Raw genomic sequence first — 61,025 nt, 5'->3', positions numbered from 1 at the left:
TGTACTAGTTCTTATGTTTTTATCCTAAATTTTAATGTTCTTCTGGATTTATGTTAAAGTTAAAGTTTTATGTTAAAGTTTTTATGATTTCCTGGATTTATGCTTACCAAAACAATGGAAATCGAACTGAATGACATCCCTGAGAAAGGGATCGATCGTTCTTGATCAAGAGATCGATCGGTTGTGAAACGATCAATTGTTTTGTTTCGGTCGTTCTTCACGGAACGATCGTTCTGTATAAAACGGACCGGTCGATCTAAGCTGATCGATCGTTCTGGATCGATGTTTTGGCACCGGTCGATCAAAACTGCACCGCTTCGTCTGGCAATTCTAAATATATTGAGATCGATTAGATAGATCGACCATGACATAAAACGATCGATCGATCCTTGTATTTTGGTCGGTTTTTGCAGTCTGGGAAGTCCAGTACTATATTGCTATCAACATGAAATTTAAACAAAGTTGCATAAAACATGAAACAATGTAATTAGAAATTATTCTTGGTGTCTAAAAAACTAAAACAAATAAAATAAAACAAAGTTACATGAAACTGAAACAAAGTAAGTAGAAATCAAACAAATATCTTCTGAAAAACGAAACAAAGTTGCCATAATAACAGCAGACAAGTCGGCTATATTGGCATCTTGCAAGTTGCTCTGTTGTGGCCACTACCAGAGCATCTACTGCACTTGCGAGTCTTACTTCCCTGTGATCCTTGTGATGATCGAATTTTGTCTTCAACGGTTTCATATCTGCTTTTTCTTTTTCTTCCAAGAGCCCTTCTTGTTTCAGGCGGTAGCCCTTCTGAGTTTTCCACATCTTCTGGGACGGACCAAGAGTCTTCAGGCACAGCAATAGGATTAATGCTTTCCTGATAAGCTTCTCTCCAAGCTCCCGTGGTGTACATAAAATCAGTCAAAGTGTGTGCTTCTCTGCCAACAGAATAACCGGCTTTTATTGCGTGTCTACAAGGAATCTTCAAGAGGTTGAACTTCCCACAAGAACAAGCCCGTTTATCCAAATCAACAAAGCAATCAATTATATCGCCTTTCACAAGCATCTGACTATCTGTTATAGGGTAAACTACGAAAGTTTTTCCCTTCTCGATTCTCCTTTCAATCTTTTCCTCTACATCTATGGTCAAAGGATGCTTATGTTTTGAAATCTTTTTCTTACGCTTAAAAAACCACCGTGTCAGCATTTCTCTAATACTGTCCAACAAAGGAATAGCAGGAAACTCTCTTGGCGAACGCAAAGCAGAATTTATAGACTCAGCAGGGTTGTTTGTCCTAATGTCATACCTGAATCCAATAAATTGACATCTAGCCCATTTTTTCACATCTGCTTCCATTAGATAGGTTCCTATTGCTAGACTGATATTGCAGACATGACCAAATATTCTCTTAAAGTCAGCAACTCTATAAGCCTTCGAAGCCTTAGAAACCAACCCAGCTAATCCCTTGCCTCTGAAATATGTTACCACATTATTCAACAAATGATGAATACAAATACCATGTGCCGCTAGAGGATACACGTTCTCAACTGCCTTCGCTATAGACCCTTGTCTATCCGAAATAAAAGCCAAGCCATTACCATCAGCAACAACCACTTTTAATTGTCTCATAAACCATTCCCAAGACTGATGATTCTCAGAGTCTACTATCCCGAATGCAATAGGATACAAATTTGAATTTCCATCTAAAGCAGTTGCAACCAGTAGCACCCCTTTAAATTTACTCTTCAAGAATGTTCCATCTATAACAATGACACGTCTCATGACATTGGTGAAGCCTCTAATCGATTGACCAAACGCTATAAATAGATATTTAAATCTTCCATTGACGTCAGTCTCGTAAGAGGAATGGGTACCTGGATTGGCCTCTTGCAGCATGTGCAAATATTTTGGTATTTTTCCATAACTTTCGTCTGGAATACCTCTGACGGCATTGATTGCATATTCACGGGAATCCCATGCTAAAGAATCAGAGATCTCACATCCATAATCATGACGCATAATCTGAACAATATCTTTTGCTTTAGGTCCTTCTTTGACACCTTCGTACTTATGCATGATGAGACTGCCTATTGTTTTCGCTGAAGCTGTCTTACCGCCACTGGATTTGTTTGAAGGTGCGCATGAATGTTCACCGACATACTTATTAATAATAAAATATGTAGAGCCCTTCAAACACTCTGCTCGGGCACCCCAATAGCACACCTTATCAGCACATCTAATACACCAAACTGATTTATTGGATTTGGTAACTGTGTAGTGAAAGTTATGCTTCATTGCACATAACTCAAACCTTGCCTTTAACACTGTTTTGTTGAGGAAAAGATCTCCTTTCTTAACCAAATCGAGCAAAGAACTCTTTGCTAAAGTTTCTCTGTTTTCTTTTTCAGAAATGATTTTGTCAACATCATCATCATCATCTCCATCAACCTCCTCTTGCTTCATCTTTCCTTTCTTCTTCTTGTTATGCTTGTCAGCATCATAATCATCTCCATCAACCTGACCTTGCTTCATCTTCCCTTTCTTCTTCTCATTATCTTGCTTGGCTTTATAGGTAACACACAATTGAGTTGACGGATGCTTCTTACAAAACCCTAGAAAGTTTTGAACTTGGCTTGAGTTTGCAATGATCACTGGTGGACATTCTGATGAATTGATCAATCCAATAGGTAGATAACTCAATTCCAAATCTGCATCTGTTACCTTTAAACCAAAATCCTCAATTACAATTTTCTGAAACTCTTCAATAGAGGAGCTCAATTGGAAACCATGTAACCTTCCTCCTATCTTTGCATCAACAGAAAAACTCCAACCTGAAGGTACAACCAATTCCCAAACACCACATGAACCATAGACATGAATCATGGTAGAATGAATGTGAAATTTTTGTGAAAATTTGGTGATCAATCAATGGAATATAGAAGATGACGTGAGATGTTTTTATTTGGGTAATCACGTTTTTTTTTATTAAAACGATTTTACTTTTTTTTTTTTTTTTTACGATTTTGTTTTTAAAAAAATATTATTTCTATTTTTTTTTGTAAATCGATTTTAATAAATAAATAAGGAAACATAATATTCCCAAAATATTCTCTTCTAATATTATCCTTATCCGTAGAACCTGTATTCTAAAATAGGTAGAATAGAGTAAATATGTTAGAAATCGATTTCTACTAGTTTTAGATTTATAGCAATATGTAGATTATGATTTCTACAGGTTTTAGAATTTTAGTAAAGTGTAGATTTCGATTTCTACGGATTTTAGAACTATATGTTAAGCGTAGAATGTGTTTTCTAAAGATTTTTAGATTACTATTATTTAAGTAGAACACGTATTCTAAACAAAGTAGATTCAATGAAAAAAGTAGAATACGTTTTCTACTATGTAGAATGTCAATTCTACCTTTTTTAGAACAAAATATGAATTTATGATTTAAACATTTTTTGAAATTAAAAAATATATCTATAAGTTGATATAAGTATTTCATCAGCATTTACTATTTTCTGAATTTTTTTTTGTTTGCTAAACTATTTATTTTATTTATTTTAGAAAATATTAAAGGGTATTAAAGGAAAAATGGTACAAAAAAGAAATTAGATTAATGGGACATAGTTGCTGTTTTTTTGGCTCAAAAAAACAATTTCCCCCCTAATTATAATTAGGTTCAAAAAGTGGAACCAACAATCCCAATAATATATATATACAATCCTAACTTATATGGAAATGGAGCAAGTCGTCTTCAATATTTTATCAAGCGACAATCTTGAATGTAAGATTATGAAACCTAAAAGGAAGAATACACACATGACACACCCAAACCAATTCAGCAACTTCACCAAGTCAATCATATATATATAACAAGTAAGACTTATGATTCATCATCATAATATCTAGCTCCTCCTTTTGAATCTTCTCCAAAATTATCTTCCGAAAGGAATAATCCTAATTTCTTCTCTTCTTAATTATTTCCCATGGATATAGAAAAGACCGGTAGCAGAAGAGAAGAAGAAGAACCCATTGTTCAAAAGCCAAAGCTAGACAAAGGAAAAGGCAAAGCTCATGTGTTTGCTCCTCCTATGAACTACAGTCGAATCATGGAAAAACATAAGCAAGAAAAGGTGAGTATGGCCGGCTGGAAAAGAGGTGTAGCAATATTTGATTTTGTACTTAGACTGATTGCAGCCATTACGGCCATGGCCGCTGCAGCAAAGATGGCAACCACAGAAGAGACTCTCCCTTTCTTCACTCAGTTCTTGCAGTTCAGTGCTGACTACACCGATTTACCGACGTTGTCGTAAGTTATAAAAATGTTCAGTTTTACTAAGATTACTAGATTTTGACCCGCTCTTAGAAGGGCGGGTATATTTTTTGTTTTACATTTTTTTATAAATTTAATTTTTATATTTATGTTTTTATTTACGTTTTTTTTTCATTATATAATATCAATATACTAAAATAGGAATATGACCTATTGATATATGTGTGGTCAAATTATTTTACAATAATTATTAAAACCTCTTATTAATTATTTAAAAGAAATATTATACAAAGAAAAATATAAATATGATTAAAAACATAAATATAAAAATTAAATTTCTAAAATATGTAAAACAAAAAAATATACCAGCTCTTTTAAAGGCAAATCCGAATCTAGTCAATACTATTAAAATATGAGAATTAATAGGATAGATATAATTACAAAGAAAAATACAAATATAACCACAAAAAACACAAATATGAGAATTATAGTAAAACAAAAAATATATCCGTCCTTTAAAAGGCGGGTCAGAATCTAGTTATGGTTTAATTTTGTTGATCTAAACATCTATTATTTCAACTTGATTTTTAGTGGTTTATTTTAAGAAATATTAACAATTATTAATAAATAATTAGTAAGTCTTGAAAATGTTGAATTTTAAACCTACTATTTATTCTTTATTATCAATAGAGGAATTATCGTTTGGCTTCTTTTATTAACTGCCGTTTAATATATGCAGACAATATTTTTAAAAAAATATTAAATTAATTACCATTATTCTATATTATTTCATGAATTTTTATTAGTATAAATTAGTTTCAGATTCCTAGAATATAGGAATGGGGAAGTTATGCCGTTAAAAGAAAAGGGAAAGGGGAAGTTATAATATATTTCATTTTTGGAAGAATAAAATATGGAAATAATTAATTGGACACAACATTTTATTAATAGGTCATGCTGAAGAATTAATAGAATAGACTAGATTTTGACCCGCCCTTAAAAGGGCGGGTATATTTTTTGTTTTAAATTTATTTTTTTTGATATTTTTCTTTTTTTCTGTTTATATTTATATTTTTAATCATATTTGTGTATAAGTTTTAATAAAAATATATTTTATTAAATAATAACAATTTAAAAATTGAACTGGTACGCACGATTAAGGTTGGGTTACGGGTGAAACTTGCCTCGCTGATCCGCCAACCCGCTGGTTTTCAATTTTGTTTTGGTTAAAAAACATGACCGCACAACCCGCAAACAAATAATTTTATACCCGCACCCGCTCCGTTTAATTTTGTGGTTATCTGTGGGTTATATATATATATATATTTTAAATTTATTATTTAATTTAATTATTATAAAAAATATATTTATAATAAAAAATTTACACATGATTTAAATTTTCAATTATTATTTCTAAATTCCTGTATTTTATAAGAAATATTTACTTTTTAAATATCTTGCGGGTCGCCAGAGTAGCCGCGATCCAAAATCAACCAACCCACATTCACCCGCATAAAATACTCATAATCTGCACCCCCAAATCGATTTTCAAATAATTAGATCAAACTTATGATCCGTCCTTAAAAAGACGGATATATTTTTTGTTTTATATTTTTAAGAAATATAATTTTTATAGAATCTAGGCTATAATCAACAACAAACAACAAATTGTCGTCCAACGAACAAATTGCCACATATCAGTTTGGACTTTTTTGAAAAAGGTTGTGTAACTATTTTTTGGCCGGTTAGTTGTGTAACTGTTTTATTTCTGGAAAAAAACTATTGTCCACCAAATTGTAAAGAAAAAATAATATTCTAATAGCTAAAACAATTTTAAGAATATAAGCATTTATAAAACTGACAGCCAATATGCAAAATGTTTTGCCACTATGCAAGGTTGACTTTACAAAACCGATAACAAAATTTAACACAAAACAAATTCCTAATAATATATTTGGGCTACGTAAAAATCTTGATACAAAGCCCACTTTAGTAACCGATTTATCCTGAAACATAAAACTTACGTAATGGTTAGGCGAATAATAAGGGATTGCGGTTAGACTTCCTATATAATTAGAAACATTTATGAAATACTCAGTTTCTTTTTAAAGGCATAGAAAGTAAGAATCATATTTCATTTAAAATTGGACACAACTGATATCAGTTGGTCATGTTTCAACTTTAATAGTATTGATAGATATTTGAATAACCTATTTAAAATCCGTTAAACTAAAACCCATAGAATATATTTTTATAAATAGTAACTTCCATAATAATATCAAAGGGCGGGTTTATTTTATGTTTTACGATTTTTTTTAGAAATTTAATTTTTATATTTATATTTATTTAATCATATTTATAGTTTTCTTTGTAATTGTATTTTTCCGTTTAATCCTATTTAGAAAAAAAAAGTAAAATGGGTTTTGGAAATTTTAATTTTTGATGATCACCTTTTTTGTTTATCTAATTTTTAATTTTATATATAATTAGTGTTTACATGAACTATTTTAATTGGTCTATTAGATGGATTAAGATTTTAGGCGAGAGTTTTGACCCGCAAAAAGCATAATATTATTTTAATTTAAATATTTATAGATTTTCCATTTTCAAATAATTGTGTATATATAATATTGCAGTTCTAATAATAATCTGTGAAATTTTTATCCCTATGTAAAGTATACATAATACGAAATCTCTGAAGTGTCCACAATGTCTGATATAGTTTGTTTTTAACAATGTTGATATTGATATCAAACTTTAATAAATGGTAGAAGTTAACCTATTATAATATTTTACTCTGACATATCTAATATTTGTTCCTTTAATGTAGGGTTAGTGGGTTAGTTTACAAAAAAATAATATAGGGTTACGTTAGTGGTTGCAGTTATATTGTTTGCTTTTAATTAATTTGTATGTCTATTTATGTATTTGTGGCAGTTATAAAATTTAAAAAGATGGACACAACATTTATCAATTGGACATGTTGAAGAATTAATAGAATAGATACCAAGAATTTAATAAATAATTATCGAAATAATTTTGTAGCTCTGAGTTTGGTGCTTAGTAAGTTACTATGATAAAACACAATCTTATTAAATGTATTTTTTTGTAACAGGTCTTTCGTTATAGTAAACTCAATCGTGGGCGGTTACCTAACCCTCTCATTGCCTTTCTCCATAGTCTGTATCCTCCGGCCTCTCGCCGTGCCGCCAAGGCTCTTCCTCATCTTATGTGACACGGTAATATTTTATATGCTTGATTGCTGAATGATTCAAAAGCCGATTTCTAAAACGTCACGTTTTCTTTTTGTTGGGGTTTCATATATCCAGAGAAATAATATCTCAAAAAAAAAACGATATAAGCGCAAACGCCCACTATGGAAGAGTTCTCCATTAACAATGAAAATTTTCATAAAACTGTAGTTTCATTTAGAAAAAGAACCTTATTATAAAAATGTAAACGTAAAACCAGCGCCGAAAACAATAAGTTCTTTAATCACCATATAACCTCGATTAATAAGGTTAGGTTGAGGTAGCTCGTTAATTTATAGAATATGGTTGTATATATACAAAGGTTTTAGGACCAATTAATAACGATGAACGTGTATGTTGCTTACATACACGCGACACATCCCTATATTAATCCGTATCCAACTTTTTGCGGACCAGGCGATGATGGGCCTCACAATGGTGGCAGCATCTGCTTCTGCAGCAATAGTTTATTTGGCGCACAACGGGAATTCAAGCTCGAATTGGCTTCCGGTTTGCCAGCAATTTGGTGACTTTTGCCAAGGAACGAGCGGCGCCGTGGTGGCTTCCTTTATTGCAGCGGCTCTTTTGATGTTCCTCGTCATCCTCTCTGCATTTGCTCTCAAATAATAGACTTGAAAGTTTGCAATTAAAATTCATTTGTGGGAAAATTTTAAAAGGGTCAGATGTATGATTTGGTTTCTTGTGTTGTGTAAATCGAATGTACTGTGGATCATGTTGTTTTTGTTATACATAATTTGTTTTTGTTTTTCCCCCAGCATAATTATCGTTTGAAAGAGAGTAATTATTTGCATGAGCATGTTGGAAAATACTATTTAACATATATATATATATATATATATATTTTTTTTTGGTCAAATACTATTTAACATATATATAGTCATCATATCATGATTAAGGTGGTGATTTCATAATGGTTTTTGTTTTTGAAAATCTTTTTTTATTAGTCAATCAAGATTTTAAAGAAATAGATTCTCTGAATGTTAAGATAACTAACTTTAAAAAAACTTGTTTATAGCAATTAAGATTTCAAGAAAATAAATTCTTGTAAAAAATAAGGAAACAGATGATAAGTCCAACCTGAAACAGACCAGCTTCATGCGACAAACTTAAACGCTACGTCTGAATCCGAGGGTGTGGTTCTAATTAGACCAATACTAGTCTAGACTACAAGACCAACTCTAACTAGCTCGTCTGAACAGTTTAACCAAGTCCATTATTTGATTGTTCCCGTTCAGTCCGCCAAACGTGGGTGTTACACAATGCCAAAATGGACAAGTGGCCAAGCACGAAAAGAAACATCCGTTGAAGATGTGAACACGTGTCCACATCAGCACCCCGGTCGTCTCTCCCAGACCCGGACTGTTGTCGTTGAAAGAGACTGTGATTCTCCGGTTAGTGGTGGAGATGACCCTGATTCACCGCCCTTACCTCTTCCTCCACCAAACCCTGATAATAGAAGAAGATCGGTCTTGGGAAGTTTTGGTGCTTTACGAATTGGAGCAATAACACCAAGAGGGGCTGGGCCTCGCTCTCTTGTTTCCACTAGGAGTTCACCAACTGGATCACAGAGTGAGAACGAAGGCTATAACAGTTCCGATGAGCATATGCCATGCTTTCCACCCTCTCGTCCTGGCTCTACCTCTACGTGGATAGAGAGCAGGTATAAGCTGCTATTAAGGCTCAGCAAGAACATCAGATTGATTATGCAAGTAGCTCATATTTATATATATATATATATATATACAAGTCAGTAATCATCTATGGCTACTTTATACGTGTATTGTGTCTAAATGTTACAGGCGCTGGTAGCAGAAGGGAGATATTACTCTGATCTTGAGCTTACTCTGATCTTATGGAATGGTCCAATAAGCCACGAATTGTTGGTCCCACCTCTAATGCTGAGACGTCCTCTTCTGGAGCTTGTGAGTATTATTATATCCTCCTCTCACCTTTGAGAAGAAGCAAGCAAAGCCTATTTAAGACAAAAATGAAATTTCTTAAAAGCAGGAACCTCAGGCAGTGATTGGAAACCAAAGGAGGCTACGGTCGTGAGCAGCAGCAGCATAGAGATGGTTTTGTCGATGGGATTTAGCTATACGCAGGCCATGGAAGCTTATAGCATTTTCGAGGATGACGTTGACTCTATTGTCTGCTATGTACTGGAGACGAGCTGTGGCAGCAACAACCGACGACGCAAAGGGAAAACAACGGAGTAAGTAGATAAGTATATTTATGTAACATTGAGTTGTTTCTGTTATATATATATATATATATATATATATATATATATATATTAGTATGGAACAAACACCGATTTGGTATTATTATTCCTATCAACGTTCGGGGGATTATTATTACCCTTTGTCTCAAAATAATGAATAAACTTCTACATCGTGACATGTTATGTATAATGTATGTGGAGTCTTACCTTACCAAGAGTATGCTGTATGACCATTCTCAATCATTTGTGTTGCGACACAATAGATTTGTCTTCCTTCCTGAACTTGGCTAATTTATTGAACTTGTCCTTTAAGTTTTAAATATTAGAGTGATTCAAATGTTTTTGTAGTGTTTGAGTTGAGGTTTTTTAGTTATAAAGATAAACAGTTTAATCATCTTTTTTATTTGTCATGTTTTGAAGCTTTTTCTCTATCAAATTTCTATGGCATCAAGTATACGGGCGCAGCAGGTTCTGCTGAAACTGTTCCATTGGCAACCAAAGCACTTTTGGGCATTTCAGTTCTAGCCACTTGATGATCACCAGCACCAAACAGACAGACTATGGCATGTAGCTTATTTGTACAGCCGTTTCAGTTTGAGCAACGTTGAATGAGTATGATCATTAGTGATGTTTATACTAACAAATAATAACAAATAATTTAACAGAGATCCAACGTTGAAATAAATATCACGTAATAGAAAGAACAGATCGACTTGATAACACGTGTGATCTAGCCACCAAGTGATGATGAGATCAATAGAAATCAAAATCTCAAAAGGAAATTTTAAATTTGCATGATACATAAAATATTTGGATATATTCCAAGTATTATAATCATCAAACTTATAATTTATTAATAGATAATTATTTCTATTCTTTTAAAGCTTTATGTTTTTTTTATATAATTTTGTATTCAGATTTTCTTATATATATAGTTATTTAGATTTTCTTAATCAAAGTTCGATTTTGTTTTCTCAGTTACCATGTCCTTTGAGTGCTTTTATCAAACGGATGAATATCCATTTAATTCAACCGAAGATTTGTACGGAGAGTATAAAGAATTTTCTGGTCCTGTGATTTATGATACATATGGTGAAGACATGATGATTTTCGAGCCAATCGATTCTATATTCAGAAAAGATGCGTTCAACACCATGGATAATATCATGGATTATATCAACAGTGTAACATTGAGATCTAGCGGTGAAGAAATAAATTTCGAGCAATGGACAACTGAACTTATCGACAGTGTGACATCGAGATCTAGCGGTGAAGAAATCAATTTGAAGCAATAGACAATTGGACTTTTGGAAAGACTAGCCCAAATCTTCAACACGCCAGCATGATGACGAGCAAAGGGATTTCAAATCCTTGACTCTTACCTTGATTATTTTGATTATGGTGGGACAAAGTTATATTCTTATTTCAAAAGTATATATATATTTTTTTTTTGATTAACCTGGGGTATCCCGGGCCTATGGAAGGGCCCAGACTAATCCTCAAGGGGATGTGCAGCCCACGGATAGACCATCTCTCCGGATATGCAAATGGACCCTAAAGTATAGACCCATATCCGTGTTGTTGTCCAGAAATCATAACTTAGTTCCCTCCAGCAGGTTCGAACTCACAATCTGGGTGCAGGAAAGAGCCCGTCCTTACCATTGGGCCATGATGTTCTGGACAGGAAGAAGCCCGTCAAAAGTATATTATCAAGAAGAAAAACGAGATAAAGATAACGGTTAGGATTCAAGGATTTCTCCAATCCGGAGATATTGATACAGAGATATTTCAAAGATTATCTAGTTTTTTGTTTATTAATAAGATAATTATTTCTACTATTTTAGGATTTTATGGTTTTCTTATTATATATATATATATCCCCTAAACTATATTTGCGAAGTGATTTTGCCACGTGTCCTCTTTACAATCAGTTTCATAAAGTAAATATGACATGGCTATTAGAATTGATGACATGGCTTCCAGAAAAATATGACATGGATCATTTCATTTAATATTGATTTATATTTTTGGCAACTTATTAGAATATTGTAATAATTCATATATTACATTTAATATTGATATTTTTTGGCAAACTTATTAAAATATGGTAATAATTCATATATTACATTTAATATTGATATTTTTTTTGATAATTTTTTTTTAAAATATGGTAATAGCTCATGCGTCATCTATAAAATAAATATATTCATATATAACATTTCAAATTTCGAAATATTATTATTTTGTATAATTATACAATTTGTATTACTAAAACTTTCAAAAATTTCTACAATTTAAAAATAAATAACTATCTAATCGTAAGATTATTAGTTTCTTATATATCAAATTTTTTTATAAATATTGTTTAGGCTAAATTTTTTATAGTTATACAATTTTATATCATTTTATTAGTTTTATACAAATATATATCAAATGTATATTAAATACTTGTAAGAAAATAGTAAAATCTATAATATTTAATAAAAATTATTTTTAAATATAAGTTAGATTAAAAAAACATATATAACATTTCAAATTAGAAATATTATTATTTTTATATAATTATAAAATTTTTGTATTACTAAAACTTTCAAAACTTTCCATAATATTTAAAAAATAAATAAATATCTAATCGTAAGATTATTAGTTTCTTATATATCAACAAATTTTATAAATATTGTTTAGACTAATTTTTATATAATTATACAATTTTATATCATTTTATTAGTTTACAAATTGATTTAATATATATCAAATATATATTAAATATTAGTACGAAAATAGTAAAATCTATAATATTTAATAAAATTTATTTTTAAATATAGGTTAGATTTTAAAAAAAATTTTACCGCACATGGTGCAGGAAAACACCTAGTATATATATAGTTATCTAATCTATTAATTTTGGGTTCTATTTTTTATCTACCATTAGAAGTTATCATTAAATTTTTGAACTCTTCTAGATAGTGCTGGGTTTGCGGGTCGACCCGCCCCGACCCGCCCCGCCCCGCTGCGGGTCGACTCATTTTTTCGATTCAAAAATTCGACCCGCTTGACCCGCATCTAAAAAATGTAAGACCCGCCCCGCCCCGCATAAATTAGCGGGTAACCCGCGGGACCCGCGGGTAATATAAAAAATAATAAAAATAATTATTTTAATTAATATTTTTTTAAAAAATAATATAAATAATATATTTTAATTAAATTTTTAAAAATATTCGTATTTTTTATTATTTTTATAATAAAAAACATAATTTTTACTAAAAAAAATCATATTTTAAAAAGAAATTTTTTTTTTTTTAATTTTGCGGGTTGGCGGGTACCCGCAGTTTAAATTCGGTCGACCCGCACCCGCCCCGCGTTAAAATCACTCGACCCGCACCCGCACCCGCGAACAATTTTTTTCAAATCACTCTACCCGCACCCGCCCCGCAGCGGGTCAAACGGGGCGGGGCCCGCGGATAATGAATCAAATTCCCAGCTCTACTTCTAGATATGTTAAAAAATATTGTACGCTGCTTATAAAATGTAACCAAACTACTTAAACTAAACCAACATCCTACGATAAAACTAAACCAATGTCATATTATTTGGTTATCTGCTAACAATTCAGAAAGTGAATAGTGTTATCGACTCAGTTTATAATATACTAGGGCCGGCCCGCCCTACGGGCGGGATTGATAATTTGAAAATAATTTAAATAGTTAGAATAAATATTTTTGATTTTTTTTAGTGTTTGTTTTTATTTTAAAATATTTGGTTCTATATTAGTATGAATCATTATTTTATTGATTGTTATTCTTTATTCAGTTTTATTCCCATTACAAATAACACAAATTTTACTTACATTAATAAAATTGTTTATTTGAAGTTTTATTCTGATTTTATTTTAATGGTTTAGAATTGTTGAATTATTTGTTTAATTTGAAGTTATCTAGTTTTATTCATTCTCTTAAATTATTTTATATCATATGTCTCTTATTCGACTATATAACTATATATTTCATTTTAACACAGTTGCGGATCTATGTCTATAGTTTTTTTTAGAATTCTTCACATAAATTTTTAAAATACATTCTACATTTATTAAGTCAGAATAACTTAACATATCTATTTTATATAAAAATATTCAATTTTGTTTTTATATTTTTATTTCTGCATTTTATTCTATTTTTCCTAACTATTATTTTCTATATTTAGCTAATTTGAAAATAATTCAAATAGTTAGAATAAATATTTTTGATTTTTTAGTGTTTGTTTTATTTTAAAATATTTGGTTCTATATTAGTATGAATCATTATTTTATTGATTGTTATTCTTTATTCAGTTTCATTCCTAGTACAATTAACGAAATTTTTACTTACATTAATAAGATTGTTTATTTGAAGTTTTATTCTGTTTTTATTTTAATGGTGTATAATTGTTGAATTATTTGTTTAATTTGAAGTTATCTAGTTTTATTCATTATTTTATATCGTGTGTCTCTTATTCGACTATATATATATATATATCATTTTACACAGTTGCAGATCTATGTCTATAGTTTTTTTAGAATTCTTCAAATAAATATTTAAAATACATTCTACATTTATTAAGTCATAATAACTTTACATATCTATTTTATATAAAAATATTCAATTTTTTATATTTTTATTTCTGCATTTTGTTCTATTTTTCCTAACTATTATTTTTGATCTTTTATTATCTACTAATTTTTTATTATGGTCTTATTTTCGTAGTATCTTTCATTTTGAAATTAATGTGAATAATTAAAAAGTCGAGATGAGTGCCACAATAGACAACAACTCCACAAAGAAAACATTTTTGTATAAAGGCTTAACAAAGAAAACATACTGATAATTGATGACATAAAAAGAAAACAAACAAAATCAAGTAATATTACTGTACAAATTAAAAAAAAACATTCAGAGAATCACAATATTATTATTATACTATCAAAATCACCCGTAAATAAGGATTAACAAAAACAGAAAACCAACCCTTTGAATCTAAGACAATTGGCAAATGAAACATTTAACTAAAATAAATATAATATCCTTCATCATTTAAAATGTTCTAAAAGACAATAAACAAAATATTGTACACATCTCTTACAAATACAAATCTAAAACATAAACTACTAAATTATTTATAAAAAAATTGAAATCACAAATAAAGTATACTCCGCCCGTAGTACATTATGCTATTTAGTTATATTTTACTTTATTTTTTAAATTTTTTAATTTTGAGCTTCGTGATAAAATGGTGAAATCATTACTTAAGCATTATGCTTTTTATCTGCATTTGATAAAAATAAGACCACTATAAAATTTATTTTCAATTTAAAATTTTTGACCAAAAAGGAATTCAGTAAAAATAAATTAATTTTCAATGTATTGTCATTTTAAGTTCTACTTTGACTTTGATAATAAGTAGAATGCATTTCAACATTTCTTAGGACTTTGACAATGTAAAATAAAATCAACTAATACTCAGAAATCCGTAAACTGAAAGAACAATTATTTACAAAAAAGTTTGTTGTAATCTCATTCTCGCCATTAACATTAATGCAAATTGATGGCGTTTAGGTAAAAGTACTCATGCAAGTTTGTACTTGAAGATGTAAAATTCATAATTTTACCAATTAGTCTAACCCTCTAACCCTGGAGAAGCTTAGAGACTCGATCAATCTACAAAGTCTGTAGTTTATAGTAACTCACCGATACGTCAAGTTTAAGGCTATATACAAACACATGTATTAATATGTAATAAACACATGTATTAGTAAGTTCTGTTAGTGCACAAATGCACTATTCACTTCTATGGTGTCAAAGTAATAAAGTTAAGAGGGAGTAAACAACGCGATCTTCAAGCTTTGAAGATTTTCCCCACAAAGGGAAAGTCACATTAGAAGAGACATCCATCTCATGAGACAAAGTGATAGAAAAACTCTTATACCGAGTTCAACATGGATGGAAGAGTAATCCATCTCATGAGACAAAGTGATAGAAAAACTCTTATACCGAGTTCAACATGGACGGAAGAGTAATCCATTCCATCATGTACACTACTGTTGTACTTGTAAGGACCCTTTCCATTGATGAACTCCATCCGGCATCCCAAGTTCTTTCTTATAGTCATGTGTTCTCCTTAAAACCTGAAAAGCAAAGGTATAGATTAAAAAGGGCAACGAAAATGAAACGCAGACAAAAGACCAAAGTGATGATTGCATACTTTATGGTCCTGAGTGTACCATTTCGCCGTCAGGCTGTGGGAAAAGTGATAGACAAAGGGAAAAGTAATTCATTATCGCATACCTTAATTCGCTGATGTAGTTAAGCACAAAAAACGACAATTTGTATTGGCCCCAAAAACTTCCCACCCACAGAACAGAATCGGACATGCAAAAAAAAAACAGTATTTAGAAATTTTGTGATAGAAATCCTTTGTTCCTCTTTATCTAGTGTAAGTAATTTGTTTTTTTGACTTAAAAAAAGAAAATGACTACGTTTATAAACAGAACAAAGGAATCACATTAAAACAGAGAAACAACATGACTACCCTTTATATACAGAACAACAGCATCATATTAAAACAAAAAAAAGTTGAAAGGATATCCTAGAAAGTTCATATGTTGCGTCGTTATATGGCTAACTATATCCAATCCCACCCTCTTTGTTCATACAGGACAGACCTGAGAGAGAACAAAGATCATTTTTTTTATAATGCCAGATTAATATAAAACTGATAAGTATGATCTGGATCATAAAAGATAACTCATTTAGCGATTACCAGCTAATCACAAATACTCAATTTAACGAAATACTCCAAACTGGATTTAGAAAGCTGTTAAAGGACTCATCTGATAAGAAGACACATGAGGAATGCAGAAAAGTTCATCATCACCAAATTTTCTATTTCAAAAAAAGCTTTGAACTTTCTAAAAGGAATCCAGATTCTCTGTAACATCTGAACAAAGCTAAAGCTAAGACATGAACAAACCGAATAATCAGGCAGATCATGTATCCAAAGACGTAAAATGTAACATTTTCAAAGAAATTTGATGATCCTTAATTTACCTCGTTCCTGGCCTTAACATGATGCTCTTCAATAATGTGACAACAAAGCCCGACATTGTCAAAAACATATGCACAAAACGGGCAGATAAACTCCGACTTTAAATCATCTTCTCCTTCAAGATCCTTGACCCTCCACCTATATACGACCAACCAACGGTTTTTCCCACAAAGGGAAAGTCACATCAGAAGATGTCAAACAAAACTAATTCAGGAAACTTGGTGATACCGATTCAACACGACGGAGACGCTAAAAGTATTCATAATATATGGAAAAAAATCAAACCATGAATTGGTAATAAGGATTCATAACGACGGAGATGCTCAAAAATTATGACCGGAAAAAAAAACTAAAGTTAAACCTGTGAATCCACTAAGAGCGTATCCACTCCCATGAGTTCACCACCGCGTCGCACGTTACTGGGCTCCCAGAACAGGAGCAACTGAACTTGAACGGTGGAGGCGCAGTGACCGGTCTTCAAATCAGAGAAGAACACAGTGAATTAGTATACTCTAAGAGAGATAAAAGAAGAGAGAAGAGGAGAGGACGATCTCCAGAAGAGAATTACGAACATATTTATATCCGAATTGACAGAGCTTCGCCGACGCAAACCACGCATTGAAGAACTTGTAGTGGGCGTCAGAGTTAATGGGATTAAACACCAAGAAATCATAACGAATTCCGTTTCAGTAACGGTGAAGAAACTCGAGCGTCACCGTCGCCGTCGAAAGCAGATGCGAGAAGACCACCCATGTCTTCATTTCATCAGATTATGGTTTGCCTCACGGGATTCTGGGCCGAAATCACAGTACAAACTTTAGCCCAATCTATCTAATAAACATGTATTGTTAAAAGCCCACACGTTCTCAGTTAATGAAACGACTCGTTTTAGACGTGGGACACGTGTCATAAACACAGTATTCGAATTTCCAAGTTGTCATCTGATGTGTCGCAACAGGAGGGATACACCCTTCTTTATAGTAATAGATCTTCAAAACTGACTCTAGATGGGCATCACGTTGTTCAAAAAAAAAAGATGGGCATCACGCTATTTGAGAACAATTATGTTTGCTGCTTCTCTCTTTTCTTTAATACAAAATCGTATTTACTTCTTTTCACATCACTAACTGTACCTACAAAATAACAAAATCTAATTAAATCATTTTTGTCCATCTTTCATCATAGTCTAAACACCTAATTAATATATAATTTTCTTATACAATATAAATTAACTAATCTACCTATGAACACATCTGATACATATTCCTATATTCCTGATGATTCTTATACAAGTATGTCAAAACCACTTTATATATATTCAAGTCATATGTACTCTGTTGAAATATGTCGCCTACAATCTTAGTGAAACAATATTAAATAGTCTTAATATATACTGTTTCCAAATTTATTATCAACATAGACAAATGATAATACAACAAATACTATGTTCTTAAGATGAAGCTTGTAGTGACCCCTATGACATATGGATTAAACTTTCATGCCTAATGATCAGTTTAATCCATATCTCATAGGGGTCACTACAAGATATATTTACAATATTCAACTAAATTTGTTCAAGTAAAAAAAATTATCCGAATTCATAGGGGTCACATGACCCCCTACCATAAAGGTGACTCTGCCACTATATACATATCTGAAATTTACATAATTTCTGTAGATGTGATATATATCAGTATATTGAAGATATTCATCACAAAATAACAATATTTTAGAGATTCTCAACCCGGTGGAATATTATTCTAAAAAAGAACAATTTTTGAATCATTCTCAATATATTAATTTTAACCAATTTTCATATTCTCTATTTTGAAATGAAGATTTGCATTTATTCAAAACAGAAACAATATAAAATATTGACTTCCCATTTTCTGATAATAGCGATTTTTAAATTTCGATCTTAGTTTCTTTAACAGACTTTTTGAATCAAATATTTGAGATAATTCAAGATTTGAGTAAATTCAAGAAATTTTGTTATTTTACTAAATCCTCAAAAGATTTGTTACAAGTTTTATGATATTTTGAAGAACTTTCAGAGTTTTTGAAAAAGTCATTTAAATTTTAAATATTTATTTAAAACAATATTTTTTAAAACATTGAATTACTATAATCTGATATTGTTTTATGAAATATATAAACTAATTTTTTATTTTTTTATTTCAAATAATTTAGTTTTTTAAACTGTGAAGTAAAAGTTTTATTTAAAAAAAAGTTTTGAATGCCATCATAGAAGGTGGTATTTTGATTCATTGGTTTTTCACTATAAAAGATCATCCAAACCCCATAAATCTTATTTGATATATTTTATTTACAAAATCCATAGTTTTAATAAGTTGGAGTTTAGGAGAATATACAAATTATCTATTCTATTAAAACATGAACATGACTTATTGATAAATGTTATATCCAACTATATATTATATTTATTTAAAGGACTATTATATCAAATTAAATTAATATTAAACATATGACTACAAAAAATAAATATAAAAATTAAAATTTTAAAAAAACGAGAAAACAAAAAATATATCCGCTCTTGGGTCAAAATCTAGTTTAGTTTTAAATTTGTATTCTAACTTTTGATACCGAATCTATACTATTAAAGCAGGATCCTATTTGAATTTTTACCTAACCTACCCTTCTATTATAAGGAAGCCGCATGTTTCATTAAGGGTATTTCTGTTATTTTGTATCATTTTCAATTAATGGGTCTTCTAATTATAGGCCCAAACTTTTTCTGTTCTTTTAATTTTACGGTTTTGGGCTATTTGGGCCGATTTTAATATTTATCTAAGTTCACATTTTTCGTTTGGGCCATTTAGGCCAAGTTCTAATATTGATATTAACAAATATTTCCAAATAATTATTATTATTTATTTTTCTCAATATAATTAAAACTTTCTGAAAATATTTTAATATTGATAATGAAAGACTTAAAATTATTAAAAGAATATAATATTAATTTATTTCACAAGTTAAAACTGTTAAAAATTATATCTTTCAAAAATTCAGTACATAAACGTGAAAATTGATTGACAAAATTTAAAATACCACTTCAAATTTTTGAAAAAAAAATCAAGTTCAATTTTAAACATAAATACCCATTTATAAAATAAAAATAAAAACAAAACAATACAATAAAAATAAATGAAAATATTTCATTTCACAAACTTATTCAAAATTTATAAAAAAAAAGAAAAATAAACCCGCGCTTTTAAAGCGCGGGTCAAAACCTAGTAAACTTTTAAATCTTCATAGGTAAACGAGCTGTTATAACACGGAAGTCACGGTTCAATTGATAAATAAAACCCACAAAGGCATTCTCTCATCCCGACCTAAACCTAACGTAGCGAGAAAGTCTCAAATTCTCACCATGTACGCCGAATACAAAACTGAATATCTCTCCAGTAAGACCTTACTCCATCTCTTAGTTAAACAAGTCAATGGATCATCATCATCTTACCTATTGTAGTAACTGGCTAAAGAATCGGACATACGTCTTCTGACTCATGGACGACTACCCGCTCCCTATCAGTGCCGATCTTCATTCTACTTTTAGTATCATCGAATCAGCTATTATCAAATGAGCTTTGAAAAGTTGAACGATATACCTGCGTACGTTGACAAAGCGAACTACAGGCAAACATGAGTGGTGCAATGCCCGAATCATTCCCTCATCAGGTGAATCCCTATACTTTACGTACACTCTTGTCTTCGTTTCTATTTATGTTGTAATTTGAGATCTCTGTGGGTTGATATATATAGCTTCAGGGGGTGATAATTCGGCTGCTGTGGAAATGGCTAGGGATATGATTCTTATATAGCATCATTGAAACCTATTGAACCAGTAAATTTAGTGGCAATCGCAAAACAAAACCCGAAACATGAAATGCACAGGGTGTTAAACTGTTTGAAATCAAGGAAGTTCCCTGTTATCGTTATAGAGCCGCCTGCGCAAGATAATATATTTGATTCTGTCGATTCACTAGTTGATTCTCCACAAGTTTTTGGTGGTCTAGGAAAGGTTACAAGCATAAGACCAAGATGTTCTTGATTCTGATTCTGAGGAGGAGCGGAAGGAGGAGAAAGAGGAGCAGGAGGAGGGGGGGAGGTTTCCTTTAGATGGAGGAGAACTTATAGGTGGCTCCGATCTTATTTGATATTTTTGTTTTCTGTCAAAAAGTTATTTGGGGTTAAAATCTTTGATGTTTCATCTTCGTTCTGTTAAACTCTGTTTTGGGTTCAAATCATTTGCAGTTTTATTCCAAGTTAATGCGATCTTCAATTTCTCCAAGAATTTTTAGTTTCATAAGTGGACGGACACTCGCAAATGTTTATCAATATCGGTATAGTAGAAGAAAATAAAGATTAGGCTTACAATTTGGATGTGTGTGTATGTATATTATCACTTTGGGTATGTTTAGATTCTTGAGTGCAACAGAGAGTCTTTCTTTGCCTCGAGAATGGGGGAGAGCTTCATATCATTGACCAATACATAGTTAAAATCAATAAACAACAATAGTTTGTCACTACACCAAAAAAAAAAACAATAGTTTGTCTTAACCTTATGGCATGAGGTTCTATTTTCCTGTGACTCGGTCACTCGGTCATCCTTAGTCATATATGCGAAGTAGATAAAAGGCTCTTGTCACAACAATCTAAAGGATGTCTCATGTCTCATATGTATTTGAGGGTTTAATGTTTTGCGGTATTGCCTGTTATCCAGTTTAATCTTGAACCATAGATTAAAGCGGGCCGTGAGATTAATGGTTTGAAAAAATTGTGGATTGTGAAGTAAATGATCAATGTATATATTCTTTAAATAATTTAATAGACAACAAGGAGTATTAAACTAAATTTTATAGATCACGTGTCATTTAACTATGATCAAGACGAAGGTTGTTTATCTTGTCTTAGTCATTAGTTTTCCTGTATACATGTGGATGATTGTTTTGAAATAAGATTTTCTGTAGACAGTAATAATAAAATCTGCAAAAAGAAAAAGAAAAAGAAAAAGAAGAAGAAAGGAATCTGGATAAGTGCAATTCCATCTAACCTTAATATATTACTTTTGGTTAGATCTGTAGTCCAACGTCAATTATAACTACAATAAGGTCTACCTTATCCTAATCATGAAATTATGATCCTTCTTTTAATCATTCTTCAGTTATCTTTATAATCATGTCTCAGACCAAACAAAACAAAACAAAAGAAAAATATGTCGTTTATGGAGGGAGATATCTTCAATGTCGATGAACCATTGAAGAGTTGGTAGTCTTTAGGTTTGATTGAAAACACCCATGACTACAGACATCTATGGATAATGTGTTTTTTTTTGTCAACAGATAATGTGTTTTTATATATGTATTTATGGCTCTTTTGTATTTTCTATTATGTATTAATTTGTTTCTATCTACACTGATTTGGGTTTTAGTTTTAGTTTTAGTTTTTTTTTCTTTTGTTTTATAGTAAAGACATCTAGTTTGTTTGAACTATAATTACTGATGGGTTTTAAAAACATAATATACTCATTTTCGGATTCTTACAACTTCTTGTAAAACTCAATTGTTAGAATTTATAAAACATCTATCATATAGTAGTAACTTGTTCCATATTCAATAATGTATTTATTATTTTAAAATTAAAATAAAATGAATTGTTTAACTAAATTGTGGCCACAAAAAAAAAACAGATGTCGAAATTTTATAACTTTAATATGTGTTAACATTTTTTCTGGTATATATATATATATATACATGTGTGTGTGATCTCTAATTTTTATAGAAAATTAAAAATATTTGTGGTTGAAAATCTAATTCTTGATGTAAATGATTTTATTAATTTTGCTTTTGTAGTAAATACGAATATTATATATGAGACATTATTATTTTTAATGAAAAAATTGTTTCAGTTTAATTGAAGGCAATCTTCATTTATGAGCATGTAAAAAGGCTAACCTGTTAATTTAATTTTAATTTTTTTTTTAAATTCTAAACTGTTTAATATGAATATACTTAGTTAAATTTTATTGTATAATCCAGGAAAATAATTAGTGTATTAATTTATGTAATTATATTTATCATTTAGTTTAATAAAGTAGTGGGTCAAATTTTTTTAAAGACTTTTAAAGAAAAAACATAGGTTTATAATAAAATTAAAAATTCAAATATGTTATAAATTTTGGAAAGTATTATAATTAATTAATTATAAATTGATTTGACAAATTTTTGTTTTTGAAAAAGAGTTGATTTAACAATATTACATATTAGTAATGTATAAAAGTCTCGAAATTTTAATGGTACAATCCATAATGTACCACGCAAATATAGTGTTATTTTCATATGATAATTATTTTTAATAAAATAGATTACTAACACGAAAACACTAATTCACTCACTAATTACATTCAGAGTATCTTGATTACGGTACGTCTACTTGCTAATGTATAACTAAGCTTTCAGTAAATAAAATGTATAACTATCACGACAACAACGGCGTCTTTTATAGGATACAAAACAAACATATCATATGTATCAAATATCTTTAATTAAATATTTTAAAGAGAAAATTTCTTCAACTTTTAACTGCCTGTTATAAAAAAATGCTGAAAAATAAAATATATAGATTTTTCTTATTTTCTATAATACCTACCCCGTAAGGGCCCTAACTACTATAAATTTATGTGCCTGTTATTCTACTATAACCACTACAATTTTAATACAGGAGATTAGTACCACCACCAATAAGCATAGAACAAAACTAATGCACCCTAATTCAATCATATTGTGAAAATGTTGGTTTAAGATTCTTTCTCATTCCTTTTATTGTATAGAATTAAAAAACAAATTTAATCTTCAAAAAAAAAATGTTGGTTTAAGAAAGAGCCACTAATTGGTTGACAAAAAAAAAGGAAAGAGCCACTAATTAAGACCACCGGTTCTGACTGGCCAGAAAAAAAGAAAAGTGATTTGTTCTTTAAAATGAAGCTATTTTAACCGATCATCAAAACAAAAAGTATCCTCCTGGTTTTCAAAATCCGAGCGATACCAAAAAGCTTGAAAAGTCAACTCAATAAGAAAAGTAACGTGGAAAATATGAAATTCGTTGCAGAGATTACGTGATCTGTCTACTAAGATAAGTTTTGAAAAGATTTGTAATAAATAGAGCGTGTATATACATTTATTTATCTACAGAAACATAGAAAAAATACATACAATCATGCACCTCGATCGAAATAGAATAGTCTAAAAGGAGCAACGGTTGACTGAACCATCGCCTCCTTATATCATTACTTCATTCATTATATAATCATCTCGTTATACATTCCTTTTCACACACACACACAAAAAAAAAAAATTCTCCCATTTCTAAATGGCATGTAGCAACGGTGATTCAATCTCAACCCTTCATCCTGACATCATTCAAACCCAAATCCTAACCAGACTCGACGGTCCGACGCTTACCTCCACCGCATCAACATCCTCTTATCTCCAAACTCTCTGCACCGAACATAAGCTCTGGCAAGAACTCTCCACCGCCACGTGGCCTTCTATCGACGATCCACGTATCATCAAGGCCATCTCCTCCTTCCCTTCCGGGTACCGCTCCTTCTTCGCTGACTCGTACCCGTTCAGTGAACACACATGGCCGTCTGAAAAAGACGATCCACCAACAACTGGATTAATCTCAGCCGTTGACCTGTATTACCGAGGAGAATTAATCTACTCTAAGGTCCAAGAGATGGAAACAGGACGATGGTTTTTGTCGGCTCCTTTTCGGGTCGATATCCTTGACGCGAAAGAATCGGTTAATACCCGGGTTCCATACCCCGGTGGGGACTACGAAGCGTGGGTGAGAGATATGGAAGAAAGCATGAAGCTCAACTGGATACTGATCGATCCGGTAAAGAAACGCGCGGCTAATATATCGAGCAGGGACGCAGTTTCGGCGACGCGGAACTGGTTGACCGGAGATTTGGAGATTAGATTTTCGACGGTGGTGGGGATGGTGATGGGGAAGAGAGCGGCGGAGGTAGCGGCGGTCGTGTCGTGTGGATCGGCGGAGACGTGGAAAGAAGTGGACGAGGAAGTTGGAGGGGAAGTGCACGTGAGGGAGGTGAGGTTGCAAGTGGAGGACATAGAAGGAAAGTGTCTGAAAGGAAGGGAAAGTGTGGTTATATTACAAGGGTTGTTGGAAGGGAGGAGAAGTTGTAAAGATGAGTGTGGTAAAAGAAGGTATGAGGAATACGTGGAGATGAAGACACAGTGGAGAAAGAAGAAAGAGAGGAGAGAAAAAGCTCAAGACACGATTTGTATGGTTTTTGGCTTCTCTTTGTTTGTGCTTTTGTGGAGTTTTATTTTGTTAAGGTAAAAATTGCTAAAACAAAAGGTGAAACACAACATAAGATTTACGATACACACGTTTTTCATTATCAATGTTCTTTTTGTAATAAATAAAAAATTACGAATACTATATATTTGAGAAATTCTAACCCAACATATATACTCATAACAGTTTCTCTCGCTTTTTATATTAGCGATATTATAACATTCTATTGCATAGTTAAATTAAAATTTATATATTTAAAAAATTTACTGTTGATAAATTGACATATAGAAATATGATATCTATAGGGGGTTCTAATAGTTTATAGTTTGAAAAAGAAAAGTTCTGATAGTAGTTAAATTGTGAACAGAAAGAATTGGTCTTATACAACAGTATTTAATTTATAGTAAGAGTGAATTACGAATTAGGTGTTATAAAAATCTTATATTAAAATAGGAATTATGATTTTTGCATGGATGAAATTTTATTTAGAAAATTCCGTATAAAATTTAATAAATGTATTTTTATTTATTTATTAATATCCCAACAAAAATTCTAACAGAAATTTAATACTATTATTTATTCCTAAAAGTTATAGCATTTGATTTTTACTCTATTTTATGTATCTATCTATACTATTATTTATGAAGTGATTTTGCTTAGTTGTCATGTTCTCCATGATTTTAGTTAATTTTGTTTATTTATCATATTTTTATTAAGTTTAAACTAAATTATCATTGATGTATTATTTGTTTGAGCTGAGTCACTAAATCATTAATTTAAAATAATAGCATTGATGAATATTTTATATAAATAAAACGAATTTAATTTTATTAATATTAAATTTATGAAATAATAGCCTTGATGAATATTCTATATAAATAAAAACGAATTTTATTTTATTAATATTAAATTAATATCTTATATTAGCTTTTCTTATTTGTCATATTTTATTAGGTTTTAGACTTTTAGATAGGTTATTAATTTATTATTAGTTTCTAACTATTCACTAATTTATTTTAATGATATAAAGTTTATATGTATATGCTATATTAAATAATTGATTACAAAATAATATTTTAGAATTATCAAAAAAGATAATTCTTCTATATATATTCTTTTTTGTGCCTATCTGAAAAAATATTTTTATTATAAAAGTTAAAAAAAATTAAGATACAAAACAATTTATTATTAAATATTAGTCAACCAAAAATATAAATATATTTTCTAAACTATCTCTAAAATATGAGTGTTTTAAAAAAAACTTAACACAATAATAAGTATATATTTTGATTAAAATTATTTGACATATATAAATATTTTGATGTTTGATTTAACTATTTAAAAACATAAATAATAATTTATTATACTGGTTTTAGATTAATAAGACATAAACTAATAAGTATTTATAAGAAATTTATGCCCGCATGCGCGGGCAAAACACCTAGTTTACTAGTATTACCACCAGTGCTATTCACTGTTCATTAAACTTTTAAAAACTTATTTTATTGATTGTCCCTATATTATATTGGTTGTTCATTTAAAAATTAAATGCATCAATAAAACTAGCTCATGTGAATCCACCTCTAAAACCATAAATTAATGAAAATCAATTGTTTAAACTATAAATTAAACGGATTTGATTTTTGACACTTTTATGATCGTTACATAATCAATGCGTTCGTTATTTATATTCTTTCAAACCTCTTTGTTTATTTAATTGTTTTGGTAACAAACTGAATAAATAAACATGTATGTGTATACCGTATTTATACCATAGGTACAACTTTTCAGTAAAAGTCAATAGTTTATGATAATTTAATTATTTAATATCGCAAGAAAAAGATTATCATTTTGAATATTTTAATTGCTTATACGTATTATATATAAATTGATTGTCCATCATATTAATCCAGCTTAATTTAATTATATGATTGGAGTAAGTATATCATATGAATACAAAACTGAATATATTCATTTAAAATTATCAATCAAATAATATAATGAATTTTGTTTTCTCAAAAATTTAAAATTTTCAATTCTGAAACTGATTTTTTCAAACATTCAAAATATGGAAATATACTATAAATTCAAATTTAAACATTTTCATCAAAATCTTGATGAATCAGTCTAGAGAATAAAAAAAAGGAAATCTACAGTATTTAAGAGAAATTATGTATTCGGCAAAATCTTGACTAAACAGTCTAGAAAAAATAGGAAAACTACCGTATTTAAGAGACAATTTAAAATATTATAAATTGCTTACCATTTTTTAAAAATACATTCAGTCAAAAATATCATAATATTTGGATTTACAGTTTATTGTTATTGAAAACTATTATAAAAACGAAAATAATACATATTCTAAAAGATTATATCAGCAAATTCAAATTTTTGAATTCAGTTTTATATAGTAAAGCATGTAAATTCTTATGAGTGTATTTGTTCTTTTCATACACTTCTGAAATTATTTTTTATTAATATGAGTAGTATTGGCAAACTAATGCATATGTTTATTGGAAAAGTTAATTTTCAATAAGTTCCCATGTAATTAAGTTGATGATATATATAGAGAATGTATTTGAACAAGAAAAAAGGGAAAAAAAAACTTATTTGAGATGTATGGTCTGGCGACTTGGCGTGCATTCTAGCCGTACGTGTGTTGAGTGTTTCAAAACGAAAACAACCTCATCCACTTAACATTATTTTACCCAGGGACATGGATAATCGTTTGCCTCCTTGTCTTTGTTCTTCTGTACTCCTAAAGCATCTTCTAAATTCCAAATGATTAACACGAAATTTAATAAACTCATATTTAATAAAAAGGTAACTTTGTTTAAATAATTAGAATTAACTACGGTAATATTTGTGTGTACAGAACACAAATAAGAAGAGGTAAAATGATTAACTTCGCATTTTTGGTGGCTGAAAACAATGGCGATGATTCTGCAAGTCTCTCCTTCTTCCACTCCCTCTTCCTTATGCCACACCAGAAACCCTAAAACCCGATTCTTCTTCTCTTCAATTCAAGCTCCGTCGGAGTCTAATACGAAGAGATTCAGATGCAGAGCAGTCCGAGAGAAAGCCGAGGAGAAGAACACTTCGCCGTCGTCTCCGGAGGAAGTTACCAAGAAATACGGACTCGAAGTTGGTCTGTGGAAGGTCTCTTTCTTGTCTTTGTCTTCTTCAAATCTCTGGTTTTGCTTTTCCTCTTCTTGGATCATATGTTTACTATTTCGAAATGAACATACAGATATTGACCTCAAAGGATGAAGAAAGTGATGGAGAGAAGAAGAATAAGAAGAAGTCAAAAACAGATGAAGCTAAGGAGTTGCTTGCAAAGTACGGCGGTGCTTACCTTGCAACGTCCATCACCCTTTCACTCATCTCCTTCTCTCTCTGCTACGCTCTCGTTACTTCTGGTGTTGATGTTCAAGCTCTCCTTCTCAAGGTTTTACTTTTGAACTTATGTGTTTTTCTTGTTCTTGGGTTTGAGTAATAGCTGTTGTTTTGATATGCTTTGTGGGTTTGGTTTGAAGGTTGGGATCTCGACGAATGAGACGGGAGAGAAAGTGGGAGCCTTTGCTTTGGCTTACGCAGCGCATAAAGCTGCTTCTCCCATAAGGTTTCCGCCTACGGTGGCTTTGACTCCTATTGTAGCTAATTGGATTGGGAAGAAAGTTGACAAGGAGAAGGATGAATAATAGTCTTTTCTTCCCTTTTGTTTATTTTGGAGGTACTAAAAATGTACATGTTACTGGATAATCATTAATATATTTACACACATCTCTCTACCTTATGTCTACAAAGAGTTTTAGAAACTAAGTTGTGAGATTGCTTTAGATTTTGTCCATCTGAGAACTGGTTGTAATGTACCGACTTTACTGCTCGCCTACATGTAGACATCTGATAAGAGGCAATGGTAGACTATTGAATACGAAACAACCATCTTCAAACACCCTCTTTCGACGGATAATCAGTATATATTGGAAATTAAAGTAGTGATGACTCCCGGTTAGGCTTGTTTACTCACCTTGCAAGCCTCACATGTTCTTGTCTAATAATTTGACCTCATTGGTACAATATCTGTCGGTCGCATTACAACCATGTTTAACAAACCTCACATGTTCTTTTCTAATGATTTGACCTCATTCGTACAATATCTGTCAGTCCAACTCAACCATGTTTAACAAACCTCACATGTTCTTTTCTAATAATTTGACCTCATCCGTACAAATATCTGTCGGTCATTTTTAAACTCAATCATGGAGGTTTTGAACAAGTGACTCGAAAAATATTTGGCAAACATGGGAAAAAAAAGATAGCATGTAAAAGTGGATGATGCAAGTACTCTAGCAATGGCACAGACAGAACAAACGTTACACACAAAGAAATATTTATTAATACTGTATAGAACACATCACTGCTTGCAACAATACAGAGTTAAAAAGAAAAACAGAGTTACTTGCGATCAAGAACCCAAACGGCTGGATAAAAAACAGACCCAAACCATATCTTTCCATCTTCTCTCTCATAAGCCTCACTCACATATTTCATCGTCTTCCCTTCTTTATCCTCAAGTATCTCAAGGATCTCTCCCGTCTCCCCAGAGATTTTCACGGCCATTCCATTCGGTTTGAATTCGTTCAGCACGGCAATCAACAAGTCCAAATTCACTGTCTTCTCAACCAGCTTCCCAAGCCATTTGTTCCCCATCACCAATCGCCCCGCTAGAGATTTCTTGGAGTGTATGCCGATCCAAAAGTCTCCACTTGGTGACAGCCGGATGTTGTCAGGGTATCCAGGGACCCTCGTAAAGATGTCACGGGTCCCAGCTTTAGGACCTTTTATCCAATATCGATGAACAAAACCCGTGGCCGACTCGCAAACGATTAGAAAAGACCGGTCTTTGTTTAGAGCCAAACCGTTATTACAACGTAGATTGTCCATCACAACTTTGGCCTCCTTCGTCTTCTTATCATATCTGATCACTCTTCCCGACCGCTCGCCATTTGCAGCCACGAAAAATACCTCCCTACCGACAAACAAGTAAAACAACACACATAGGTCTTAAGCTATTTAAAAAAAAACAACAACAAAATAATATATTTAAATAAAAATGCTCGGATCATAGGTGAAGGATATAATAATACCTGAAATGATACTTGTCACTACTATCATTGAAATAGAAGACATCTTCCTCTTCGTCAAGATCCCCTTGGTTTGCAAACATAACTTTGCGACCTTCGGCCTCGTCCACAACCAACTCGGCCAATCCTCCCTGAGGTCCAACCTTCATGAGCCCTAGGTAACCATCGCATATGTATAGATCTCCCGTTTTCTTCTCAAAAGTAAGTCCCAATGGTCTTCCACAAGTAGGCACTACTTCACGGCTTGAACAGTTCCCTCTTCATAGAACAAGGAGAAAATAATTAAAAAAAAACTTATAAACTATTTGAATTCAGAAAATAAAAAAAAAATGCAATAACTAACATAACAACACTAGGTGTCGGTTGTGCAGTTGAGAAGTCCAAAATATTTTAGATCTAGTTATTCCTAGGTTATACAACTTGTCAAAACATACTTCTATGAAAAGAGTTATTTATTTATTTACTAGGGTCGGCCCGCCCTTCGGGCGGGATGTAATATTTAAAAATTTTCAAAATGGTTATGATTTGTGCTATATAAAATTATATATATTAGTTAGGTTTTTACATGTTTTGGTAAATTTGATACAAAATTTAATAATGATGTAGCCATTAATCTGGGATTTGTATAACTATAACATAAGAGTTGTTTGTGCAGGAAATGTAAAAATTGAAAACAGAGTGCAGAGTGTCAAAATAATACAGATGGTAGTATTGGGAACGATGTTTGTTGATGAAATTTTTTTTTGTTTTAATTCATTTACTGTATCTAGATATAATTTATATAGTTTGTATATGTATTTTCATATGCTCGTTAGTTACAATTGATTTGTATCTATTTACATTATAATATTATCAAATTGTATATTCGTTTTAGGAAAGGTTTAACTTTTTTTTGTCATCAGAAAGGTTTAACTGATGTTAAACCAGTTTGGTTAATCCAATTCCATGGCTTGCGGTAATAGTACACGATCACACGGTTAACAATGAAAAATCTTTATATTACAGGCACCTCTCAAGTTTAAGTGTTTAATCAACGTTGGTTATTAAAAAATACAAATACTACCAGCATTTATATCTTCTTTTGGCTTCGGCGCTCGACTTAGAGCTCATCGCAAATTAAAAACGACATCTGTTGACAAAGCTACACTAAATCATTATGCTGCAAAGGCACATGAAGAAAAAGAAGGTGCCCTCATGTTTCTTTCAGGTTTCATTCTACTGATCGAAAGTTCCTTCTCCCAATTGTTGGATTTTATTGTTCTCTACATCCCCTCATGTACTTGAACCTGTAGGACAGTAACACAAATCGGTCTAAAGATATTAGGTATGGGCCGTATGGCTAAAGCTTAGTACAAAAGTATTCTATTACTTTTCCTTTTGCAGCCAATTGAATGACAGCCTGATGAATTTTTGTGAATTTCTTCAGTTGTTCACGCCATCTCCATCAGTAAAAAGATAAATCAAGGAAAAAATCAACAAATGTAGCAGAAAGATTCTTCTCTCATCCTAACTCTGACTTGCTTTTTCGCTTCTTCTCCCATCCAACATATGGTTACTCACCTCCAACAACCAACCATCTCTATAACAATCCAACCTTAAAGAGAAAGTTTCAAATGTTAATATACACTTTAATGATGATGAATAGTGAAGTTTGCTTTCGAGAAAAGAACCTACCGTTAAGCAAGTTGTGATACAGATTATGGACTGATGAGCTCTGAACTTTTCTTAAACACCCCCACCAACGGCTTGTCCTAAGCTGCAGTCATATTGAGTTCACCATAACCATCAAGGCATCAAACAATGTCTTTCAAATAACTAATCATATAAAAACCAACAAAAAGTCTTTTATATACAAAAACAATAACAGCTAAGAATAGAATATGAAAGGCAATAAGGAGTTGATGTCTGTTTCTTACCTCTGACGCTTTGTAATATATGAGAACCGGATGGTTTTTTACATCTGCATATAAAAGAAAACATCTATTTTTAAGACATCCGAAACAGCATATAAAAGACGTGAGTGTTAGATTACTTACCAACTAAGGCTCTAGTTATATCCAAATTTGTATCTTTTGGCATAGGAGCTGGAGGGTCCTGCAAATCATAAACGATCCAGTTAAATAACAATAACTCAAAGAGCCTAAGAATGGAAGCTGGAAACAAATAAGTTGACTGAAGGATAATAATCACAATACCGTTCGCATATAGTAATAAATCAGATCAGTATGACTTTATATCTCTAAAAACAAAGAACTAATGAGAAAAAAAAAGAATAATAACAGTACGACGGAAAAATTTAACACATAACGATTGATACATAAAATAAAACAGTAAAGATCACTCACATTAAGATCGACCATGAGCAGATCCATGTGATCAGAAAAATATGAATATGAGTGAGATGTGTAGAAGAGAGAAGTAGATATCGCGATTCGCAGGGAAGAGATTGCAGCATATTTATACATGATCTCGCCGAGGAACAGCGCAAAAGATAATTTCATAGTGGGATTGTGAATTAAGATGATTTAAGAAGAATAAAGCCAAACCACCGTTGCAGAAACTGGAACGTCGCCGATCTGAACGAAACGAAGAACACGAAGGCTTGCCTCCAAACCAATTAGGGTTTCATCCACATATGTGGTCGATAGGCCGCAAGAGGCGTGCGGCATAGGCCCAACGTCAAGCCCGTAATTATGAGAATAACACATTAATGAAACGATGCGTTTCATACGTGTCAAGCCAGGAAACTTCGAATTTGTGACCTGTCAGCTGACGTGTCTTCACATGAGGGATACACTCTTCTTTATAGTAATAGATTTATTCACCTTTTATATACCTAAGTTACTAAGCACCAAAATAAATTATTAAGGACTGTTTGCACATCAACTGGTTTGCTTATTTGCTTATATATGCATGTCTCCGTGTATTCTAGAGAACGTTGGAAGAAAAATAAGAACCTGTGGGGAGATGTGTGGGCAAACTCAACCCAGCCTAGGTCATCGCCTCGCCACTTGAGAATACGACCGTCCACGACGGCAGCATAAGGACCTTCTCCTTGTGGGTCGAACTCGATGCTCTCTGGTCCAGCAACAGGAATTGGAATGGTCTTAGCAAATGGCAAAACCATTTTGGTGCCCTCTACATTGTCCGCCGCAAATAGAGTCTGATATGAAACCACAGCCAAGATGGCAATGATAGCCGCAGCGGCAACCCAAGTTGGGATTTTCTGACTAGTCGGCATTGCCTCGTTTCAGAAGAAAAATGTTTTTTTTTTTCAGAAGAAAAATGTTACTAAAGAGATGTGTGTAATAGCACTTAGTAAACTATCGTTATAGGCTACTTATAGCTGACAAGTGACCTTAGTTATATAGAAAGAAATTTCCAGACGGAAAAGGGAAGAGATAAGAGATAGAGACGAAGACCTACCAAAATCAAGTGAACGGTAAGCTTACACGTCCCGTTTCGTTTAAATTTTGAAGTGACAGCTAATTAGTAGATAGAAAAAAGTAAATGCTACGAAATCAAATGGCTGAGAATTGGTAGATGGATAGTTTGGTGGACGGAAAACACATGTGTTGCGGAGGAGTGGATCAAGCGTTGCTGATCGAAAAAATTCAAAAGGATTAAGTGAAACTAAAGTGGACCGACTAAATGGAACACAATCGGATCAAAGGGTCTAAAATATTTATATTATTATATTTAGTTTAGAATTATATGTTATTTTCATATCTTAATATATTTTATGTTTTTGACCAAAAAAAATATATTTTATGTTTAAATGTTTATTTAGTATTTGTTATCATAATAACACTATTTGATTATTAAAACAAAACAATAAAATTTTAAAATGATATTTCGTTTCTTTATTTTCATGTTATTTTTATTACGTGTTAAAATGTATTTTTATAGTTTTGTTGCTACTAATATAACATAATGATTTATATTTATGAAAAATGAAAAAGACAAAGAACTACTTTTGTTAATAGTAAAACATTCTCCAAATGAGGGGTTTTCGCTGTTCATAATGGTTCTTATTATGTCGACAAAAAAAATGGTTCTTATTATTTATATTATTAAAAAATTGATACACAAAAGACAAGACGTTGATTGGAGAACAATAGCGCAATTCCTACAGCCAAGTATATCCTCCTTTTTTTCTTGCTTTCCATTATTTTTTTCTTTTTTTTCTGTCACTTGCTTTCCATTCAATCTTTGATAAGGAGGATATAAACTTGTGTGTATTTTTTCAGAAAAAAAATATTGTTCAAGTTCCATCAATTCATATTTATGAGTAGTTCAAGTTTCTCTACTTACAATAAATGCACAGTTTCATTAATAATTCATATATGCAACTCATTTTAATATAATTACTTTTATCTAAACATAGCTTTATTATACATATACAGTATCACTATATTTCATTTTATTATTTTGCTGTATATCTAGTTACTTCGAAAAATTAGATTTTTCATTTATAAAATTTTTCTTAAAATATCACTTTAATTATGAAAATAATAAATATTTTTTCTTATTTTTTTTAGTAATATTATAATTTTAATATAGATTAATTTAAGTTTGTACAGTATTTTACACCTTTTTATTCATTTTCACATTCAAGCATATGTTTTAACGCTAGATCTGTTTGATTCACAGTTGTGCTGTACAATTTTTTTGATCCGCTTTAGTTCCATTTAATCTATTTACTCTTCTCGATCCGCTAGATCCACAATGTTTTTTGAATCCGCTTTTAATATTTTGAAAATATGAAAAATCGACCAAAAAATATTTTTAATAAAAAATTTAATATTTTAAAAATAGATGATTTTTATAATTAAATATGTGAAACTATTTTAAAATTTTATATTTTCTAGACAAAAATTTTATTAACTATTGAGGTAATCATTTCATTACTAATAAAATAAATTTTAACCTAGTATCAGTTTATAATATACTATGTTAATAAATTTTACAATGTAAATTAAAAATATCATCTGATTTAATTTTTTTTAAAAATCTTAAACATTCTTTTTGTTTCATAAAAAACTGTTTTGACATTTTTTGTTATATAAAATTGTCCTTTCTAGAAAAATAATTAATTTATAAATAATTTTGTTTATTTCAAATACTTTTAATTAAATAGAAATAGTTGTTAAACATATAAATGTATTTTAATCATTATAAAATATCAAAATAATATTTTTCGTGAAACATCGATGAAGTTTTTTTCGGCAGAAAACAAAGAAAATCCCAATCACTTTTTGGACAGGTGGAAATCTATTATTTAAAAGTTAAAAGGACACGGTGCCTACGAGAATTTCACTAAAGTCAAATTCCAATCTAGAGGGTTCAATGAATCTCCACGTTCTGTGATTATGCGCCACAAAAATAACAAAAAAAATACGTCGAAGTTTCACATACCACACTTCTTCTGACGTTACCATTAACGACGAGTATCACACTACTGCCTAGACCAAAAATGTAAGTTTTTTACAGCCAAATTGCATTTGTGAAAACTATACTCTAAACATAAATCAACATTTTTTTGTCGGCTAACGTAAGTCATATGTTCCACGGTTCCACCGTACATTGATCCAGACACAGAAATACGTTTTGTTTATATATTAAATGCAAAACAAACATGTTTATTCTAACGTTGGGTACAGTTTTTTCAGCTAATAATCAATATACACAATCCAAAAAAAATAATACATAAAAGTATAACCGAAATTATATAATCTCAAATAAAAATATATTAAAAATTAAAAATTTAATAAAAAAGCACGTTAAAATCTAGTAACGATATTAAAATTGAATCTCCTAACAACAAACAATTTCAACAAAAGATATTGATAAAAAAACAACAATATAAATAATGATCAGATATAATTTTAAACAAATCTTTCAATCAATACTATTAATTCTTCAACATATCCAATTGATATTAATTGGGTCCAACATATTTTATAACTGTATTTAAATGATTTATCTAAATATCATATAACCACTTTAGATAACCACCTTCTAAAAGTTATTAAAATCCACGTTATAACTGTTCCTACCAAAAACAGTTATTTTTTTCTTTCAAATAAAGTTTTGAATTTATCAAACAGATCTGTGATTTGGAAAATAAACGAAATACCATTTCCATGATACAATTTTTAGAAAATAAACGACGTGATGTACGTAGGATATTATATTTCTTATGAAACTTTAAAATTCAACTAATATTAATATTAATTAATGGTGGAAGCGGGTTACTATTAAAATTTAATTTTATGATTGACGGAGTTTAACTGGTTTAAGTGAATTTTTAATAAAAATAAATATTCATATAAACTCATTTAGTTTAATGGGTTTTAAATAGGTTATTCGAATAAAAATGTTTTAAATAGGTTATTCGAATAAAAAATATTTATTAAATGTGATTCTACTTAAAGTTAGTGAAGACCATTTTAACCCAACTATATATATATATATATATATATATAACAGAATATGTTAAACAATATTTCTTTAAACATTTTTCAAAAAAAATTATTCGGTTTTAGTTGCGGGTTGAGTTTGATATTAGTTTTCGAATATAATAATTTAAGAACTGTTCGAGTATATAGATCATGTCTAATAGAGTATGAGATTTTTATTTTTGGGGCGATTAGGATATAAATATTCTTGACTAAATTATGTTAGGTAACTATTAAGTAAATATAATATGTTACAAACTTTAGGAATAAAGTTTTAAAATAGTTTCTGAAATACATATGGTACAAGTGTATAATTATGCAACTTGACATATTGAATATAGTCACCAAAAGTATATTAAATTAAATTAATATTAAACACTAATATAATTATAAAACACACAAAAATTAAATTAAATCATTTTAAAAAAACATAAAACAAAACATATACCCGCCCTTTAAAGGGCGGGTCAAAATCTAGTTAAATGTTAAATTTAGATCAAAGACTATCGTATAGAAACAAGATAAATCGGTTGATTCTTATATCAACATAAGGTAGCAGTTCCGATCAATATATGAACACACCTGTACGAAAACATATATCAATTAGGATTAGCTTTAATTTTCATATACAAACTTTCAAAATTTGGTTTTAACATACATACACGTAATAGACAATTTATTTTACGTATGTTAAAACCAATTAATATATGGAAATTGAATTGTATACTAGCTAATATATATTCTCATACAGTTGACGTGTTGATGTATTAATTAGGACTGTTAGCTTCTGTTAATGTAGGAATTGACTGATTTTTCTATAGAATTAGGGTTTAGAATATTATTTTATTGAAATTTAGTTTAACTAAATAAATAACTGACAAAAGAAAAACAAATGTTAAAAACAAAAAAATTTCTGAAGATAAATTTCTACATGAAGCACTAACCACTAATATTTGAAAAGATTTTACATGAAGCACTAACCACTAAAAATTTTAGTCCAATAAATCATAAATCACACGTTAGAAAAATTTTAGTTTCATAGTGTACTTCTATTTTAATATAATAGATAAAATGTTTTTGTGTTAAAATTAATAGATAAAAGTTATCAATTCAATATAATTATAGTAATACCACTTTTATTTAGTTCAGATGAAATCTATAATTTTAAGTAGATTTTTTTCTTTTATTAAGATTAATATTAAATTTATAAATCAAACAAATATTTTTCAACTTTAAACCAATTAAATATATTTAGTGTACAATCAAATTTTATAATTAAATTTTGGTTTAAAGTTATTATAAATAAATTTTATACTAGTTATCGGTCATAAAATTTAAAATATAAATATATTCATATTTTTCGAAAATATAATTTTTATTAAAATTTTCTTATTTTTGTTTTAAATTAAGGTTTTCTTAGAAACAAAAAAAAATTCCATCCGCAGCTGCAAATACGATTTAAAAAAAAATATAGAATAGTTTATATATCATTTTTAATTATTGTAAGAAGTTATATTTTGAATAATTGCACTCTCTACACACCAAATTCACTCTATTTGCATTCGACACACTAAATCTCCCCAATTTTCTTCCCCTTATCATTACCATTTTCCCATCTCCTATAGCAAATCCCTAATATCCAAATTCTTTTAGGATTTTGAGCAAATTCACTCTAATATTTTTTTGGTCAAATTTGTTGTAGGACGTAAACAATGGCTATTACCCACAAACACACAACATTCTACGTGAGGTAGTGGATGAACCAATTCTCGTCTCTATATTCCCTGGGCCGTTATTTAATTGGGCTGAATTTATTTTGCGTACGCGGCCCAGTAGCCCTTTATATTCATCTCCCTTAGCCAGCTTCCATATTCTTGGCACAATCACACCGTGAACCGGAACCCTAATCGATCCCAGCTCCACCTTACACCCACCCATCTTTTGGTTGGAATTAATCAGAATATTCTAGATAGATTTGGGTTGAAGAATGAAGAAGTACGGATTGCAAATCAGGGCTCCGGCTCAGAAGAAGCAGCCAATAATACCTCGCCGCGCTTCGATTTTCGATGAAGACGAAGACGAAGGTGATGTCGAGAAGGAGATCTCTCGTCAAGCTTCAAAGGCCAAATCTCTTAAAGAAGTAACGTTTCCCTCCCTGTTATCACTCTGTTTCTTTACTTTTCAATTTAGTTTTATCTTTAACTGTTAATGTGTTTGATTAGATTGAGGAGCAGCATAAGAAAGCGTTGGAGGAGGATCCTTCTGCTTTTGCATACGATGAAGTTTACGACGACATTAAACACAAAGCCGTCGTTCCTAAACTGCAAGATCGTCAAGATCGCAAGGTAATAATAAAATGGCAAATTTCTGATCTAGAATTAGTTTTGCTTATTTTGTTTGTTGTGATTTTACAGCCAAAGTATGTGCATCATTTGATGAAGAAGGCGGAACAGAGAAACAAGGAACAAGAGATTGTTTACGAGAGGAAGCTCGCCAAGGAGAGGGAGAAGGACGAGCATCTTTACTCCGGTAAAGAGAAGTTTGTAACGGGCGCGTATAAGAAGAAGCTAGAGGAGCAAAAGAAGTGGCTTGCTGAAGAAAGGCTCCGTGAGATTCGTGAGGCAAAAGATGATGTAAGTGTTTGTAAATCCCTTTATAGTTTCAGCTTGAAACTGATTTTGTTTGTTTTTTCATCTTTGGTTAGGTTACAAAGAAGAAGGACTTGAGTGACTTCTACTTCAACATTGATAAAAACGTTGCGTTTGGAGCTCGAGGTAAGGAAGAGGAAGAGGCAGAGAAGCTGGAGGAACAAAGAAAGGCTGAGAAGCTGAAGGAGGAGCTGAGGAAAGAAGAGAAGAAGAAAGCAGAGTCGCCGGAGAAGCAAGTGTTGCGTGAATCTCAAGATATTGGACCAAGCCGTAAGAGAAGTATGGAACCCCAAGAAGAAGAAGAAGAGGAGCAAGATGCATCTGAGAAGAAGATTGGTTCAGATGTTAGAGAAGAGAAAGACGCATCAACGAAAGAGGAAGCAAAAGAAGCTCCCAAGGCCGCCATTGTCAACAACAAGAAAAGCGAGGATGCGATTGCTGCTGCTAGAGAACGGTTTTTGGCTCGGAAGAAGGCAAAGATTGAAGAATAGTTGTGCAAATTTCACCTCACTCCCAATGTTGTTACTTTTGTGACCAAACTTTCTCTTTGTAATACTAATATATCGGATCACTTTCTGTTTTAAAGACATTTTCAATATAACGCTTGTTAAGTACATTTTCACCAAAGTGTTAACGAAAAACTTATTTTAGAGAAACGTCTCTGATTGTAGCTCTTAAAAATAACACACTAGCACTAGCAGAGAAGAGTTACAAAAGCTAAATTTAAGTGTATACTAAACCATTGATCAACTGTAATCAACCGATTCTGTAACGTGTAGACATAAAAGCAGTGGAAAGATGAAGATTAAGAAGTTAAGGTTCCATGATCCTAATGATGAATAACATAAGAGCCAAACCAACACTTTTGTTGCAACCCTCCAAAAAGATGTTTTCCTCTTATAAGCTCCGTTGTATGTTGTGGCTTTTTTTTAGTAAGTGATGGAAACAATGTTGAAGTTAGAAAGGCAGAGTCTCTGCCGCAGAGAAGAGATGCTCGAGGAGCTGAGAAAAGAAGATAACAGTTTCAAGGAAACAGAAGTGCTTCCTGAACCTGGAGAGATAATGGATTAAGTTTTTACCTAAAAATGTGGAGCCGCAACCGCAAGAATGAGCAAAAGAAGCGTTGCAAACGTAATAAAGCAAAGATGGAAGGATATTTGTTCCATTTTCTGGCAGATATTTGGTGAACTTCTCTTCTGATCATCGAGAACCCTTTGTTAAAAATGTTTTTGGGAAAACTTTTATATTAATTATCCAACGAAATAAATATGTATAATAAATAATAATGTCTCTACTTTTGTAAGACCAACTTCGGTTTCTTTCATCGTTATCTCCTTACCACTTCGTGATGAAGATCCATAATTGTGATTATAAGAAATTGAAGTAACATAAAAAAGGACAGATTCACAAAACAGAGAGATGGATAAGAGAAACAAGATGGTGACGAGATTGTGTTTACCGAATACATAGTAAAGTAACTAAAGTAAGCAGATAATCTGTCAAGTTGTGAATTGGAACGACCAACCTTGATATATAAAAGACTCGTTTTGAACTGAAAGCTCACGTCTAGTGTACTTATTAATGTCATTGTAGGATTTCCAACACAAATCTTTCCTAGGATTATAAAAATAACTCTTTCCTCAAAATTATTATGCTACAAAATGCATCTTAATAAACTTTTGTCGTAGTAAAAAAAGTAAAAACACCTTTTACATAAAACTTGTAAAAATGAAGACGAAGAGCTAAAGGACCTGACAAGTAGACATAGGTCTGGAGACTACTGCGGTCAAGTCTTTCAAGTTGAGCAAAACTGGACACGTAACGCGCAATCTCCTCTTCTTCGATTTAAAAATCAACATATTCTTTTGGATCTTTACCTCTGCAATAACATCCCCGTTTTCCACACCGTCTCTCATCTGAAAAGTACCGTCAGGCTTGTCGCTGTTGACATTATTTCTCGCTACGACACCTGTCCACGTGGTACGTTCATGCGGCGCTTGTACCGTGCTCTGCAATAAAACCCGCTCTGTCTCGAAAATTTCTTCCATCTGCACGTGTAGACTCATCTCGCTGTAGTAAATTCTCGAGGAGCTTGGGTTGGTCGATGAGAGTTTCACCTGTTTTGGTATAACGAGAGTTTGAATTTTGATTAAACAGTGTTTGGGATTTAACCGAATTCAACCAACAAAACTTACTAGGGTTAGTATGGATTTACTTCTTCAATAACAAAAAAAAAAAATTAAAACAGTTACCAGCACTTTTGATCCTGAGACGGGATCAAGGGACACATCGTCAAGCATGAACCGTGGGACAGGCACTTCCATCAAGGTGAAGATGACCGCAAAAATACCGGCTAATATAACCAAAGCCACAATGACACAGTACAGTACTTTTAGTCTTCTTTTCTTTTGGATGTCTTTATAACTTACTGTTGACGTCGCGCCTGATTCTTTGGCTTCTGTCTTCTTCGCCGTTGCGCCTGCTTCTTTGGCTTCTGTCTTCTTCGTCGTTGCTTCTTCCTTACTCATTGTTTAGATGCTAAAGTCAGCTAACTTCTTAATTCTTATGGAACTTTGTAATTAACTTTGAGTAGTTTTATAGCACAATGAGACGCAGGTTTATATAGAGAACTCTTAGAGTTGAGAATGATGGTTTTGGAAACATTCTAAATTCAAGATTTGTAAAGAATACACAATTGGAGAAATGGAAAAGTTATGGTTCTGGAAATTTTCTAAAAAGTTGAATTACAATTATGCGGTATTATTTCGTATTACACTTGGGTTGTGGTCAAATGTTACCTCAACAATAGTTAAAATACTGAATTTAGTACACAAAATTTCCTTTTAGTTCTCAATATTCACTTTTGTCATAAAAAGTGAAATATTCAACTAGATTTTTTTTTTGTAAATGTATATTCAACTAAAAGTTCTAGTTGAATACTAGTAGCTAATATTCAACTAGAGTTTTCCGTACTATGTATCATAAATTTTAGTTTTTAATAATAAACAAATTGTTTATATTTAAAAAGTTACATAATATTGATCAAAAACGAAGAATCTAACCCCAAAAAAGATGGGGATAGCTTGGTCGGTGCTTTGATATTATTATTTTTTTTTTAACTTGAAGAGGTTCTCTTTATCATAAGTTGATCATCAACTTGATGTGTTTAGGAATAGTGGTGTTTTGGTAGCTAATTTTTTTTTCTTTGGTCTGCAGCTTCTAATAGTGGCTATTGTGTTGTTGAAGTTAATTTGGTTTTTGGTACTGAAGCTGAGTAAAAATAATTCTGCAATATTTTGATTAAGAAAAGCATACATCATAATTTTAGATTTTTTCTCTTTATTAATATTTCTCTGTATTTATTTTTATTATATATTTAATGGTTAATTTAAAATTATATATAATATTAAGTATAATATTTTTAAAATTAAGTTAACATCTATAATACATATATGCTTACAAAAAAATATTATATGATTTTATTTTAAACTATTTAAGTATCATGGACTCGAGTATAATTATAAAAATATTATACTTAATATTATATATAATTTTAATAACTTACACAATCATCATTATTCATTAAACATTTATCTGATACATTTGTTACAGGTTTACATTCATAAACTTAATAATCAAATAAATATAAAATTAGTATGATCAAAAACAACATACAATCCAACTTATAATATATTTTGAATTTTTAAATTGAGTTCTGTAATATATAAAATACATTTATTTAAGCTAGATTTATTTTTAATATGTTTTAGTAATATTTTTAATTTTTACAATTTTGTCGAAATGGTTTTTTTTAGTTCTATGTGGCATACCTGAAGCACTTAGAAATGAAACTCTTTTTTACATAAGGAGCTTTTTTACATAAGGAGATATCTTCCTTCAAATCATTATAAGCTATACATAATTCTATATTATTATTATTTTCAAACATTCTTGGCCTTCATTTTTGCTACTTCCTGTGTCCTTCATTTGTTATGCAATTTTGCTACTTCCTGTGTCCTTCGATTTCTCTGAATTGTGATCTAACGACGTAACCACTTGGAAGCATAGCTTCTCACTTCATTGTCTCTCTCATTAGTCCTTAAGATTTTGATTATTAACAAGTGTTGAGTTAGTGGTTTTGGTGTTCCTCCTACTAGATAAACCAGTCAGTTTAGTTGGAGATAGTTAAACTTGAGAGTATACTATTGATATTAATCTATGAGGCTATATTGAGATATGAGATTCAACGATAAGAGCCTCGACTATTAAAGATGTTTTTTATAGTCAAATTGAAGGTCTTCGTCATTCAGTGGATTTGAGATTCAACAGTGAGAGTCTGAACCATTAAGAATATTTCTTATGGTTATTTGAAAGTCTTTTGGATGCAAGTCATTTGTTTATATTCCTAGTAAAGCATATATCCCTTTTGACTTATTACTGAAACCTAATGATCCAATCTTGATACAATCTCAAAAGTAAATCATCTTTCGACGTATAAAAGTTGAAAATCAAGAATAGCACATCATAGTTTCAAAAAAAAAAAAAAAAAAGAATAGCACATCATGTCAGAACCATAGAAAATCAAGAATAGCAAATGACGGATTTCGGATCACTGTTAGTCAATATATGAAAAAACCAATTTTTATGATATTGGTGTATGAAATTCAAATAATTTTTGAGGTAATATATATTTTAGCACAGGTGATCATTGGTACCTGCAGAACAGTGTAAGAATCGGCCGTTTTCCCGTTTACATCTCATAGCCGGACCAACCATGTTCCCCGAACTAATATTACCCCCGACACCAACCGCCACGTCATCGCAGAAAACCGTTTCGGAACTCCTCCCCGTGTACACTCCATACCGGAACGTAACCAAAGAAACCACTCTCAGATCGAACTCCACGCTCCCTTTCTCGGCTCTCTCCTTCCCTATCGAATCAACCACCCGACCGTCGACGTAAGTCCCGGAGACGGAGAGCGTCGCGTTGAACGGAGCCTGATCCTTCGTCCCTAGATCGAACGGCTGCAGACGCGTCTCGGAGAGAGTCTCGCGGCCGCGGTACAGAGTGCACAGGACGTCGTCGTAGTGGAGCGACATCTTGGAGTTAGGGTTTTGGAACTGGAGACGGAGGTCCCATTTCCCGGAGAGGCGGTTGTCGGAGACGGTGAAGTTGGAGACAGAGAGGGAGTTGAGGTAGACGGTCGGTGACTGGGGACGGACAATGATGAGGAAGATGAAGAAGATGGAGAGGATGGGGAGGAGGAGGACGGCGGTGAAGATTAGGACGGCGCGTAGACTAGGCGGCTGAAGGGGCACGTAGTAAGGATTGTGGTTTTGGTAGGGGTAGGCGGTTCCGGCGTTGGGAGGGTAACCGTTGGCGGGTTGTTGAGGCGGATACGGGTAAGGATAACCGGTGGCGGGTCTGGAGTTCGGGTCTTGCTGCATATCTAGGGATCCGGAGGGGAGGAGAGGAGAGAATCTGATTTGTTTGTGATCAAGGAAAGTAGAAGAGAAAATGTTTAGATGCTAAAGTCAGCTTAACTTCTTAATTCTTACGGAACTTTGTAATTAACTTGGAGTAGTTCTATAGCACAATGAAACGCAGGTTTATTTGTAATTAAATTAGAGAACTCTTAGAGTTGAGAATGATGGTTTTGGAAACATTCTAAATTCAAGATTTGTAAAGAATACACAATTGGAGAAATGGAAAAATTATGGTTCTGGAATTTTTCTAAAAAAATAAAATACAATTATGCGGTATATAACCGTATAACACTTGCAGTTGTGGACAAATGTTACCTCGACAATAGTTAAAATACTGAATTTAGTACATAAAATTTCCTTTTATGTGTTAACTACAGATGATTCTTTTTCCGCACTATGTACCATAAATTTTATTTTTTTAATAATAAAAAATGTTAATATTTTTAAAAGTTACATAATGATCAAAAAACGAAGAATGTCTAACAAAAAAAAAGATGGGGATAGCTTGGTTGGTGCTTTGTTATTATTATTTTTAATAACTTGAAGAGATTATCTTTATCACAAGTTGATGTGTTTAGGAGTGGTGTTTTGGTAGCTACATTTTATTTTTTTGGTCTGCAGCTTCTAATAGTGGTTATTGTGTTGTTGAAGTTAAATTTGGTTTTTGGTACCGAAGCTGTGTAAAAATAATTCTGCAATATTTTGATTAAGAAAAGCATACATCATAATTTTAGATTTTTTATCTTTATTAATATTTATTTTTATTTATTTTATTATATATTTAATGGTTAATTTAAAATTATATATAATATTAAATATAATATTTTTATAATTATACTCGATTCCATGATACTGAAACAGTTTAAAATAAAATCATATACTATTTTTTGTAAGCATATACGTATTATAGATGTTAACATAACATTTTAATAACTTACACAATCATCATCATTCATTAAACATTTATCTGATACATTTGTTACAGGTTTACCATTCATAAACTTAGTACTCAAATAAATATAAAATTAGTATGATCAAAAACAACATACAATCCAACTTATAATATATTTTAATTTTTAAATTGAGTTCTGTAATATATAAAATACATTTTAAGCTACATTTATTTTTAATATGTTTTAGAAATATTTTAAATTTTTATAATTCTGTTGAATGTTATTTTTTTAGTTCTATGTGGCATACCTTAAGCACTTAGAAATGAAACTCTTTTATACATAGGAGATATCTTCCTTCAAATCATTATAAGCTATACATAATTCTATTTAATTATTTCTTTCAAACATTCTTGGCCTTCATTTGTTATGCAATTTTGCTACTTCCTGTGTGCTTCGGTTTCTCTGTATTGTGATCTAACGACGTAACCACTTGGAAACATAGCTTTTCACTTCATTGTCTCTCTCATTAGTCCTTAAGATTTTGATTATTAACAAGTGCTGAGTTAGTGGTTTTGGTGTTCCCCCTACTAGATAAACCAATCAGTTTAGTTGGAGAGAATTAAATTTGAGAGTATACAATTGATATTAATCTATGAGGCTAGTATTGAGATTTGAGATTCAATGATAAGAGCCTAGACTACTAAAAATGTTTTTTTTTATAGTCAAAATGAAGGCCTTCGTCATTCAGTGGATTTGAGATTCAACAGTGAGAGTCTGAACCATTAAGAACGTTTCTTATGGCTATTTGAAAGTCTTTTGGATGTAAGCCATTTGTTCATGTTCCTAGTAAGCATATCCCTTTTGGCTTATTACTGAAACCTGATGATCCAATCTTGATACAATCTCAAAAGTAAATCATCTTTCGAGGTATCATAGCAGGGCGAAAGTTGAAAATCAAGAATAGCACATCATGTCAGAACCACAAAAAAATATCTTAATAATAAGCACTTGATAGCACCAAGGAATTTGTTAAATTTATAAAAACTCCTAAATGTAAGCAAATTCATATTCTCGATACTCCAGGAGGAACAAAAGAAACTCATTTTCTATCATCAATAAGGTTTACATCTCATACCCAATCCAACCATGTTCCCCGAAGTACTATTCCCTCCGACACCAACCGCCACGTCATCGCAGAAAACAGTAACGTATCTCCTCCTCCGGTACACTCCATACCGGAACGTAACCAAAGAATCCACCCTCAGATCGAACTCCACGCTCCCTTTCTCGGCCCTCTCCTTCCCGATCGAATCAACCACCCGACCGTCGACGTAGGTCCCGGAGACGGAGAGCGTCGCGTTGAAGGGAGCCTGATCCTTCGTCCCGAGATCGAACGGCTGCAGACGCGTCTCGGAGAGAGTCTCGCGGCCGCGGTGCAGAGTGCACAGGACGTCGTCGTAGTGGAGCGACATCTTGGAGTTGGGGTTCTGGAACTGGAGCCGGAGGTCCCATTTCCCGGTGAGGCGGTTGTCGGCGACGGTGAAGTTGGAGACGGAGAGGGAGTTGAGGTAGACGGTCGGCGGCTGGGGACGGACGACGATGAAAAAGATGAAGAGGATGATGCCTAGGATGAGGAGGAGGACGGTGAAGGCGGTGAAGAGGCGGCGGATTAGGACGGCGCGTGGACTAGGCGGCTGAGGAGGGGGCGGGTAGTAAGAAGGGTTGTGGTTTTGGTAGGGGTAGGCGGTTCCGGGGTTGGGAGGGTAACCGTTGGCGGGCTGTGGAGGCGGATACGGGTATGGATACCCGGGGGCGGGTCTGGAGTTCGGGTCTTGCTGCATATCTTTGGGATCAGGAGGAGAGGAGAGAATCTGATGTGTTTGTGATGATCAAGGAAAGTAGAAGTGAATGTGTTCCAAGTAAAGGGCCAGAGATGTAATAAACCGAACAGAAAAAGAGATATTTTGATGTTTGACACGGTTATTGTTTTTTTTTATGTTTTGGTTGGACACGGGGGCTATTATTTATTGAAGGTTAACTCATTTAAAATGGAAATTAATCTTTTTTGATAAAAAATGGAAATTAATCTAAACAAATCCTGGAAAGTAATATAAATCTAACGCTACATGAGATAATCGTAAAATTTAAGATATGCAATAATAATGACAAGTTGAGAATGCAACCAACTGTTTTTATCAATAAATTCTATCGTTTAAGTCAATTTTTGAAGTCAGATTTGTGTATGAGAATTGAACTCAATATACGAAGATGACATCATATTTAAGAAATTAACCAAAAACTATTATTCACACTGTTAGTTTCTCAAATGAAGGTTATTAGTTATACTGTAAATTTTTCAAATGAAGGTAATCTATTTTTCGATATTTATGTCCCTCTTAAGAGAATCAAAGAGTGTGATTCTAACAGTTACTGAAACTGTAATTTTATTTTTTCGACGAGAGAATAAAATTTCAGTGGTTTCTATAAATCTTTTTAAGGCTAGAAAAAAGACAGAAACCAAAAATCTGATTTGATTTCAACCTGATAAAAATAAATCTAAATCGAATTGAATTCATTATCAAAAAAAATCCAGAAAATTCAGAATCCCACAAAAACTTTTACCAAATTATATCTCAATCCATAGTATGTATGTAACACACACTAAAATATTATTGAATACCTAAAATAATTATGTATTACATGATAATTAATTCAAATAGTTACTCGAATATATATTTTTTTATTTGAACAGTTTAGTGTTTTTATGTTTTGACAACTACATTTGAAATTTTGAGTAAATTTGCTTTTGAAGTTTAAAAAATGCTGTTTCAAAATTTAAATATTGTGTTACAGAAAAGGATTTAAATAGTGCTCCTTATGTTAATTTAGTTTGTTACGTTTGGTTATGTATGATTCTCATTCATACATAACTTTGGTTCGTCATGAATTATGATCTGTCTAATATTATCACGTATATTTCAAAGAGGATAGTAGCGAGTTTTCCAAAATTATTTTGAATAACAACAATATGGTTTAAGGGAACCAAATACACAAATTTAATAAAATTCACGAATCCAATAACCCAAAATCCAACTAAACTCAAACCAAAACTTGATCCGTTGACCGGATCCCGATTGTCCAGCCTTATAATTTTTGTTTCTTGTTTTTTGTCCATTGAGTGAGTCCACATCTTGAAGATTTACTTCGACAGTTTTCAATAGCCCTGCGGTTTTTGTCACGAACCGCAACAGCGAAACAAACCAGCCAATAATTTAGGTTTTTAGTTCGGTTACGGTTTGAATTCGGTTTATTTCAGTATGATTTTGAGAAATAATTTGGGTTTTTTGTTCGGTTTGGTTTTTGTTTTTCAAAAAAAATATATATTTGAAAAACTGAAAATAACAAAAAACTTGAACCGAATTCAACTGAAATAACCCAAATTTAAACAAAACTATCCAAAAATTTTAATAAAATTAAACCGAAATTAATCAAAAACCAAAAAATTGGTTATTTTCGGAAATATAGTAAAAACCAAAATTAACTGGTAATCAAACCAAAATCTAATTCGGTTAATTTTGGAATTGGTTATCAAAATTTTGGTTAACCGAAAACTGAAAATTCAGTTTTGGAAAACTGAAAGTTCAGTTTCAGAAAACTGAAATCGCGGATGATGACAAAAAAAAAATCGCAGGCCTAGTTCTTTTAAGTCTTCTTAAAAGAAATTCAAACTCGAAAACCAGCATAGAAACACAAACAGATACATTCATTTGTTTTAAAATCTCTATTCTTGATAAAAGAAATTCAAACTCAAAACTAGCATAGAAACATGAACAAATACATTCATTTCTTTTAAAATCTCTATTCTTGGTGTTGACAAAACATGCGGCAAATGAAATTGAAGATGAACAAGTTGCCCTTCATGCGGCAGTATGTATCCAAGCGGTGGAACTAACTGATCCTCGATCATCATTGCGTCAGTGAATCTAAGAAAATCTTTTTTTGCTTTTCAAATAATTTCGAAGTTTTAAAGATAACTAGATCTTGACCTACTCGACTAGACTGTATTTATTTTATATTCTTAATTTTTTATTTATACTAAATGATGTATTTGTAATATTTAAATATAAATTTAGATTGAAAATTAATCTTTTCAGTTATAATAAAAACTAAAATTAAAAATTTAATAAATCTGATATAAATTTTTAATTTTCTAACTAAAATAATATAGAGGTGGATCATAATTTTTTTTCAATTCCTAGCATCCCTTAAAACAAAGAAAATAAATTTATAAATACATAAAATATATTAACATATTTGAAACTATAATCTGTATTAAAATAAAATTGTTAAACAAAAATAATATTGTTCTATTTTTGTTTATTTCTAGAGTTTGATCCGTGACCGTATAAATATTTGTTTTCACTTTAAATTTTTTCTTTGTACTAATGGTATACTCTATATATATATATATTTAATTTAAAATTTATTACATAATTGTTAATATAAAATTTAAAACATAACAATTTTATTTACTACTTTAAAATAATTATATTTTGTGATTTTAATCATTTATTATATCACAGTGAATCATATAGACAAATCATATAATAACTAATTGGACTTATATTATGAAAGCATTATACTAATAATATATGAATAAATTACTTTATATTTTATTTATATGTTATATAACTTGATTATGATGTGTAATTTTTTATTTTATTATTTATCATTAGTAAATATCAAAATATTATGTTAGTACGAAAATATATTAGAAAATTTATTTGGTTAAGATTTGACTAAAGAAATCTATTATTTAAATTAGAAAAATATATTAAATGCTTAAATCTATTAATTAAATTGAAAAAGATAAATATATTTAAATATAGATTCAAGAATTATTTCAGTGGCATTCTATTGTAAATAAATAGTAAAATTAAGGAGTATTTCTATTTTGTACTTTTTTAATAATATAGATGTTTCATTAGGTCTGGTCCAAAAATCAGCTCTGGTTAACTTATAACTACCAAATTAATTAATATCTGCTGCAGAATCTTCTTGACCCTTTTACATATTCCTTTTGTATGTAGTTCTCAACTCGAACAGATTTTTAGACAAAGAACCAATGAACGTAAAAGGATTTTAAAAAGCTCAGAATTGACCTTTATAACTATTTCAATCAGTCCGTTTCAGTGTTACACTGGTCTTTTCTAGATTCTACTCTCTTCCCCTCATTACGTTTTCCAGGCTGTTTCATCTTTCTTGACATCACAGCAATGGTAATGAATCGACAACATGTAGACAGAGACATAAATAATATATTTTGCCGGAGGAAGACATAAATAACATATTTATGAAAAAAGAAAACATGTTTTAGGCTTGTGACATCTTATGTAATAATCATATCGAATAAGAGAACTGTGTACTAAAGAACCAGACAATAAAGAAGATAACAATAAGATAATTTTTTTGGTCCACTGAACAAAATGGTTTGAACTTGAAACATATTTTGGATTATTTTCTCGTGGTCATTTATTTGTTGCGAGATGCCCAATATTTTCCAATGTATTCTTACATTGAAACATGATTTAAGAAACATAAAGAAATCTAGGTTTATTGATCATGCCCTTTTAACTATCGTAAATTATTTTTTTTTGTTTTTCATATCATTTTTTAATATAACATAATTTTAAATGAATTTATACTTCTGTTATATAAAAGTTGAATGTGTGTATTATTTTACAAGTTGACAAAAAAGTATATTATTTTATAAAATATTTAATGCAAGAGACCAATGGAAGAAAAGCGGAATCTGAAAACTCACGAAGAGAAATGCTATGATCGGACGGCAAAGATCTGACGCCATCAGGTTGACACGTGTCAGAAGTACTCCACTCTCCAGGTATCATTCTCTGCCACATGACATCAGCCGATGGTACCCGTTGATACGGCGCCGTTAAGGCACATTTGACCCTCCTCCATTACTCTTTTTTCTTATTTTTGGCATTGATTTGATACTCATGAAAACTAAGGTATCAATATCGTCCTATAGAATGTGACTGGTTAGTAACAGAATAAAACTGTAGAAAAAATGAGACGGACAAGAAATTAAAAGAAGTTTAAACAAATTGGAGTAATGTTTTCCATTTATTTAAAGTGGAAGTAAAATTTACTCTAGTCTCGGCTGGAAACTGTTTTCATTTGAATGACAAAGTTCTTTTTGAATTAGGAGTAAAAACTGAATTTATAATAAATATTTACTCTAATTTTATAGTCAATCACAACCATAATTTATTCATGTGATTCGATTATTGTTGGGTAACAATACTTCAAGAACACGTAGAAAATTTTATGTGAGTGAAGTTAGATCTGATAATAATTTATGAAACTTGAAAATAATTATATTCACATTTTGAATTACTTTTAATATAATTTTAAATAATCGATGAATCTCACATTACTCTAGTCTCGGCTGGAAATTGTTTTCATTTGAATGACAAAGTTCTTTTTGAATTAGGAGTAAAAACTGAATTTAGAATAAATATGTACTCTAATTTTATAGTCAGTCACACCCATAATTTATTCATGTGATTCGATTATTGTTTGGGTAACAATACTTCAAGGACATGTAGAAAATTTTATGTGAGTGAAGTTAGATCTAATAATAATTTATTAAACTTAAAAAAATAATTATATTCACATTTTGAAGTACTTTTAATATAATTTTAAATAATCAGTGAAACTCACATCAAACCTATATAGCCATCCTTGCGTTCTCTTCTACCATCATCATTTTGTATAGCAGATGATTCAAATTACAATAAGAAGATTTGAACCCTGACTATACAAGTATTTTTGATGATTTTCAACCAGTCAAATTACAATAAAATTTATATGCATAGCGGGAAAATAGCCAATCCCCCGTAAACTTGCCGTTCTCTGCTTTTTCACACACGAACATATGAGCCATGACACTTACTAAAAGCTAAAAGAAAACCCAAAATTGGAATTTTTGAAGATTCTAATAAATATTTGTGCTGACTATGCCTTATTGTTTAATACAATCTAGATAGTGAATCCCTTAGTTATTCGTTTTACAGGAGTCATCGAGTTTGAAAACTTGAGACTCTTAAATGTTTACTTCAGTATAAGCCAATTATGTATGTTTTGGAACTTTACTGCTTATGTTTTCTGAGTTGCGTACAGAAAAAATATATCTCGAAGTTCCATTAAAAAACTGGCAGCGTGTATCCCATTGCATTTTAATTTACTCCAATACAAATTCAAATAGTTGAAGGGGAAAAGGAAGTTAGTAGTTTTAGCAAAAAAAAAAAGAAAAGGAAGTTAGTCGAGTGGAAATAAACAATTGCAAAGTGTTGTATATTCTGGACATGGTCTAAAAACGAGTTCACGCGCGCCCTCTCCATATATATGTTGTACCTGTCTGTCATACATAATTTTATGCTCATTGAGACTGTTGATTAATGAATATTTCCGGATAGGTATCCTCTGGAACTAGTAAAATATGCTGAAAACAAATGTCAGGTTCGGTTTGCTGTAAACGATATGGCGCCATCAGTGATACAAGGGAGCAATGATGAGGAATCCCAAATCTTAAGCTTGGGTAATATCTGCTTACTAGATGGATCCTGGACAGGACATGAGTAATTCAGTGACTGTGGATGGGTCTAGATGAATAGTGGTGAGAATCTTCAACTCATAGGAACACGAAATATACCTAGGCGAGAATCAGCATTACATTCGAAGTAGAAGCACTGCGATGGACGATGGAGAATATGCTTTAATATTCTACATGCCAGAGCTTCGGTACAGACTGCAAGGATCTGATTGCTATGATCAAGGATTCTCACGCTTGGCCAAACTTTGCCACGGAGCTGGAGAAGATAGAAACGTTACTGATCTGCTTCCCGGATTTCAAGATTCTTATGTTCCTCGAGCGCGCAATCAGATTTCAGATTTTTTATCTAAAACAGCTAGATCCTTCCACAGGGAGTTACTTTTCATTGGTTGTTTTATTCTGGTCTGGTTACCCAGACCACCTCAAGTTTGAGTAATAGAATAGCGGTTTGCCGTAAAAAAAAAAAGATTAATGAATATTTCCGTAATACAGTATTATATATAAACAATAGCAACCAATAAAAAAAAAATAAACGATACCCCTTCCTCCTCCTTGCAGCCTATAAATAATACCCCCATTCTCTTATCTCATTACCACATCAAAGAACAATTTCTATCGTTTATTCACTCTATCTCTCTCTACAAAATGGATTCGAGGACTCTGGTGCTAGTGCTGCTCGTTTGCCTCATCTTCCTGCATGATGCTTCTGGTCTCTTTCCCTTTCTCTCTCTTCTATACATATGTCGCTCATGTTCACATATTCTTACAATTACAATGTTTTCTACAGATATCACTCACGCCAATGCCAATTTTCATGCACTTCCCATTCGCAAGGTTTACTTCTCATTATATATAATTTTTCTATATATATTTTACCTTTGTTAAACATGTATTTAGACATCAATATCGTGTTTGGAATATTCTACAGTGTGCATGTTTTATATATGATACATAGTAAAATATTGGTGGTTGATCTGGCAGATGATGGTGATGGAGAAGGAGAATGAATGGGGAGGAGCAAATGGAAATGAAGAGTTAAGGACTGTTCCTTCAGGACCTGACCCTTTGCATCATCATGTGAACCCCCCAAGACAGCCACGGACCGACTCTCATCTCCCTTAAAACGTCCTTTCTTTTGTTTCTTTAATGTAGTTCGTATTGTAAATTAACTCTTCTGTTTAATCAGTTTTATGTTGGGAGATTTTCAGTTTAATCTCTCACTTTCCCTAAGGTTGTGATGATGGTTAATGTAAGATAAGCACAACTTTTGTTTCCCTCGGATCTCTTTATGAACCCCATTTTGAATGTATTGGTGACAAAGTAAAAACTTCTTCAAGACAACATGTGCCGTTGGGGAATGTATTAGTACTTTTGCGATTGTCAATGCAGCTAATTAATAGAAATGGCAGTAATAACTTTATTAAAACATATAGTAATGATGATGATGATGAATTGACGATGTTGTGGGAAGTATAAATGGAATCGACTGTGACAGGCAGTGTCAGTGTCAAAGATGACCATTTGTAGTCACAACTTGTATCGGAGGCTACGGTTGTGGTGGAGGAGTAACCATACGACACACATACGGTTTCTAATAATATGAAAATATTATTGTGATGGCATAATAACAAACCTAGAGAGCTAATTATTATCCTTAATGATACCAAATCTATATGATACGATATTATTGCTATAAAAGAGTAAAGTGACAGACACTTGAGATGTGACACTGGCGATTTCGCTCACGTCACCACTTTTCCCTCCTCAAAGATCGCTTACGGCTTTATCCATTCACTTTTCCGTATCTTTCAAATACAATTTAAATTGTATTTTTTACTAAATCGGAGTTATAAGAATACTGTCACTATTATGACATGCATTTCATGTACTTTTTTTTTTTAACTTTAAATTTCCACTAAACCATAAACCGATACACACCCAAAAGGGCCACAAAATAGGACTTACAACACAAGTATGCCTTTACAAAATTCTACAATACAACCGAACCTAAATCGAAAACAAGAAACTTACCATATTAGAAAAAGGAGAACCAAGTACTAAGTAAAGAAGCCGGTGGCTGGGAGGAGGACGAAACTGAATTGGAGGAAATCGATCTTGAGAGAAGACCAAGTCGCAAACGGATCGTGTCTTTAACGATCCGTTTGCGACTTACAATTGCTGGAAATACTAAAGATAACGATCAATTTCGTTCTTTCCTCCAGGGTCATCCCAAAACTTGTTTTGGTGTAACGAAAATTCTCATATGTATATTTTATTAATGAAAAAACAAATAATTTACATAACAGCAAATCAGTTAACTTTTTTTATTAATGTGAAAATGCTACAAGAAAATATGAGTTTAAAGTAATTAAATGTGTTGAAACATGATAATCCATTTTATATATGGAATTATTCTTGGGTTTTAGCATCTCGTTTGAGATTTTTTTTGTGGCCGTCCTTGTATTTTAGCATCCATTCAGCTTGATGATTCATGGATAAGCTTCTTATCCGATTTTGAACTAGAAGCTGAATCAATCGGAAACACACAACAACAAAAAATAAACTATTCGGAATCGAGCAAAAAAGGAAAGAAACTCGATCGAAAATTAAACATAACAAAAGAACAAAACATCATCTTCCCTGAAAGAATTAAAGGGGATATTTTTCTATTGATTTTTTTTTTATACTTTGAACTATCTATTTTGGAGATTTCTTAATTTTTTCTCTATTTCCATGAAAAATTTGGTATGTTTGGAATTTAAAAAAAAAAACAGAAATTGAGATGTATAAGTTTCTTAGCAATGTCTGAATTTAAAGGAAAGCTCTTGAATGAAGCTCAACTATCGTGATTTAGGTTTAAGTTTTGGAGAGAAAATTTGATGTTATGGTTCTGGTGAAATTGGTAGAAAAAACTTATTTTGTGATTTAGGTGAGAAAATGTAATTTTACAGTTTTGGCAGAAAACACATAATTTTATATTATGAGAGAAATTTTTTTACTGTTCTTCGCTGAAAAATTATATTTTGCAGTTTTTGTGAAAAAATTGTAGTTAATAATATTTTCGTAATTTTTTGTCGGCTTTTCATAATTTATTTAATATTGATTTTTTAACACTTAGTAAGAATTATTACTGATTAGAGAATTTTTCAACAAAATACAAAACAGTTATAAAGACATTAGAAGGGACATAAAGGAAAAACAGTGAACATATTAAATTTTGTTTTCCATATTTTTTTAAACCAGATATACTATTATATAAAAATATACATGATTCAATATTAATGATTAAATGCCCAAAGAATTTAAAGAAAATAACTGTTCGCTCTAATATTAGTACTGATAATGTGTCTGTGAAATTAATTTTTCCAACATAAACATAAAAAACTGGTTTGAAATATTAGTTTTTATTAAAGTATATACGTGAAATATTATACGGTATGCATAGTTTTTATTTTCATTTAGAAACAAAAGTTCATATAAAAAATTATACCAAAATTGTGTAATTTTATAAAAAATGTTAAGTAAATTATAATATCTTTAAAATTACTAAGACTCTTGATTATATGAGTTTAGTAAATAATTTTCATAAATAAAAATACAAGAATATTTATATTTCTGAAATTTTTATATATTTTATCAATGTTTTAAATATAAAACTCTTTTTCTTTTATATCTGAAGGGCCAAAAATTATTTTATCACTTCTAAATTCATATATGTCATGACCGGCTCTGCCCGTCAAGTGTCCCTTTTTTTGCATTCCCTGTATCAGTGAATGGTTGTCATGCCATCTCAAGACAATTAGCCGTGCATGAGATTTTTAGTCTTGTGCTAAAATTCAATCTTGTGTTTTCCGCAGTTTTTTTTTTCTTTTTTACAGATATTAGCCATGACCAAAATCATACAGTTTAACAAGCTATAACAAAGCAAGCGGATCATAAAAACCCAAGATTTCCTCGTCCACGACCCGTGAACTGTAAATGCATCTCTTTAGCTTTTTCTGACGGCTTAACCGGTCTTTCTCAAAGAATTCTCTCTCCGGAAGGTGTCATGGAATCCAGCTCTAAAGAACTTGATGGGTCTTCTTCTTGTCCTTCCAAAGAACACAAGGAAGCAAACTGATTTGAACCTAAATCTGGCTCAACTATGTCATTAGCTTCTCTTTGGACCGTAAGTGGGGACGCTTGAGCAGAATCCATAGCCGGAGAGTCGATATGTTCATAAATTCAAATAAATGCAGGAGGAGCATACATGTTTTCAAGCTCCATGAAATCAGGTCGTCTGCAACAGAAGTAGTAACACGTTGAATCATATTTGATTCCATACCACCAAGGCTGGTTGGTGGAGAAACCGTCCCTGAAGCTGGAGGTAGGATAGGAGAAGGATGAACAGCCTTTGTTGAGTTGTTAGCCGTCTTAATAGCTGGAGATGAATGGCTTGCTGGTGTGATCCCATTGACTGGTGTAGTAGATAGCAATCTCATCAGAAGTTGAACTGGTACATGAAGTAGTTACATCTGGTTTTTTAAAACCCATTAGCTTGATAAAAAGTTGATGGTGGTTGTTCTTGTTCAATAAAAACAACATCATAGTTGGTGAACGATCCAATGGTAGGAGAAGGCGCATGACTGGTTTCCTGTAATGGAACATTTGCAATGGGAGCAGCAGCAGTAATGATAGTTTGATGGTTTATATTAGGAGTTTCTACTACTGTTGAGACATGGGCATTACCAACAGCTGCCGTTGAACCATTTGTGTCCACGGAAACTCTTTTTTCATGAACCACATTTTTTCACACTTTGTAGGGAGCCAAGAGTATTCCACTTTGTAATATAAACTATCAAACTATCATTACTGAGAACAAGGGCCAGATCTGAGCAAGAAACTTCTAGTTGATACCGTTGGTGTCTCACCAAAAGAAAGCGAGGAAGCTGGGATCGCATCTGTATAATCGTTTAACAGGAAGCGACGAAGCGTGGTTCCGTGAAGGCTAATAATAAAGAAGATGAGACTAGTGAGAGTGTAGCGGGAAACTGCTTCCTCAAAGAGCAAATAAGAAGCTGTCGAGTGATTAGGAGACTAGTAATGATTCTGAGTATGATGAAGACGAGAGAGCGAGTAGAAAAGGCAAGAAACAAAACTTTGAATTATTGGGCTCCTTTGGTTTCTTTTAATGGGTTTTGTTAGAAGTAAAACTGGGCTTTGCTGAAAAACTAAGCCTTATGGGTTTTGTATTTTATTTCCTTGCAATTTTAATATAATGAAAGCTATTTAACAAAAAATAAAAATAAACAAAAAAATAAACAAAACTTTGAATTATCTCCCTCTCGTGTTCTTTAGGTTTAGTATTATCGATGGTGTTCATATAGACTTTTATATCCTCATTAAGCTTCGCACACAACTCTTGACTGTCTTATAATTTAAGCAAAAAAAAAAACAAATGATAACAATAATAGTTAAGTTACAAAAAAAAAATGATAACAATAATAGTTCTTATGAATACATGAAATTCTCATTATCTGCATTCTACAATAACACGGAGACTAGTGTGACCACAAGAATCACAACTCGAATGTACATGTGCATCATCATCTTCATGTTTCTCATGTAGACAATCTTCATGTTTTTCGTGGATCAAAACCTGGTTCGACCGATTATCTTTTTCTGATTTATTGTCGTTGTAACAATCATCCTTAACAATTGTGACAACATGATCATCTTGACCTTTGGTCGCCCAGCCACAAACAATGCTTCTGGAATTTGGTTTCTTGGCGAAAATAGGCGGCTCAATCTCGTCCTTAAATCTTGCAGCTGATGCAAGTTCATGTAGAGATTCCAAGATCTTCTCAGTCAGGTTAATGATATCAATGAGCAAGGAAGTTGCCGTCAGAATTGAGATTAATTCTTGTGGCTCAACATCTTTCAAGATGCCTGAATGAAGTAAGCTGGTGAGGGATTTGCAGGCAGATTGTGCGTTATGGACATGAAGATCGGAAGAAGATGGTTTGATCATTTTCGTTAACGAAACTGACATTTCTTTCAATGCTTTTCCTGATTCCAAACTCATTCTTCTCAACGGTTCTTCTAGTTTTTTTCTTATATTAATTGACACCTGAAAGTTTATAAACAAAAAATATCAGTTTGATAATCAAGGTATAAAAAAATGTGGTGGTATTTTTAATCTTGGTTTTATGGATTTTATAAAAAAAATGAACCCATTTGTGATGCAGATTAGTGTCTAAATTTAGTTTGATTTGTATCGGTCAAATCTCAGTAATGTCAGTAAAAAAATACTAAAGTGTAATAAAATAGTCATAAATCTTTATTTTTATCACAGTTTTATAATAATATAATAACTATAATAATTAAAAATTATATTTGTAAGGTATAATATAAAGTTTAATATATTTTGCATTGGATTTATTTATATATATTTAATCTGTTTTGGTTTGGTTCCGGTTATGATTTTTAGTAATTCAATCAATAAAAACCAATAGGTGTTTAAACAAAATTTTGGTAATTGGTTTGGGCCTAAGCTTCTCGTACTTTTTCGACCGCTTGAAGAATACCTTTTTACTATATAACTTGCAATCCTTGAACTCTTTATTTCTTACAACGTTTATTGAAGAGCAAGTTTCTGAGTTTCAATTTTACGAAGATGTGTAGTGAAACAATACCTGAATGTCTGCATTTAGATATGAATTCAGGGTATCAATCCGATAAGCACATTGTCTGATTAATCCACCTATGGATAGATATTGTTTCCAAGGATGGCGGAATCTGAATTGGCCGTGACCAGGTTCCCATTTAGCAAAATTAGCCTAAAATAAGAAAACGACAAAAAACCTATAATTAGAAAACGACAAACATAGTGATGAGTCTGGTTATAGTGGTAAGAAATGAAAGCAAGAAGGAAAAAATTTGGGATCACCACTCACCAAAGATTCTTCATTGCTTTTTGAGTTGAGAACACTTTTGTAGTTGTCAAAATCATTTTTGCGTTTATCAACCTCCTTGGTGTCACCATCTTTTACAGTTTCACAGTACTTGTCCCCAAAATCTGCCAATCTCCAACTTTTAATTTTCTTGATAACGAAAATAATTCCTTTTATCATGTCATGTTATTGTTATATGTGATGAAAATTACATGTCCCCTACTAATACCTAATTTACTAGGTTTACAAACTTTTGAAAATCATATATAAGAAAATACATTATAAATGTTAATTTTTCTCTTTCAAAAATCTGAATAAAACTTTTGTCGTGTACAACTCTCACAAACTATCGGATTTCAAATGTAAAAACTATTTAGTTACATGCCACATCTTATAAAGTTACTCTTAAAAGCCACCAAAAAAATTGTAGTCTACATGTAATTATTTCTCAAACCTAACCAATATTATTTAATATTCGTCCGCTTTTAAGAAAATTGTAGTTCTTATAACTAAAGAATGTTAACTGACAAAAATATCTAACATATTCTTATTAGTCAACCACGAGGATATGATAACTTGACACTATTCCCACAAAAAAAAGACTCGTGACTAAGTGCAAAGCACCTAGGA

General features: G+C 31.5%; 11 protein-coding genes and 1 long non-coding RNA gene across 14 annotated transcripts in view; 5 read left to right on the top strand and 7 right to left on the bottom strand.

Annotated features, from left to right (window-relative positions):
- Positions 1-631: 631 nt before the first annotated feature.
- On the bottom strand, positions 632-2,878 carry LOC130511329 (uncharacterized). The gene is made up of 2 exons (XM_057008260.1): positions 2,420-2,878; positions 632-2,347 (listed from the first exon to the last, which is right to left on the bottom strand). Exons 1-2 carry the CDS (start codon positions 2,876-2,878, stop codon positions 632-634), a joined length of 2,175 nt encoding a protein of 724 aa, XP_056864240.1.
- A 1,033-nt stretch (positions 2,879-3,911) lies between these two features.
- LOC130510774 (casparian strip membrane protein 3) lies at positions 3,912-8,270 on the top strand. The gene is made up of 3 exons (XM_057007403.1): positions 3,912-4,308; positions 7,388-7,511; positions 7,941-8,270. The coding sequence occupies exons 1-3, from the start codon at positions 3,986-3,988 to the stop codon at positions 8,148-8,150; spliced, it is 657 nt and encodes a 218-aa protein (XP_056863383.1). The 5' UTR covers positions 3,912-3,985; the 3' UTR covers positions 8,151-8,270.
- Positions 8,271-15,509: 7,239 nt separating this feature from the next.
- On the bottom strand, positions 15,510-17,622 carry LOC130510902 (uncharacterized). Its single transcript, XR_008944696.1, has 5 exons — positions 17,415-17,622; positions 17,204-17,317; positions 16,845-16,980; positions 16,083-16,139; positions 15,510-15,922 (listed from the first exon to the last, which is right to left on the bottom strand). It is a non-coding gene; the product is annotated as an uncharacterized LOC130510902 (long non-coding RNA).
- Positions 17,623-24,028: 6,406 nt separating this feature from the next.
- LOC108838407 (F-box protein At2g27310) lies at positions 24,029-25,332 on the top strand. The gene has a single exon (XM_018611349.2). It carries the CDS (start codon positions 24,232-24,234, stop codon positions 25,228-25,230), a length of 999 nt encoding a protein of 332 aa, XP_018466851.1. The 5' UTR covers positions 24,029-24,231; the 3' UTR covers positions 25,231-25,332.
- Positions 25,333-27,919: 2,587 nt separating this feature from the next.
- On the top strand, positions 27,920-28,979 carry LOC108851390 (uncharacterized). The gene is made up of 3 exons (XM_018624812.2): positions 27,920-28,347; positions 28,439-28,636; positions 28,725-28,979. The coding sequence occupies exons 1-3, from the start codon at positions 28,120-28,122 to the stop codon at positions 28,887-28,889; spliced, it is 591 nt and encodes a 196-aa protein (XP_018480314.2). The 5' UTR covers positions 27,920-28,119; the 3' UTR covers positions 28,890-28,979.
- A 585-nt stretch (positions 28,980-29,564) lies between these two features.
- Positions 29,565-33,687, bottom strand: LOC108849281 (protein STRICTOSIDINE SYNTHASE-LIKE 9-like). Its single transcript, XM_057007783.1, has 3 exons — positions 33,293-33,687; positions 30,339-30,593; positions 29,565-30,220 (listed from the first exon to the last, which is right to left on the bottom strand). Exons 1-3 carry the CDS (start codon positions 33,574-33,576, stop codon positions 29,647-29,649), a joined length of 1,113 nt encoding a protein of 370 aa, XP_056863763.1. The 5' UTR covers positions 33,577-33,687; the 3' UTR covers positions 29,565-29,646.
- LOC108809806 (uncharacterized) lies at positions 31,313-33,294 on the bottom strand. The gene is made up of 6 exons (XM_057007784.1): positions 32,681-33,294; positions 32,372-32,429; positions 32,252-32,295; positions 32,010-32,091; positions 31,705-31,929; positions 31,313-31,621 (listed from the first exon to the last, which is right to left on the bottom strand). The coding sequence occupies exons 1-5, from the start codon at positions 32,834-32,836 to the stop codon at positions 31,892-31,894; spliced, it is 378 nt and encodes a 125-aa protein (XP_056863764.1). The 5' UTR covers positions 32,837-33,294; the 3' UTR covers positions 31,313-31,621; positions 31,705-31,891.
- A 4,977-nt stretch (positions 33,688-38,664) lies between the features above and the next one.
- Positions 38,665-40,060, top strand: LOC108848903 (uncharacterized). Its single transcript, XM_018622357.2, has 4 exons — positions 38,665-38,936; positions 39,019-39,141; positions 39,211-39,429; positions 39,501-40,060. The coding sequence occupies exons 1-4, from the start codon at positions 38,784-38,786 to the stop codon at positions 39,933-39,935; spliced, it is 930 nt and encodes a 309-aa protein (XP_018477859.2). The 5' UTR covers positions 38,665-38,783; the 3' UTR covers positions 39,936-40,060.
- A 1,011-nt stretch (positions 40,061-41,071) lies between these two features.
- Positions 41,072-45,142, bottom strand: LOC108836199 (NDR1/HIN1-like protein 10). Of its 3 annotated transcripts, XR_001949403.2 has the most exons (3): positions 44,160-45,142; positions 41,697-41,963; positions 41,429-41,561 (listed from the first exon to the last, which is right to left on the bottom strand). XR_001949403.2 is itself a non-coding variant. In XM_057008558.1 (2 exons), the coding sequence occupies exons 1-2, from the start codon at positions 44,890-44,892 to the stop codon at positions 41,431-41,433; spliced, it is 864 nt and encodes a 287-aa protein (XP_056864538.1). In that variant the 5' UTR covers positions 44,893-45,142; the 3' UTR covers positions 41,072-41,430. The 3 variants fall into 3 exon arrangements, 2 of the variants coding, with proteins under 2 accessions (XP_056864538.1, XP_018480850.2); XM_057008558.1 differs by lacking the exon at positions 41,697-41,963 and having other exon boundaries at positions 41,072-41,561; XM_018625348.2 differs by lacking the exons at positions 41,429-41,561; positions 41,697-41,963 and adding an exon at positions 43,231-43,542.
- A 1,694-nt stretch (positions 45,143-46,836) lies between these two features.
- LOC108838525 (NDR1/HIN1-like protein 10) lies at positions 46,837-47,808 on the bottom strand. Its single transcript, XM_018611451.2, has one exon. It carries the CDS (start codon positions 47,663-47,665, stop codon positions 46,937-46,939), a length of 729 nt encoding a protein of 242 aa, XP_018466953.2. The 5' UTR covers positions 47,666-47,808; the 3' UTR covers positions 46,837-46,936.
- A 5,796-nt stretch (positions 47,809-53,604) lies between these two features.
- Positions 53,605-54,731, top strand: LOC108853560 (uncharacterized). Its single transcript, XM_018626970.2, has 4 exons — positions 53,605-53,851; positions 53,975-54,172; positions 54,251-54,297; positions 54,445-54,731. Exons 1-4 carry the CDS (start codon positions 53,605-53,607, stop codon positions 54,583-54,585), a joined length of 633 nt encoding a protein of 210 aa, XP_018482472.2. The 3' UTR covers positions 54,586-54,731.
- A 4,113-nt stretch (positions 54,732-58,844) lies between these two features.
- The window catches only part of LOC108852939 (aluminum-activated malate transporter 7), a 3,577-nt gene continuing 1,396 nt past the window's right edge, over positions 58,845-61,025 (bottom strand). Inside the window, exons 4-6 of the mRNA XM_018626410.2 lie at positions 60,399-60,520; positions 60,138-60,281; positions 58,845-59,572 (exon numbers count right to left, since the gene is read on the bottom strand). Coding sequence (XP_018481912.2) covers positions 58,976-59,572; positions 60,138-60,281; positions 60,399-60,520 — 863 coding nt within the window. The 3' untranslated portion in view covers positions 58,845-58,975. The remainder of the gene's footprint in view (positions 59,573-60,137; positions 60,282-60,398; positions 60,521-61,025) is intronic.

This window comes from Raphanus sativus, chromosome 4 (assembly GCF_000801105.2).
Source record: "Raphanus sativus cultivar WK10039 chromosome 4, ASM80110v3, whole genome shotgun sequence".
NCBI classification, from domain to species: Eukaryota; Viridiplantae; Streptophyta; class Magnoliopsida; order Brassicales; family Brassicaceae; genus Raphanus; species Raphanus sativus.
The sequence above is the reverse complement of the archived record's forward strand: the minus strand, read 5'-3'. Positions and strand labels throughout refer to the sequence as shown.

What these genes read in the sequence shown, in the direction of transcription:
- LOC108853560 (XM_018626970.2), top strand. Translation starts at nt 53,605, where the DNA reads ATGGACGATGGAGAATATGCTTTAATATTCTACATGCCAGAGCTTCGG. An exon ending in CAGGGAGTTACTTTTCATTG is followed by an intron (nt 53,852 to 53,974) that starts GTTGTTTTATTC and finishes TATAAACAATAG; the next exon opens with CAACCAATAAAAAAAAAATA. An exon ending in ATGCACTTCCCATTCGCAAG is followed by an intron (nt 54,298 to 54,444) that starts GTTTACTTCTCA and finishes TTGATCTGGCAG; the next exon opens with ATGATGGTGATGGAGAAGGA.
- LOC108809806 (XM_057007784.1), bottom strand. Translation starts at nt 32,836, where the DNA reads ATGAAATTATCTTTTGCGCTGTTCCTCGGCGAGATCATGTATAAATAT. An exon ending in TGCTCATGGTCGATCTTAAT is followed by an intron (nt 32,430 to 32,680) that starts GTGAGTGATCTT and finishes TATGATTTGCAG; the next exon opens with GACCCTCCAGCTCCTATGCC. An exon ending in TATAACTAGAGCCTTAGTTG is followed by an intron (nt 32,296 to 32,371) that starts GTAAGTAATCTA and finishes TTTTATATGCAG; the next exon opens with ATGTAAAAAACCATCCGGTT.
- LOC130511329 (XM_057008260.1), bottom strand. Translation starts at nt 2,878, where the DNA reads ATGATTCATGTCTATGGTTCATGTGGTGTTTGGGAATTGGTTGTACCT. An exon ending in ATGGAGATGATGATGATGAT is followed by an intron (nt 2,348 to 2,419) that starts GTTGACAAAATC and finishes GATTTGGTTAAG; the next exon opens with AAAGGAGATCTTTTCCTCAA.
- LOC108848903 (XM_018622357.2), top strand. Translation starts at nt 38,784, where the DNA reads ATGAAGAAGTACGGATTGCAAATCAGGGCTCCGGCTCAGAAGAAGCAG. An exon ending in AAGATCGTCAAGATCGCAAG is followed by an intron (nt 39,142 to 39,210) that starts GTAATAATAAAA and finishes GTGATTTTACAG; the next exon opens with CCAAAGTATGTGCATCATTT. An exon ending in TTCGTGAGGCAAAAGATGAT is followed by an intron (nt 39,430 to 39,500) that starts GTAAGTGTTTGT and finishes ATCTTTGGTTAG; the next exon opens with GTTACAAAGAAGAAGGACTT.
- LOC130510774 (XM_057007403.1), top strand. Translation starts at nt 3,986, where the DNA reads ATGGATATAGAAAAGACCGGTAGCAGAAGAGAAGAAGAAGAACCCATT. An exon ending in ACCGATTTACCGACGTTGTC is followed by an intron (nt 4,309 to 7,387) that starts GTAAGTTATAAA and finishes TTTTTGTAACAG; the next exon opens with GTCTTTCGTTATAGTAAACT. An exon ending in TCCTCATCTTATGTGACACG is followed by an intron (nt 7,512 to 7,940) that starts GTAATATTTTAT and finishes TTTGCGGACCAG; the next exon opens with GCGATGATGGGCCTCACAAT.
- LOC108849281 (XM_057007783.1), bottom strand. Translation starts at nt 33,576, where the DNA reads ATGCCGACTAGTCAGAAAATCCCAACTTGGGTTGCCGCTGCGGCTATC. An exon ending in GCCCACACATCTCCCCACAG is followed by an intron (nt 30,594 to 33,292) that starts GTTCTTATTTTT and finishes TGTTCTATGAAG; the next exon opens with AGGGAACTGTTCAAGCCGTG. An exon ending in AGTGACAAGTATCATTTCAG is followed by an intron (nt 30,221 to 30,338) that starts GTATTATTATAT and finishes GTTTGTCGGTAG; the next exon opens with GGAGGTATTTTTCGTGGCTG.
- LOC108838525 (XM_018611451.2), bottom strand. Translation starts at nt 47,665, where the DNA reads ATGCAGCAAGACCCGAACTCCAGACCCGCCCCCGGGTATCCATACCCG.
- LOC108838407 (XM_018611349.2), top strand. Translation starts at nt 24,232, where the DNA reads ATGGCATGTAGCAACGGTGATTCAATCTCAACCCTTCATCCTGACATC.
- LOC108836199 (XM_057008558.1), bottom strand. Translation starts at nt 44,892, where the DNA reads ATGCAGCAAGACCCGAACTCCAGACCCGCCACCGGTTATCCTTACCCG. An exon ending in ATTCTTACACTGTTCTGCAG is followed by an intron (nt 41,562 to 44,159) that starts GTACCAATGATC and finishes ATACCAAAACAG; the next exon opens with GTGAAACTCTCATCGACCAA.
- LOC108851390 (XM_018624812.2), top strand. Translation starts at nt 28,120, where the DNA reads ATGGCGATGATTCTGCAAGTCTCTCCTTCTTCCACTCCCTCTTCCTTA. An exon ending in TCGAAGTTGGTCTGTGGAAG is followed by an intron (nt 28,348 to 28,438) that starts GTCTCTTTCTTG and finishes ATGAACATACAG; the next exon opens with ATATTGACCTCAAAGGATGA. An exon ending in TTCAAGCTCTCCTTCTCAAG is followed by an intron (nt 28,637 to 28,724) that starts GTTTTACTTTTG and finishes TTTGGTTTGAAG; the next exon opens with GTTGGGATCTCGACGAATGA.